We start from the raw sequence: 60,948 nt of genomic DNA on the forward strand, positions 1-60,948 counted from the left end.
TGCGTCTTTTCACCGTGCCTCGCACTTGTGCCGGAAATTTTAACTCGAATCCAATAAACTCATCTCCATCTTGAATCTGTATTTAAGACGTGCCCTATGATCCTCACGTTATTCGAGGAGACTTCAGAGCAAAGGGTTAGGTATTATCTTCTTAGTGTAAACCAAATCAGCAAAGCCGTGGAGAGTAACGTCTACGTCTTGCTCGTAAGGACTGGGGAAAGGATTTAGGTATTAATTGGAACCAAATTGCTACAACAGCCTGTTTATAGTCCAATTGTTGTGTTTCCGTTTTCAGGAAGCCCCCCCCCCCCCCCCACACACACACATCGTCTGGGGCGGAGCACTTGGGGCTGGTTCGTACGCATACCTACAGACTGCATTACTTGGAGCAGAATCTGTGAACTGTTCCTAGCAAGAGAAGTAAGACAAATGGGAATTCGAGACAAAGGGACTCCACTGAAAAGCAGAGCTGCCCTGGCAGTTCTCTTCCTGGTGTCAGAACTCTAAGGGTTCATTCACACGTGCAACCTGTTGTTTGATTGCTCGGTGCGGGGACCTTTTCGCAATCTATTATATTCGTGGCGTCTCACCTAATTTTCTGTAGCCACTATAGCCCAACAGCCAAACTAGGTGGAAAAATGGAGGACACGCCCTTTTCCCAGGTATAAATGTCGCTTCTTTCACACATACTATTCCAGAGAGTCCCGGGGCAGTTAATATCAGGGCCACTTAAGGAAATCCGCCTTTTGATCGGAGGGCTGCGAAATCTCTTCATACTCCTGCTGTACTGGAGCCAGGGCTGACTGGGACAAACTGTAGGCACTCCGAGTTTAGCAGGGAGGATCACATCATCTGCTTTCCCTGATCCTTCTGAACAGAGCTGCTGTCCTCACAGTGTTAGCCCAGGAAGGGATGGGAGGGATTCCAGAGGGTATACCGGATTTTCTTCGTAGAGGGACAAAGATGCATAGTATCCTGCTGCCTAAGCCCCGCACCATAGCCCTTGTCACTACAACACAGTGCATCAGTGTGGTGTAGGTGAAGTTTAGGGCGGGGAGGCAGGTCCCTAGTCAAGCACACCCATGGGGAAAAACGGATTTTATCGGAAAACATGCTGCTGTTTTTGTAATGCAAAGTGTTTGCGGGTGGCTTGGTTTTCCGTGAGAGCTTAGGATCCATGAACTTTGCAAAAGACCTGTTCCTGTTGAAGGTGAAAACTGCAAGAAATGGACTGTTGGGTTTGAGATAAAGTGTATCTCTGATGTTATGAAATAAAATTTCAAGGAAGTTGTGACGGGGTTGGCCTTGGGGGGCATGTTGTGTCCTTCTCTTTCTGCTTTGTCAGGCAGTCTCAGGTCTCTTCAGCCAAGTCCGACACTCATCATCACTACGCTGCTGCCCGCTGCCACCTTGGTAGCGTATTATGAACATCAGCCGATCTTCATGTTCTGTGGACTGTTGTTTATGTGCACAGGAAGACACACAGATGTAGATCAGTCGAAGAGGCCACATTTTTATATTCAGCTCTGAGGACGATCATTGTCAGGCTCCATCCCAGATTTTCTGCTGCCTGAAGATACGCTTTCACACACGTCAAGGTGAACGGTACCCAAAGCCAGCCAAGATGGGTTTTTGGCGGCGGCTGCAAAGCAGAAAATCCCACATGCTTCTCTCCCCATCTCTGGCAGTGAAAATACAACAGTAAGGTGTTAAATCTTTAACAATTTTTGGCCTTTTATGACACTTAAAATTTGCTGCCCGAGAGAGCCCTTTCACTCTGCCGGCTGTGGCCGCGCCTGACCCTCAAAACGTATCATTATGACACTGCAAGGAGCCACTCCGTGGAGAAGTCAATGAGCAGGGGTGGGGAGGTAGACCCATTACTCTGTTACTGCAGCGAAGACATCGCAGGAACTCAAAGGCGAAAAAGTCTCCTTTTGACAGAGACTACGGGCAGGCTGCCCCCCCCTCCCTCGGATGCGGAGGAAAGAAGCGGGCTGCAATCTGCTAAAGCTCCTGCCCAGTAAAACAGAGTTCCCCCTTTCAGGGGCCGGAGGTGCTTTCTTCCGCTTGGATAGCAAACCAGCGGCCCGGTTACTCCTTGAGCCTATTCACACGCCGTTTTTGTCCAGGGACTGTCCTGCAAGTATTCAAGGGCGGAGGGAAGGGGGATGCTCTCAACAGGTTGGAAGGCCTCCTTTCCCGGATCAAATGGTCAAACGCTGCCTTTGTCGTAGCATTTTTGCCTAATTGGATGTCCACTAAGTATACTTCCACAGCACAAATCAGTCCCTTCTTCCCCGAAAGTGAGACATAACTTTGCCGTGCCCGGCCCCCCCTCCCGCTTTCTTTTTAAGCTGCCAGAGGATGCGATGGCCCCAGAGGTTCGCCGGAGGCCCACGTGGGCTGCGGCGTGGAGGGCTGCCCTCCTGGAGCGGAGCCCCTGCCTGGCTCGCGCGCCCCGGGGAGGGGGAACCCCCTCCGTCAACACCGGCCGAGCTGAGCCGTCGGGGCTGGGAAGGAGGGCGAGTTTGGAGCACCCTTGCCCTCTCTCTCCCGCCCCCCCCGCCTGCCCGTCCTTCCTTTACTGCTGGATCAGGGAGCCCTGACGTGGCCAGGCGCTGATTGGCCCACGGCCGATAGGATCTAGGCGGCCTGCAAATTAAGGCGGAGGCGAGGAGGGCGACGATCGCAGTGCGCGCCCCTCTTGGCCCCCTCGAATTGGCGCTCAGCCTCCGCGCAGGGAGGACGAGCCCGCTCTCTTGCTGCCTGGCGCGCCCCGATCGCGTTGGAAAGGAAGGCAAGAGATGATCGCTGCCTGACCTGCCGCCCGCCCGTCCTTTCGCCGCCTCCCCCCCCCAAGTGCTTCTCCACCCCCTGCCTCCGGCTTGCCTGCCCGGCCTTTTCCCTTCCCGACCTGTCTCTCCGAAGCGTCCGCAGTTCCGCTTTCCCGGCCAAATCTCGGCTCAGGCTGCCTTCTCCAACTTTGTGCCGGTTGGAGAGGGAAAGCGTCGCGGGCTCGTCTGGCTGCGAGAGAGACACACACAGAGGGAGAGAGAGAGGGAGGGAGGGAGGGAAAGGGGGAACATCAGGGGAGCAAGGAAGCGACCGGTCGATCGTCGGCGCTTGCTGTGGCTTCGCGACCATGGAGTACACCGCGTCCCCCAAACCTCAGCTCTCCTCGCGGGCCAACGCCTTCTCCATCGCGGCGCTCATGTCCAGCGGGAGTTCCAAGGAGAAAGAAAGCCCCGAGAACACCATCAAGCCTCTGGGTAAGTCCACCCTCCAGATCGCGGCCCACCCGAGCTGGGGAGGGAGCGAACCGAGGGCCTCCTCTGTGGCCCAGGTCACTTCGGAGACGGGCGGGCGTGGGAATGCAAAGGGCCCGATCCGCTCTTGACCGGGTTGACGGTCGGTGTTTCTGGAGAAGATGGAGCTGCTGCGGCTCCACGGTGTCCCGGTTACCCAGTCCACTCGGAGCTTACTCTCCAGCAGATCTGGGGCTTTAAATCAGAATAATCCGCAAGGAACAAATACCGACCCAAATGGTCGGTCCATAAGCCCTTTGAAAAAACTGAGCGGGAAGTTTAAAATATGAAGCGAACCCAAGTAATCCCGGAAAAGGGTTAAAAAGCTAGCTATTCTGCCGACTTTGCTAAAGTTTATGATCCGACATATTATTGGTGGGGATGGAGATGGGAAAGGTGGGCCGGTTTTAGGCACCCAGGAGCCGATGTTTGAGTGATGATGGCTCCGCTCCGATTGTGGCGTCACCGATCCAACAGCCAGGTCGAGATGTCGAAGTTGCAGTCTGGGAACATTAAGCTCAATTGTTTTTGTTTTGCCCTCTCCCCTAGTAAAGAAAGAGGCAGGAATCGTTTCGGGGCCCTCCGACCGGAAAAGATATTTCTGAGCCCGAAAAACCCACAACAACCATATTTTTGATTGCTGTAGAAAAGAGGCAGATCGTAGAATAAGCTTAGCCCAAGGACAAAGCCTGTGAGGGCTACTGACTTTTTCTTCCATTTGTAGAACCGTTGTTTATAGTCTTTTTTTAAGGCGGGGGAAGGAAGGAAGGAGATCTAATGGAAATGTGAAGGGTTGCAATTCTGGAGGCATTGACTTCACAACAGGGCGAAACTAGCATCAAAAACGAGGCATCTTTGCTTAGAACTGAGCCTCCACCTCCTTCTAATGCAGTGTGGTTTATTATTACCACCACCACACCCAGAAAACCTGCATAGGATCCCGCTTTAAAAAGAAAAACCATTTACTTTGATGGGTCTTCCTTTTTAGTACAGGAATGAGCTGTTCTGTTTGGGGTGGGAGAAATTTGGCATTCAGAGTCCCTGAAATCGGTGGGATTCTTGCCCAGGCAACAGTCCTGTCGCCGAAGGCGCTCAGAGTCTGGGATCCGGTGGAATTAGGTCTCATTAAAACTACAGCAACAACAAACCCCGAAACGAAACAACACAAGGAAACATCTAATTGGAGCTGTTGTCAGAGAGAGAGAGTGTCTTGAGTGCAAAAAGCAGAGATGGAGTCCTCTGAAGTGAAAGGTCTCATGTCCGGTTGCAGGCCGGGACAAAACTCGGATGGGCTCAGATTTTTTATCCAAGAGTAGGCGGAGGATGCCTTTTGACAGCGACCCTAAAGCCTGTTCTGTAATCTGCCCCTGTGTGCTGTACGTGGATGGCACTCGGGTCCTAAAAGTGCTTCCTTCCACGCCGCCTTCCCTGAGCTCACAGGGATCTGGTTCCTTTCAGACGTGTTGAGATCAAAATCTTAGATTCGCCCGGGGGTTTGCTTGAAACTCCAGAAAGAATGAGCTTCCTCTTCCAGAGGTAACGCCATATTATTCAGGATTTCGCTTTAAATACTGTATCTGATGAGGCTGACAGTCGCACCGTGTGTGCGTGCCGGTGTGTAAATTTTCTTCTTTACTAAAAAGTGTCAGAAGTTGACAGAATTTAACATGGAAATATACCCCTCTTTTAAGAAAGCTACAATTATCTTTTGAAAAGTTTCCTCTGTGTCCCTCCTTAGCCCATTTATTTTAAAGTGCTGTTTTCTAGGCACAGAACTTGAGAATATCTGGATGACGACCTTCCTTCGAATATTTTTTCTTCGGGCGGAAAGGTTAACAAAAGACTTACCCGTTTATATTTGGAAAAACTTCCTTCGGTTTTCTTTAGGACTGTTAAAAAAAACAACAGCAGCCGTTTATTAGATATTCTCGACACTTCTGATTTTGTTAGTCGCCTATAGAAGCAGTACTAAATACAATGCATTTGAAACCGCGTTTATCTTGCCTGACGAGGAAAGAAGATCCAGAGCTTTCACGTGAAACAGAGTAGTAGAAAGGCGCTTTCTACTACTAAATAGTGCGTTGATCAAAACTGACCATTGCAACGAAAAATATAACCAATCCCTGGATAGGGGCAATACTATTTCTTCTGGGTTATTGAGGCGTGTGTTTATGAAGCTTTAGACTAGTTCATGTGATCCTGGTACCAAGAGAAATTTCTGTGAGCATTCTTTTCGAAGTTCGGTTAAGCAGAATTGCCTTAAGGCTGCTCAGAAGCGCTTTTTGGAAACCGTGAAAGTTCGCGCATTTCTCTTAGGCGTCGCTTGTATTTTCAGGGCGGCGCTCTTAGGAAAACGTTCGGCCCCTGCCCTCGCATTAGGCCAGCGGTTCTGAACTTTTGCTCCACCTGGTGTTTTGGAGTTCAGGACCCGGATGCCCTAGCCAGCATGGCCAGTGGTCAGAGGTTTGGGGAGCTGGCAGATCAGAAGACGTTCAGAACCACTGGGTCTAGGGTTTCTTAACTGAAAGGGCAATCACGTTCCGCTTTGAGGTAAGTAAAGAACAAATAAAGGACCATATATTTTGTACCTGGTTAACCCACCAAGAGGATCACCAGGAGACTGATCCTCTTAGTAATCTCGATTTTTGTCCGAGTAACGATTTTCAAACTGAGTCTGAACTCTGGCTGAGAAGAAACCTCAGGCCAGTCTCTTCAAATCCTCCTCCTGCGGAAGTCGGCGGCAGGTAGGTTCCTCGGGATCGCGCTCCTGCCCCGGGCTACCTCTGGCCTTGGGTCGCCGTTTGATCCCTTTGGCGCCCTCGGGCTCCCTGTGCTGAACCTTGCATGTCCGCCTAGTGACGAGACAAGGGTGCGCTTCGACCCCGAGATCGGTTCCGCTGACCTCTATGGTCCGTCGCCCCACTGAAGTCCAATGGACGGAAGTGTGAGATCCGACTCCGCTGGGTGTTTTGGAAGGCGCAAACGACAGGGGAGGATCGAGGGGTCAGCGCGGCTGACAGCGATCTCCCCGCGTCCCTGTCGCTGCCCTCTGAGTTCCAAAACATCTCCTGCCCACTCAAGGGCTACTAGATGTTCTGTGCCAACCTCTTTCTCCATTCATACTTAGGGAGAAAAAGTTTCTGGATTTTGCAACTGTATTCCTGTTTGCATTTCCGTCTGGGGTGCTCCCATCCCACATGGAAGTGGGATGTTCTGTGGAAACGATTCCGTTTGAGATTAGGAGTGCAAGGAAACAAATTAGGACGCCCACTGGACAAGGACAGGCGCTCAGAATTGCAGCAAAAGACGCGCCCGACGGAGAGCAGTGTGCTTAATTCCCTGGAGGGAATTTGGCCCTGGCGTTGGTGTTCTTGGTTTCAGACATGCAGTGTTTAGAGTGCAAGACACTGCGCGGTGCGTGGGGGTGCAGATTTGTCGCTAAAAGTGGCAAGACCATCATCAGTTGAACGTCTTCAACGGGGCTGCGCAAGATGTGCGCGCAGTCATTTCAGGGGGGCTCGCGCAGGAAAGCTTACTGGTGGATTGGGCCCTAAGGAAGGATTTTTCGGTAATAACGGTGTGTTGTACAAATTACACATCTTTCCCTTTCAAAACCAACCCTGTCTGTAAGAGGACCCTGAAATCTGGCCTTTGCACGGGCTTTACTTCGGATGACTGTGCAGAGAGAGAAGGAAGCCAGTCGCAATGTTTTTGGGATTTTAATACTCCGGCTCCTAAAAGAGTCAAGTTTATTCAATCCTATCGAAATAGCTACTTCGGTGGAAAAGCGGCGGAACGGATTTTTGGCCCGTCCAAAAGGCACCAGAGAATCGGAACGAAGCCGCCTTCTTTTACCGAGCCGGGCCGTGTTTGAAGGGGGCTCTCGCCCTGAAGCCCTCCCCACAGTGGTGCGTACATCTGCTGTGGCTTTTGACGCGGGCACCGCCATCCGACGGCCCGCAGCCCGCAGCCCGAGACACGTCCACCGCCTGGGAGCCGGACTGCCGGAATCGCTGCCAGTGACATCGCACAGGTGGCTGTAGGGACGGCGCGGACTCCGAGGGGACCGGCGCTTCCCTTAGGCCGGCGTCGCTTCCCGGCCTGACGCTGGGCCAGTCCCGCGAGGCGGGGGAGGGAGAGCGGGGCGGGCTCCCTGTTTCGGCTGTGCGGTCCCGACCTTTCTTTCGGGTAGGTCCGGTTAATTGTCCGGGGTGACGGCCCGCTCGGATTGCGGCCCCCGAGGGGGAGGGGTCGCCAATGCCTCCTTCTTGAGACAAGGTCTAATTCTGGGCTTCCCCGCCGAGGCTCGCTCCAGCTGCATCCCGTCTCCGGCCGCGATCATCGGGGCCACCCGACGGGCTCCCTGGTTTCCATCAAAGGGACGGAAAGCCGTCCCTTCCAGGCGGGCATCCCCAACAGCCTGGGCGGCCTTCCGGGAGACCTTCCTTCTCCTGCGCAACGATCGGCCCCGCAAGGAAAAGCCGCCCGCTGGTTCGGCCCCGCGCCTCGCCCTCTCGGGAAGGCGGCCTCAGCAGGAGCGCTTCCCGAGGGACTAGATCGGGGGCGCTTCTTCTCTCCAGGACATCCTCCCCTATTTTCCACCGAAGCCCAAATGCTTCGGATTAGGCCGGCCGGCACGAGGAGGCCTGCGTGCCTGCGGGATCCTTTTTCCTGGAATCTCCTTCTCGAGCTCTGCACGGGGATTTCCTTTCTGGGGCCCCAGTAATTATGAGCCCAGTACTATTGTCCTGCCTAGAAATATACAGAAATAGTGGCAAGGATCCATTTGTTGAAAGGGGCGAATGGCCCGCATATAGATCACAAGGCTCTCTCCAAATCTTCGGAAAACAATCCCGTCTGGAGGCACAGGCGGAGGAGTAAAAATTCAAAGCGGGACGAATCCAGATACCGCTGGGCTGAATTTTTGGCATCTCTCTCTCTCTCTCTCTCATTCTTTCTCTCTTTAAAACTTGCTTTGACTCCCCCCCCCTCCGCCCCGGGCAGCCTGTCAGTCTCGGGAAACTCTCCGGGAAGGTGCGACCCAAGGCTCTTCAATCGTTGACCCAGCCTTGAATTTAGCAGTTCCTTACATTTATATCGCGCTTCTCCTCCAGGGCGAGCCGCCCCCTTTCGTAGTTCGGAGAGTTCGGATAATAACTCCGGCATTAAGGCAGCGCCTGGCCCAGCGTCCCCCGGGAAGTCCTGAGGCCGAATCGTGATTTGACTCCGGGTCTCCTGGACCCGAGTTCGACGAAACTTGTCAAATGTGCCTAGGATTTAAAACGTGCCTAGGATTTAACGCGTCATTTTAAACGTAAGGATCTTCGGAGTGCAACGGGAAGAAGTTCCCAGAATGTTTAGCGGCGCAATTTAAAGTACTGTATCCCTGTTCGGAAATGAGTCCCATGGGACTCAGTCGAATTTATCTCCCGATAAGGGTGTCAAGGAGGGAAACCTAAACTTCCCTTTGAAATCCGAGGTGGGTAAAAAATGCTTTCATTTTCTGTCTTATTTAGTCCTGTAAACACTTTAGTAACTGCAAATACTTGAATACATACTTAAATACCCTCGCCTTGTTCCCCTCTGTAATTCGCCCTGTGTTTTATGCACTGCTGATGGACCACATTTGATGCTTCTCTGGAAAACTTCTTGACAAACACATACCTGCTGTTGCATCTTGAATGCCTTTACCCGGAAGAGAATCCCGATCAGTTCAACAGGACTGTATTTGAACGGCGTATGGTTCGCATTCCAGCCTCTAACAACCGGTGTGATTTTTTTAATTTATTAAAATAACTTATTTCCTTAACTCTGAATTCAAATTGACGTTTTTTAAATTTTCGGCACCATACCTACCGCTGCCCTCAAGAGGTGCAGCTTGGAACAATTTTCCTGATAATTAAATCCTCCTTCTGGTTATTTGAAAAGCGCAAGATCTGTTTTTGCAGCACATAACTTTTGTGTGAGAGCCCCCGTTGCATGCCAAGTGTCTTCCCTTGCAGTTACTCTGGACCTGATAATCCTAGGCTTCACTGAGTGTGAACCTGGTGCTTTGACTCTATCACCCCAGCCTTCATAACTTTCCCCCATTAATTAAAAAAAATAAAATAAAATAAACCCTGCATGTAGAAAATTGGTATCAAGGCTCTTCTAGAAACTCACCAAACTTAACTAAGAAAGACCATCCATTTCTTCTGAACTGACTCACCCCAGGATTGAGGGGTTTACCACCCCAGTAGGACTGGGGCAACTTTTGTTATAGACAGTGCAAGCCCTGTCCTGTTTGGCCTTGTGGACCAGTTCACTCTCCCCATCCCGTCCCTTTCTTTATATGGCATCAGCCCCTTTCTCTGGTGGTAAAAGAAATTGTTCCATGCAAATGCTTCAAGGTCCTAAAACTAAGGGCTCAGAAAAGATGAAAGAAGTGCCTACACTAGTTCTTTTCTGTATGAAAATAAAATTCAGGGAAGAGAATAGCATTTTAAAAAACAGATGCAAACAAAAAGAAAGGCACTGGATGCTGAGTTGATGAATTAGGGGAAGAGTCTTCACACACATTTTCATGATATTTAATTGGGAAGCCTCAGAGCAGCTACTTCTTTACTGTGTAAAACAGTGTAAATTAATCTCCTTGTTTTCTGCAGTTTCCAGGGGGGGAAACTTGACATTAAAGTTCATTTATCCTAGTAAGTGATGGTAAAAAAAAGGGACAGTAATTTTTGAGGCTCTGCTTTCCCAAAGTGTGCATACTCACTCATATAAGGCAGGAAATAGAAGGGGAAAAGACTCACTAAACTAGCGTTCATTGCCAATTTTGTAAATACCAATTCTATTTCTGGGAACCTTGGGATCTTCTTCCAAGATATCCATTTCACTTCTGGCCATCAATGGCTTTGTACTGAAATCTTCCTGGTGATTTTCAAAGAGATAGCTGTGCTACCTCTTATTTCAGTACCTATGATCAAAACAAAATAAAAGAAGAACTATAAACCTGATGTTTAAGTACTATATTCTGCATGTGTCTGAAATGCACTGTCACATTGAAATAAATTTGTTCATCTTATAGGTACCACAATACTTTGTTTTGTTTTATTCTGCTCTCTTCTTACTGCATGTAAGTCTCAGTTTCACTTCCAGATTATTTGTTTGTTTGTTTGTTTGTTTATCTATTTATTTATTTAAAAAGGAGAAGGCAGTTTACATCATTAAAGACAGTATTTAATGCTAGCAACAGTGAGTATACAAATACAAAAAAGGATCAAATACCACACAAAAAATAGAAGCAACACTAAAACACCTTTAAAGCCTTCAAAGCAGCAAGGTACAACAATTCATTTAAAAAACTCCAGTCAGGCAGCCAGTCACTAAGGGAAAGCTTGCCTGAAGAGAAGGATCTTTGTCTGCTTGCAGAAGGACAGCCAGTTTCTTCCTTCCTTTATTCCTTCCCTCCCTCCCTCCATCTGGTGTGGTGATTTGTTATTTCATTAGGATCAGTCCTCTCATCGGGATGTTGCCTTTTCTCTGTGTCTTCCTTTCAGAGCAATTTGTGGAGAAGTCTTCTTGCTCTCAGCCTCTGAATGACTTACCCAGTTTGGACGCCCATGGAGACTACAGCAGCAGTGGGAGCCCCTCCACTCTGTGCACCGAACCCCTCATTCCCACCACCCCGGTCATCCCCAGTGAGGAGATGGCCAAGATCTCTTGCAGTTTGGAGACCAAGGAGCTTTGGGACAAATTCCATGAACTGGGCACTGAAATGATCATCACAAAATCAGGAAGGTAAGATAACTGGGATACCACCAGTGGACTGGGGGGGGGGAGGCAGAGCTTCTCTATGCCTTGGATCAGAGATGGGAAGCACTCCTTGTTTGGATTACAGCTGCCCAAATACCCCAGCCATCATGGTCCATGCCCAGGTTGGCTGAAGTGTTCTGGCAGATGTAATTAAAAGCAAAAGTTCCTTCATCTGTGTCTTTTGCGTATTGGAAAGCCCCATCAAAGAGACTTACTTCTGCATAGAGGTCTGTGAGATTGTAGCTTCAAAGTGGCTTCTGCAGGAAACTTGGTGTGTGTGCAAATATACTTCAATAAGAGAAAGAGGAAATCTAAATGTAAAAGCCTGAAAAATGAGGACTTTGCTACAAAGACCTAAACCTAAGCTGTAGGTTTATCACATTTGAAGCAGCCAAATTGTGCTAGAACAGCTGTCTCAACATAGTATCCCATCACCCCATTATACCAGGGCCCATGTAGCTGAATGTGTTGTGAAGTTGTATCACTGGAAACGGTGTCTGAGCTGTTATCACATGATGATATGAACATTTTGTCTCTTCTGATCTATGGACGTGGTTTCACACATCTATGTCATCACTTGAAGCTGAAGTCTCTGGGCAGCAGACATGTGTTGTGTATCTGCCCCTGCTGAGAGCTTAGATCTATAAAGCAGTAACACAGCCTCTTTTATATTGCATTTGTCCTCACAACCTCTAGTGGACTTTCAGTATCTGCTGATAGGTATTATTCTGTTATCCTATAATGTGAATCAATGAGAAAAGTTCTATGTTTCCTTTTATTTCAGTTTTGGGTGGTGGTGGGAATGTATAGAGGATCAAACAAAAATAACGGGGACCTTGTTTTTGTACTTTATATTTGTCCTTGTTTTTATGCTGGGGAAGTTGTCTGCAACATTCTTACAAAATATCCTGGCAAATCCATCCCACCCCACCCCAATCCTGAGTTGCTTATGTCAAAAGCACAACTTCTAAGATTCTAATTATGGAAGCTATTCACAAAGTTCTCTGGCAGATATTCTTGGGATCTTACCAGAGTCACAAGGCGTGTATGACAGGGAATTCCTGTCATTGGGAATCCATATCTCATTGCAAGTAAAAGATGAAATGAAAATGACATTATTGGATTAAATGTTGCTGTCCTGTAGATGGTTGAGATCCACACAATTCTTCCAAAAATTAGTCTGTTGCATGGAAAACAATAAAAGGATGCACTTTAATGGACTGTAGCCATTTCATTAGAGGCATGGAGTGTTATCTAGCATATCACATGTGTGTAAGGTAGGTAGGGGTGGCTGAGATGGTAGACACTGAGGTTAAAGGGAAACTAATTGCAGACAGTATTGACAGTGAACATCTAATCTCTAATGTTTGCCACCAAGAAGACTTTACTGATAACACAAACATCAGATGTTAGGTAAGCCAATTAATGCATGCAGGGTGATGTGAAACCATTATGCAAGTGCAGGAATAGAACACCAAGCTATTTGGCAAATGGTCCAAGCTGGAGAGAGAGGAACAGCCAGATATGTACCCTGGATCTGTTTCCACCTCCCTCTTTCTTTTTCTAGGAAACAAAATAATCAGTATGCTTCCTTTCTCCTTCTCACTTGCTGCTGCTGCTGCTTATTTTTTCCAGCTAGATAGGTGAAGACTTCCATGGTGTCTGTGTATTGGCTAAGCAGACCTACATACACACAAGTCAACTTTCTGGGATTCTCTAATTAAGTCTGTGGCTCATTCTTCTGCACTATTGCTTGAATGGTTTTTCAAAAGCGATTGGCCCAAGTATTCTGTTTTAATGGAATTATGAGTCTCCAGAACAGTAACTCTTGTTCTGCAACCATAAGCTCAGTATTAGCCCACTAGACTCTGCTAGCATAAATATCACATGCTTTTATACTCAGTTTAGCTCTCTGGTGATAGACTAGAGCTTCCTAATCAATTCTAACTTGACAGTCTCTTCATGCATCTGATGAAATGGCCTGTAGCCCACAAAAAACTACACTCTAATAAACGGGGCAATTCTTTAGTGTGTCAGAGGGTTTTTCATAGTTCCTGCTTATCTTGAGTTAGGCTGGGTAGCTGTTTGTAGGTCCTACCATATGCCCCCCCCTCTCTCTCTTTTCCCTCCTATACAGACTCTGTTTAGCTCATTGCATCTCTGTCTCGTTTCTCAGTATGGCTTCCTAGAGGGAGTCCCTCATCCCCTTGTGTTATTTATTTATTTTATTTATTTGTTTATTCAATTTTTACCCCACCACTCTAGACAATGTCTACTTGGGGCGGCTTACATGGATAAAAAACACAAACAGTATATCATATATAAAATCATCAAATATACAATTATAACAATTAGTTACATACAACATAATACCAAGATGGCATGACTAAGAAAAAAAAAACATATTAGGTTGCCGCTTCAGCCTCCCTCTCCTTAACTCCTCCTTTTAGAGCTTGTTTGGGCTGGCCATATGCCTGGAAGAGGATATGAGGAGAGTGTCCCCACTGGAGGTTCCCAGCTAGTGTCTCCTGAGATGTTGGCAACCATATGTGGCAACTGAGCTTTACTTTCAACCCCCTCCCTTACAAATATATGAATTTATAATGTTTAAAGTATGGAATTGTTTCAGTCAGTGTAAGCTCTGGGGAGATATGGCTTGTTTTAAACATCCCCAAACAGAGAAATACAGGCATGTTTGGAATTTCCCTTGCCCCTCTGTCTGGTGGCCACACGATGTGTCTGTTTCTGATCAGGTTCAAAAGGGTTCTTTTCTCTGGTCTCTTATTTATATGCTCCTCATCTTATTTGCTTCTGTCTCCTCCAGAAGAATGTTTCCAACCATCAGGGTTTCCTTTTCTGGTGTGGATCCGGAAGCCAAATTCATTGTACTCATGGATATTGTTCCAGTAGACAATAAGCGATACAGATATGCCTACCACAGGTCTTCGTGGCTGGTTGCTGGCAAAGCTGACCCACCTCTGCCTGCAAGGTTAGTCCATTGGCAAACAATATCCACTCACTCCCGCCCTAACCCCACCCCTTGGTTTCATGTTACTTTGCCAACACTGAAAATAACCTGGAATCTGCTCAAATCAAGCTAAAGGGGGGAAAGTCTCATGTCACTCCTTAGTGATAGTTATATGACAATCAGTATACATGAATTATTCTGTATCTGGTCCATCCAAGTTTCAAATGTATTTAGTTCAAACTCTGTTCTGTCCCATTTCTGGGATTTTTTCAAAATGGGAACATCACATAAATTTTTAACTTTTCCTAACATATGCATTCTGCATGCAACTTTCCTATGATTATACGTATTCTTAATATGTCTTTCCCTAATGAATACATATACAATTTTTAAAGTTAAAAACTCAATTGCAAAATCCAGAGAAATCTGAAATCTGATAAATATCTCTACACCAATCTGAATATTAGTTCATGAAATGTAAATTAGGCCAGATTCCTTTAAAGTTAGGATCAAACAAAAATTTCCAAAGTTCCTAATCCATGATTCAATCTGATATGAACAGATTTTTCTCTCGTGTGAACTCCTTCATATTTTTCAGCATGATCAAGCAGTTCTTTAGCTACATCTCACAAAACTAAACTAAGGACATGCTTCCCCTTCCTTTACAAGTGTGCACAGAGAAACATATGCAAATTTGCATCAGCTTAAACAATGGGCTGGAAAACATGTAATACCACAGATGTTTTTTGAATTGCAGTTCCCATATTCCTTCCTAATTAGCCAATCTGGTTAGGGCTGATGAGGACTGCATCCCACTGGCATCTGGAGGACTGCCATGTATTTCCTATCCCTAGTTTACACAAGAGTCTTTAAGAATCTATACACTATATACATAGATATATATTCTCGATACAATTCTTCCCACTCTTGTATTGCAATGAAATCCAGGCATACTAAGCAAAAATATTATATTACATTTTGATGCTGTTCATGAAACATTTATTTTTTCAGCTGACAACTAACTCATGGGACATATTTATATGCTGTAGTCAATTAATGGTTGATTTGCTGTGCCAAGACTAAGATGTGTGATTTTTTTTTTCAACTGGAGGTCCATGTCTTTCACCTTCTATGTTAACACAACTCCTAAATAATAGGTGGAGAAACATGGAATTTAGTCTGGAAGAGAAATCTGCAAACCAATCTATTGTTTTCCCCCTCCCTGCCCAAGTTAAAGTGTTTACTGTTCCTAATTTCAGTTCTGTTTTTGGATACCTTCCTGTTCCTATTGATGATGGCAGGATTATAATGCAGTTCAAATGTCTCTTCCCTGACTTCCACACCAAGGCCTAAATGTTGAACCTCCATAATCCAAATCTGATGATTCCAACCCTTCCTTGTGTACAATGGTTGTAAATCTAAAGTGCCCCCCCCACTGAACTTCATCCAGACAACAATGTCATTTGGTTGTAGGAAACTCTACTCTTTCTGTTGCAAAAGGAGATGAATAAGCTGGGTGCCCAGTAGCACTTACTATGGATCATCCCCATTCCTTCCCTCCTCACTTCCTAATGAAGATTATCTTTCAATACAATGGGCTGAGTAATGGATCCTGCAAGGAAGACAGCTTGAGCTGATCTTTCATAAGAAGTAGCCATCACATGGTATAGGGTAGAGTGGTGCTTCAGAGGAAGCATGAGATCTTCATGTCATCAGTGCAGCCCTCTTCTGAGAGAAAAGCTTGGGATCCCCCTCCCCTGAAAACCACCATGTTATACCAACAAAATCTTTCTATAATAATTAAGTCACATTTCCATAGTCACAGGTCTCAGTCCAGTTGCTAGTCCCAATGAAAAGAGACCCATTGAATCAATGGCTAAATGGTGACTCAACACTTGTGTAATTCCCCTTCTTTCAGTGGAGCTGTTCTAGCTAGGATCAAGTGGATTCAGGACATGGCTCCACCCCCATATTTCTTATAAATATTTTAATATCACTTTTTAAAAATAATCACCCAAAGCAAATCACAGAAGAGAGAAAGGGAGAGATAACAACAGAAACAATAAAAATTATAATTTAAAATTACGTACAGTCTCAAGCAGTTTAAATGCCCAACAACATGAACATCTAAGAGCCAATAAAAAATTAAACTAAACATTAAACCCCAAAGAAATAACAAGATTTTCAACACATGCTTATATAAAGAGAAAAGAGGAGAGAAAGGAGGGGAAAGGAGTAAAAAAAAGTCCACATGTGCTACTGCAAGAAGGCCAGTGTGAACTTAATGGGCAAGGGACTGAGTTTTTGATGCCACTCTTCAAGCCTAAGTACGAGGGGGTGCTGATAAGTATTGAGCCTTTCCCAGAAAAAAAATTGAGCTAGGAAGCTGTAACTGCCACACTATTCTACATATTCCCCCAGGAAGTAAATGCACTTGCGACATATGTCCTGCAACTTCTTAAGTCCCTGCAAATAAAACTCTTCCGAGTGCTGGTGTAACCACTCATTTGCAGCATTAGTTGCCTCCAGAACACTCCCAAATCAATGTCCCTTTAGGTGTTTTTTGAGTTTGGGGAACAGATACTAGTCAGAAGGAGACAGGTTGGGAGAATAGGGTGGATGGGGCATCACTTGAAAGCCTAAGGACGTCAGTTTTGCCATTGTTTCACCTGCGGTGTGTGACGAGACATTGTCATGCAACAGGATGACACCCCTGGAGAGCTTTCCTCAACGTTTTTCCTTGATATTTTGCCTCAACTTCATCAATAAAGCACAGTAATATTTTGCATTGACGGTTGAACCTTGTTGGAGGTAGTCCACCAGCAGAACTCCCTTCTTATTAAAAACAAAACAAAAAAACAAAACAAAAAATGGTTGCCATTTGCTTCTGCACTGACCTTTGCACTTGGTACTTCTTTGGCCTGAGGGAACCATTGTGCCTCCATTCCTTAGACTGTTTCTTTGTCTCAGGATCATAGCAGTAGATCTATGTCTCATTACCAGTTACCAGTTTGCCCAGGAAATCTGACTCATTTCTTGCAAAATGTTCCAAAACAGCCACTGATGACTCCACACATTTTCTCTTTTGTTCAGTTGTCAAAAGTTTGGGGATCCACTTTGCTGCCAGCTTTCTCATTTCCAAGTCATTGTGGATAACGGCACCAACTCTCTCACGTGATATTCTCAGATATATACAGTAGCAATACTTTTGGCTGATATTCAGCAGTCCTTCATGATCATGTCATGGATGGCTCTCACATTTGCAGGCACAGAGACAGAAACAGGCCTTCCACTGGGTTTCTCACTTTTATCACCGAAATGGCAAGTTTAAAAATTGACAACCCAGTGTTGCATATGCAGGGCCAGTGTCACCCATAGTTTGTGATATTTCATCATGGATCTGCTTTGCACCTTTCCCTTGTAGAAACAGGAACCTGATTATGGTCCTATGCTGTTCCACATACGAAGAGCATAGGACTTTTCTGGAGATGCCACCATGTTCACTTTGGAGCTGAAAATGGAAGTTAAAATCATAGGTAGTTGATTTTTGCATTGTTGAATATAGACAAATTGGCCAATATACCCTGCAATTTATAGCTTCCTAGCTTAATTTTTTCTGGGTAAGGCTCAATCCTTATCAACACCCCCTCGTAACTTCATATGAATACAAGGGGTCCTTTGGCTCAGCCATTCTCAATATTTTCTTTGGGACAACGGCCATAAACACAATATGAAAGAAATACAGGCCAAATCAGGATTGTATAAGTCACAAAATAAGGTGATGCACGAGGAACTGTTTCCAATCTATGACCCCCTTCAAGTGTGCAGGGCCCCCCAGGAAGACATAGGGCCCTTGTTGAAAATGGCTGCTTTAGACCATTGATTTCCAATCTTAGAATTCATGAACATTCTGCTGATTGAGAGGGAGGTGGAGAGTTGAAGTTCAACAATGTCTCTGGACTCAAGGGTGGGATCAAACGCTTTAGATAACCTGCTTGTTGGCTATTCAGAACCTTAAAACTCAACATTAGCACTTCAATTTCAATCCGCCCTCACAATCCCCACATAACTAGTTCTATACAGTTAGCAGAATTTTGACTTATGCTGAAAATAAGCGAATTAAAAATTAAACCCGCCCTATTCCACACAAAGCCCATTTATAAATATTGGGGATTATTTGAAAAGTAGTTTGCAATATTGCCCCATGGATGACAGTGCTTGGAATTTTTATTTTTATTTATTTGAGTCCAAGACAGCTTAATGGTACAGATTGAGACAAACCATAATATATTACGAGTACTGTTAAAAAATAGAATGATAACACTTCAAGCAGCATTCTTGCACCTGATACGACCAAAACATGTCTCTCTAAAAAGAAATCTAGTGTGCGCGGTCACTTCCTGTGTAAGGAAATGATCATTTTCAGCATGCAGATCTATTTGCAGTGCATTTGCAGTGACTATTTTCCTACTCATCTCATTGTGCTTTAGAATTGTACAGTACCTGATGATGCAACTGAGGCCTTGAATTCTGGGTTTGTGTTTGGAATAGCCTAATCTCAGGATCAGTCTGGAATTCTGTAAAATGCTTCTGTTAACTAAAGACCTGGGTCCAGCTAGTTCCTTGTATCCAATCTGCGGCGTGGTTTTTTTAAAAAAAAATTAGTTCTTTTTTTAAAAAAACAAAAGTTAGGTGTGTAGTTTTATGGGTTTTAAAAATAAATTTAAAACTGAATTTATGTATGGCAAGAGGAATATTAATATAACTAAAGTATTCACTAGCATTAAGAATGGGGGGAAGAAGTTTGGTACAGGATCATGTATTACAATCACCTTTATGTTATTTCTGTGTCAAATATTTTTCATACATAGAAGAGATTCACTGAAGCCTATGAAGCTTACATTGTTCATGACTTTCAGTGTACTCAAAGTGTGATTAAATTCAGATTCACAGTGTACTGATAAAACATTCTGATGCATGAAAAATGCTGCAACCACAATAGAGGAAGTTGGGTGCATTAAAAAAAATGTCAAGGTTTCTCAAAGTAGTTCTTCCAGTATGGTATCATCCTATAGTATCTATCTTTGTCTGCCTATTTTGTGTAGTGCATTTTGTATACTCCATGTTATTATTAAATCAGTAACAATAGTAACTAAAGTTAGTAATACTAATATAAGTTAGTATATAAAAAAGTTGTGTGTGGGTGCACATAGACAATCCATGCTGCATCCTTATGGGTCTAAAATATAAATGCACTCTTGTGTATAGTATACAAGTACACCTTAGAATATAGTATACAAGATGCAGCACAGAGACAAATTAGTTTGTTTAAAGACATGGCATGCAGAGGTTTGTAGCATTTTGCTGCTGTTTGGGAAAATAGTTTTATTTCCGTTTTTTAACCTGTTGCGTCAATTTAGCTTTCATTTTTAAACTTTGTTTTCAATTCTACTTTATTATCTTGGTTTTAATCATTTGTTCCTATGTACTACCTTGTTGATAAGGTGGGAAATCAACCAATTCATCAAGCAATTGCTAGAATCAATTACAAATTATGTAATGCAATTTGAAAATATTTATTCATTAGATTTTAGAAATCACTTCTTTGTTGCAATGCTCAATACAGTTTATATCTTCTAATAACGATTTACAATAAAATGGGCTCTACTAGACAGGAAAAATAAGGCAGTGAAGGAAAATAAGTTTATACAAGAATCAAATAGTTTCTTCTATTTTTTACATCCAGCATGGTTGGGAATGTGGCCATCACCTCTAGAAGGCATCATGTTTGAGAAGACAGGCTTATAAAATAATTTATGTAAGAATCAGACAGAATTGTCCCTGAAGGATATGTTCCACTATTGCTCCTCTCTCAATCAGAGCAAAGTGGGATGGCTAATACTGTAGTGGGATAGTTAATGGGTTTTTAATTCTGTATCTATTTACAGCACATTCTTGTATATCAAAGATCATCCAGCCAATAGTCAAATGCAGCCAACAGATTATCCTCAATTACTTATCCACAGATTACTTATTCTCCTTTCCTTGCAAAGCAATTGAAGTTGACAAAAATGTCCTCTAGCACCCATGGGAAGTTTTTTCATATGAACTGTTGTCGTGTGGGGAGAATTTTTTTGGGGAGGGGTTCAGAGCTAAAGAAGGGGGGAATAACTCTCCAATCCCTATGGTTTTTCCAGTCACACACAAACACACATACATCTTCCCATAGAATTCAATGGGGTTCATTCCCAAGAAAATAATCTACAATCTAAGAAGAGATCAGAGAAGTATAGAACAGCACTGCTGAACAGATGAGTGGTAGTCTTTTTAAAAATGTACAGATCAATTAAGCAATTTTTGTTAAAGGCAAGAGATCTCTTTCTGAAACAATTCTGCTGTTTCTTGTTGTTGCTGTTACATGCCGTCAGGTGACCTCCAATTTATGTCAATCTTGGTAGGGTTTTGGAAAGATATAAGATGTTGAAAAAGTGGTTTGTCAGTTCTACCTCCTATTGAATTTCCATGGGCAAGTGGGGACTTGAACACCCTTTCCAGTATATCACACCAGCTATATCTGTACTTCCACTTCCCCAGAAGCAATAGATTTTTCTAAAAGCCTTTAAATTAAAGAACAGTGCTTCTGTCCCTGTTATATTTCCAACACTCAAGGGCTGCAGTCTTCTGCTCATTTCAAATCAGCGAGACTGACCTCTGAACAGACATGCATGGATTGCTTCTGAATACACACATATATACCTGTGTCCACCTCCTCAGGAGTCCATTTTAATTAAAAAAGCAGGCCTTACATGTGAGGGGAATTGTCTAGGAAGAGGCTGCATATCATGTATGCCCAAAAGGAAACCAAATATTTTTCTTCTTCCAACCATTGGAGATGCTTCTCTATATATGTGAAAAATCAGATATGACATATCCCAGAGTCATCTTCTTCTAATACTGATTTTGGAATGATTTATTTTCAGAGCTTCAAAATGTAATGCAACTTTTAGTGTGTATGTGTTTTGTTTTGTTTTCAATTACACCTTCCTGAGCACCCAGCATGGTCAGTATTTCAGCTACTAGAAGCTGTAGTCCATACAGCATCTTTTCTAAGTGTGGCGTATATGAGGGAATGTGCTTAGAAATTAGGCTTCCTAATGGTCTCCTGACCAAAGTAGTATGGAGTGAGTTTTAATCTAAAACGTTTGTTCTCCTCTGCTAAGAGTGTCTCTTCCAAATTCAGCGGAAGCGCTTTCAATGGCTGGAACAGTAAACATGGAGTTGTGATATCATGCTTCAGTTATTTCAATAAACCCTTTTTATTATCACCTTCTGGTTTCTGAGACCCCTGACACGAAAGCCACATTTCTATCTGTATGTTTTAAAGTAGGCATTAAAATAGTGACATACATGCATTATGTCTTTTGCAAGATTAGGCCAAACAACATTAACTTGTTGAGCTCGGAAAAAGACACGCACATTCTATCTTACAGAAGTGATTTTTTTCAGAAGGAAAGTAAGAAAGAAAGGGGTGGCAATCACCGATGTAGGTAAGGACTGGTGACATTTTCCCCCTGGGGCACTCCCCACCTCATTTCTATATAGAAACAACTTTCAGCACTACAACTACAGAAGCTGAAATTAGCAAGATTTAGTGAGTATCATTTGAAAGCAGTTCTATTCATAACCCTTCACCATGGATAACCACGAAATCCTTCCTTTCCTGCTGTCAACAGGCAAAGCAACTTTTTCTTTATGCTTTGAATGCAGAAGGCAAAATTCTTTTAGGAAGAAGTTCTATTGTAAAACTTTTCAGTGATTCCATGAATAGAAGACTGTCACTATTTAGCTTAGATTGCTTTAGGAACCAGACCAGAAGTTTGAAAGACGTATCAGCTTTATGAGTCCTAGCTTGCTGATAAATATTCTGCTTCCTTTTTAATTCCTTATGTGTGTGTATGGAGGGAGGGGCTGTTTCTCTCTCCCTAACTTTGTTAACAGAGTATTGATTAGTACCCTTGATAATACAAGCCACCCTTTTATTTGCTCTTTACAAAGTATAATGTTTCCGTAGTCCATGTACATTTTGATCCTGTACAATGCAAACTATTTGGTCAACAGCAGATAAGAAGAGAATCCCTCTACCTTCCTTGTTCCTGCTTAAGCACTGGCTATTTATTATATTTTATTTGTTTCACTTCTCAGACATATCTCTTATATTAGGATACCCACTGTGGTGTAGTGGATAGACTGACAAACTGGGACTCAGGAGACCTGGGTTTGAATCTGCACTCATACCTTAAAAGTCCTGTTAGGGTTACTATAAATTGATTCTAGCTTGATGGCATAACATTTTACTAATAACATAATGTTTTAATAATGATTATTATTTTATTTATTTATTTATTTAAAATATTTTTATCCCACCTTTCTTCTTAAAAAGAACCCAAGGTGCCTTCAAGTCAATTATGCTGGCCCTTTCCAGGGTTTTCAAGGTAGAAAATACTCAGAAGTAGTTTACCGTTCCCTTCTTCTGGGGGTGTCCTGGGACTGTGCAGCTTGTCCAAGGCCACAAAGGTTGGGTGCACTCCCGGGGGTCATAGTGGGAAATCATGCCCCCAACCTCTACAAAATGCACTGAGCTATCCACCTAGCAACATAACCTTTTAGTTATTCTTTTTATTCTTATCCATTTGTTTACATCCCCTTGTCTCCAATGATATAGCCTTTCCTCAAGACAGTAGACCTCGTTGCCCACACTTTCTGCCCCCCTGGCAACTCTGTGAGTCAGGCTAAAGTGTGACAGCATGCCTGGCCCAGGGTTATTGGTCATACTTCATGGTTTCCCGGGGATTTGAATCTGGATCTCCCACATCCTGTGTCAACATTCTAACTCAGCCTTTGCCAACTCAGTGGCATCTAGTTCTCTGACTTCTATGCTACCCTGGATCTCACTGAGTTTTTATATCAGCCAGTTGTTATTTTAAGCTCAAAATAGCTGCAGGGTAAAGCTATCACTGTCCTTTACTGTCTACAATGATATAGCAATGAACATGCTTAACAATGATCTAGAATGGAAGCATTAAACATTAGCTAATGATGTAAAAATATCCTTTAGGTTATAGAGGAAAAAGCCCAGGAAGTATTACAGCTTTTGAAAATAAACATTTGATTATGATCCAAGCCAGCAAATGAAGACATTAATGAGTGTGTTTTAGACATCTCTGATGAGAATTGTATTTACTTGAAATGTTTTCACTGATTTCAGTGCCATCTCTATGTCAGGAACTTAAATTGGTTCGGAGCTCTTTTAATGTGGCTTCCCCTGAAGTGTGCAGTGTTGGGAATGAATCGTGCCGTGTTTGGTGGAGTTTCCTCCAAATAAGGATGCATAGTTTTGCCACCTTTTGGAACCTACTCCTCAAAATTTCCTTTCACTAAACATGTCTTGTTCTGATTCAGTCTCCTATGTTCCGCAGGTGTCTTTATACCTACCTCTTGTTCATGGGTGGCAGTGTTTCGGCTGCCTAGGAAGCACACTTGAACACCTGAATACATTTCACAGAATTACAGTTCAGATAAGATGGGTCAAATGCTGCTTCCCATCCCTAAGCTCACCCTTTTCCTGTTCTCTCCTGTCACGTTTCTTCCACCAACAGCAGAAAATGGGTGCATGGCTCCTGTCGAGAACATCTGCCCATGATTGCTATGAACTCTCATTGGAATCATCTGTATACTTGGAAATAATTGTGTTTTTAAAAAAAAAACTTTTGCACATTTTTATATTTGCCTCCCAGGAGAGGAGCCACTCTATGAAGCCTTGAGCAATCTGCACAGCCTTGGAGCAACACTTCTTGGAAACCCTAGAAAGGGTGACCAAGGAGTCAGAATGGAAAATCGTTGAGGTGCAGTCTTAGCATGCTGAAATGACCCATCAAAATGTTGGGAGTGATGCGATTTATTCACATCTCTTGTTTCAGATTAGTTATGAGGACACTTGATTTCTTCTTCATTGTTAGGGCTTCAGATTGGATGAGTGCCTGAACTTAGGCAGGCAAACAGCATTGCTGGCTGGGCTGGTCCTGGCAGTTGCAGCTGTTGATGCTGTATGATGACTTGGTTACAAAAGAACAACATCCTGGCTTCAGATGGGCTTGACTGACATTGAAGGGCCTTGTTATCTGTTGGTTTTCTAGGCTGTACGTGCATCCGGATTCTCCCTTTACAGGGGAACAATTGCTGAAGCAGATGGTATCCTTTGAAAAAGTGAAGCTCACAAACAACGAGCTGGATCAGCATGGTCACGTGAGTAGCTGGCTCCATGGGAAGGGAAAACAATGTCAATGCTCTGAGGTAATCGCATCTGCTGGCACACCTGCTGGAAAGGGGCAAAACACATGGAAAGGTGCCATGACTCCAGGGAGGCTGGCATGATAATCAGAGAGCAGTCAAAGAGCTCTGAAATTTCATGGGATTATTCCTTGGAGTTGAGAGAAGATTCTAGCATGGGTCCTTTGAAGGAGAACGGTGGAGGTTAAAATATTTTAAATAAATAAATAAATAAAATATACCTCAATTATCCTTCCCTTGCTTCTTGAATGTTAGGAACTGGGTGTCATAAACAGCCTCCATTAGCTGAGCCAATCTGTCAGGGTTAATATGATAACAACATGGCAGAGAGATATTGCTTTTCTCACCATTACACTCTGAAGGTGTCTTGAATCTTTCTCAAATCTTGGGAGACAATGTATCTATGGTGAAGACATTTCATGGATTATTTTATATTAATTACCAACAGAAGTACCCAACTTAAAAATCCTTGAGACCCCTCCCTCAGTGCAATTTGTCTCCCACCTCCTAGGTAATTCTTCTCTCCTCTTACCTACTAACAATCCATTTTTGTAGATGGTCTTCCTCTCCACTCACCCACATCTACTCCAGTGCTTTCCTCTCTCTCACTGAGTTAAGAATTCTTCCTCTTTCCTTTTCTACCCATTTCCCCCTCTTTTCTTACTCTTTCCTTCCTCCTTGTACTCTTTCCCCTGTTCTTTAGCTTCTCTTCCTCCTCTGTGCTATTGCTCGCTCACTGGATTTTCTCTTCTTCCATCAGGAGGGCTGCTCAATCTTGCCATCTGCTTGCCTTCCACTTTACCTTGCCAGGCAGCAGGACATCCCTAGCCCTACAGAAGCACTGCCAAGGGAAGCCGTAGCCATGGTCAGCATATTGTTTTCTTTCTCCTGTCTAGAGGCTCTCTGGAGAAATGAAGCTTCCAGGCCTGACTCCAATTTCCCCTTAAATGATTAGGGAACTTTGCCATGGAGTGACTGAAGAGGACACTTCAGGCTACCGAGAGATTAAAGTTAATTAATTTTATTTAGTTAGTTATAAATAATTGGGTATAAATCCAATAAATAATATTGAGTATAAACCCAATACATAATAATAATAATTTAATGTCTTTTACCCCACTTTTCTCCTAAGAAAGGACCCAAGGTGGTTTACAACACTGAAACACAATATTAAAGCTAATAATAATGAATTATTCAAATATTAAACAAATTAATAATATTATATTAAGAATGCAAGTATTACTAAAATAGATTTAGAAGCAACAAAATCCAAACCATCTCTTTTTAAAACTTCTCCTAGACAGTTTGTCATTAACGAAAAGCATGCCTGAAGAGAAAAGTCTTCACCTGCTTGCAGAAGAACATTTTTAAAAATCAAGTAATCCTGAAGAGTGCCCAGGGCCCCCACTTCACATGTTGAATTTCAGGTGTTAAGGTTTTGCAGTCTTGGAGTTGTGGAGGAGACACAAACACTTCTTAATTAATGTAGCTGAGACCAGGGGGGATGAACTGTGGAAGAAGATACATGCTTAATGCACAAAGCTCATTGAGAATATATCTGGCAGATGTCAAGAATGCTGGAAAGTAGATAGGAATGTTGCTGGCCCAAAGTGAGAACTGACAGCCCTTCCCTTCCCCATTTCCCCCCTCCTCTAGATAATCTTGAATTCAATGCACAAATATCAGCCAAGGGTGCATATCATCAAGAAGAAAGACCATACAGCTTCCCTGCTTAACCTGAAATCTGAAGAATTCCGAACATTTATTTTTCCAGAGACTGTGTTTACTGCTGTCACTGCCTACCAGAACCAATTGGTGAGTGTTTCCAGACAGTCTGATAACTCTTGTCCATTCGTTATTTGATAAATATGACATGGCCAAAACTAGAATAGAAGATATGAGTGATGGGGACTGGAATTTGAATTACTGTTGGTGTGGCCCAGAGGTCTGGCTTTCTTAGCCACTGGATGAAATCCTGTTCCACAGCTCCATGTATGCACAGTTGATGATGTCACCAGCAGTAGCAAATCACCACTAATTAACAGCTTCCTTTGGAGATCCTGTAGTGCATGCAGATTTGTTGCATTGTACAGAAGTTGTGTGCACCCCTAAAATCAACTTTAATCATTGGGTAATCAAGAGGATTTTTTTTTACTGATAATATCATCCCTGGTGCACACATGGGAATGTGCAACAGGATTTCAGCCACTTTTAAGAAACTATGTATGTAGGGAGCAATCTGAGGAAAGGTACAGAAAGCCACAGTGTGAGTTGTGGATTTTTAAAGGGTCCTTCTTACCTTTATCCTTGGTTCTCAGCACTGCATGCTACATTATCAGTACACAACTATTGCTTGAAAACACGTGGTGTTTCAGCTGCCTTAGGCCACCTTAGCCGAACAATCTGAGCATAGAAAAGTAATTCTCTGAACCACAAAAAACATAATAGGATGTTTTTACTCTAAAGAAAAACGTAACCTGGGAAACTCTGTCAGTTTGGATTAGAACTCCTGAACCAAAATTTTCTGTCCCAAGTCACTATTCTGTTGCTTTCAAAGTGAAATGGGAACTGAGGGAGATGATTCTCGGTGAGAACCTGATGTGGGGGTCCCATCCAGAGGATTCTGCGGTTGCTCCTGAATGGTCTTTAAGGTGCTCTACCCAAATACCATTTGAGGGCCAAGCAACCTGTTGAATATTCAAACTTTGTAAGAAATAGTCAAGGAAAGCTGTAGCCCAAGAACATCTGGGTTATCCAAGGTTAGGAACCACTGGCTTATTGGGTATCACTAACAATCTAACCCAGCCACGTCATGGTTTTGTTGTTTTAAACATGGCCCACATATACCATGTTGAATGCTTTGGCAGACAAGGAGAATAAAAATATTTTACTTATTTAAATAAATAAACAATTCCATACTGGAGTCTGCATGTTATTATTACTGTATTACATGCTGGTGAATGCTAGTTGTCAAACAGGATTTGGAAGTAGTTTATTTCTCAGCCTTTTGAATAGTTTTCTAAATTATGCCTGGAAACAGTTTTTAAATAGAACAAGCAGGGCAAATGTCTTTTCTTGGGCCAGTTATACAACAGGAGCCCGCTAGAACGCTCCACAGACAAGGTTAGAATGAAGACCCTTCCTTTGCGAGCAGATATGCTCCAACCCTCTTTGTTTTGTAAAACCTCAAAATAGCTTTCTGACATACTTCTCAAACCACGTCAGAAAAACCTGTCTGTGATCCTGGATGAAGTGCTCCCATCCAAGCCATTTGAGGAGGTGTTACTAGAGAATCACAAGACCAGGACTTACATCTGAAAGAGGCTCCCTTTCCCAACACCTTGCTGATACAGACAAGCCTGAGTTTTCTGATGAAGCATGGAGGCAGTACAGATGATCCACCCCAAACTGGATGTGGGGGACATCAGCCACCTCCTGTGTAGATAAATTACACCAGAATGTGGGTAAATTATGCTACTATGGCCAGATTTTTTGGGGAGTGGAATGGGGAATTATAGAACTATAGAATTATAGAATTATTTCTAGAGTCTTGAGGAAACAACCAGGAGGGTCAGGAAGAACAATTGGGAGACCACTGCTGTAGATCTACATCATTGGCTGCCTGAGGCAGCTGCCTATTCTTCCTAAAAGCTGAGGCCAATGGTTCCACAGACAGTGTCTTGTTGGGTTCACAGATCACTTCTGAGAGGCTGATACAGGAAGAGAACTTTGTTTCTGTATCTGGATTCTTTTATTGGTTTGAGAAAATTTTAAAAGTTTCTAAACTCAGAATGTTCCAGGTTTTTGAACCCTATTTTCTAAAGGAAGTTGCTACATAGTAATATATAAATTATTGCTAAATATCAGAGTACAGGATTTCATTAGTTCAAAACAAAAAAGATCTACCCAATGACTATGTATTTACTGGTCCTACAGACAAATTAATTTCTAAACTTGTAATTAAGTGCAAGGCCTATTAAAAAAAGTAGTGTTTTCATTGATAAAGCAGTTTTAGAAAGCTCTGGTCTAAATCTCCAGCACATACCATTAATCCTGCTGAATTTCCCAGTGGAACTTCTTTAGAAATCCCAGAGACGGATACTGTCGTATTACGTATGACTAATGAAAATGGAACCTCTTTTATTTTTACCATTCCTTTCAGTGCAGGTTTTAAGGGAGATGATTACATTTCTGCAGGTTATTAGATAAGGGCTAAATACATTACACTTTCAACAAACTATCTCACATTTAAGATTTAAAGGTCATGCATTTGTTTAAACAGTCAAGCCACTGAGAGAGAGTTGAATTGTAGGTCACGTTTCATTTTGACAAGGTTTCTCGGAGATGTTCTCATGATTCATTTGAAAACTGGTAAAAGATAATACTTATTGTTGTTGTTAATTTTTAAAACGTGGCATAAAAAATGCTGCAGCCTGTTTCCCATTATGATCAAACTGCATGCTTCAAACGGAGCATTGCTGAAAAATAAAAACAGCTCTAATTTTTCCCAGTGAATAAATAGATATTATTATTCCACAAAAACACATCCCATTTCTCAGGGCTAATCTAATAATTAGTTGGGAGCTCCAAATGTTCACACCTAACAAACAGTGCTGTAAACCATTTTCTGTACTGCCTTTACTCCAGAAGTGTATTAAATGTCATATCATGAAAGTGCATGATATACTTTTGTGCTTATGGTAAGCATGTTTAGCAATGTCTGTCAAAGCACCTCCATGAACTGAGAGAAGCTTTCCATTTATAGTCACCTTAAAATAGAATAGACTGATTTTATTCCATTCCTACTTAAGAAGATGCCTCAACTCATTGCTCTGTTAACATGTGCCACAGAATGAAGTATGAGCATTTTGGATCAGTTAATGTAATTTGGTCTGTTTTGGGGGTTAAGAGGCTGATGATATATCTAGTATTGGATGGTGTTGGGGGACATTCTGGTTTCACTACTGAGTTCTAATGAAGTTACACTCCCAATTTACAGAGGGACAAGGAAGGAAATTTGGATCCCCAAATTTTGGGAGATTTGTAAGACATACAGTACTTGGTGGATATTGTTGTATGGCTAATTATGACCTAGTTATGCCTGCAGAAGAGTGACTGTATTCCGAGCAAGGGAAATTTCCCACAGTGAAAAACTACCCTCTTCCCCTAAGGATTTTCTGACTTGCAAATAATTCCTTCTATCAAGTGCAAGCTCTGGAAACCATAGGATGGGAGGAGGAAGTTTTTCATTACTGAAAACTGCTGCTGGCTTATATTACTAACAGGGGGAGATTTTCAGTAATGAAAGACTTCCTCCCTTTATCCTGAAGTTCCTATGGCTACCATTCAATGGAAGGGATTATTCAGAAGAGCTGCAAGAGAAAAGAATGAAGTCTTTAGTTATGGAAAATCTCCCCCTCCTGGGGATGCCATTACCTTTCTGCAGGCATAGCTAGAACAATAGGATTTCAACCAAAGTGAAGGGGGCTTCTTTTTGGTAAGCAAAGGTGTCTAAAATCATAATCATCTTGTTATGCACATTTTTAAGCATTCAGTTTTCTTTGAAATTCCTTGAAAGCTTTGCTTGTGCAACCACTAGTACTTCTTACTTTCTATTTAATTTTCCAGAGTCCTCCCCTTTTTAAAAATGTTTGCAGAAATTCTTCCTTTCCATAATCCTCCCCTTTTAAAAAAAATTTGCAGAAATTCTTCCCTTCCCTCAAACTTCCTCTTATGTCATCCTGAGGAGAAATGCCAACATTGCATCCAATGCTGCTTTAAGATAAATTATATATTGATTAGTCAGCAGGGTTGTTCACCAGCAGTAGCCCATTCTCCAAGATTTCAAGGCAAATACCTGAGATCCTGGGGGCATACCCTTTTGATGACAGAAGACTTTGTCATAAAGCCATAGGGGAAATGATCCTTCAGCAGCAAGTACAGAATTGAGTATGAACATGACGGGTAGGCAACATGGAAACACAATGATGCATTAAATTTAAGGCTCAATGAAGCCGTTTTACCAAGTTTCTACTTTTCAAGGTTGTTGGGAGTAGTGATAGGTATGATTCAGCAGTTCGTGCTGGTTCATTTATCAGCTGAATAGATGCTTGGTGCTTTGAAGCCCCGCCTCCTCTAGCAGGTACCCACTCAGAGGCATTGCTCTGGCTTCCCTGCTCCGCCTCCTCCAGGCACAACCTCTGAGTGGGTGCCTACCAGAGGAAGTGGGACTGCAAGGTGCCAAACACCTGTTTGGCTGCTAAACAAGCCTGCAGAAACCACCGAATTGGCAGTTTGTGCCCATCTCTAGTTGGGAGCAATTTGCAGGCTGAAGGTTATAACAGAGTGGGTGACATCCTGTTGCTTAGCATAGTAAGTTGCACTAGAGCAGGTCCGTTGATCAATGGGGATTTGGTGAGTCAACTCCTCCATAGGTTCCATTGATTAATGGGTTCACTCTTGTTGCAACGTACTTTAGCATAGTAAATCACAGCTAGAGTTAGCCCATTTGAATCTATAGAACTTATGGAGGAGCTGACTCTTGCTATGTAAGCTAAGATGCTGCCATGCAGTCCCAACCATCCCCCAGTTCCTGCAGACCCCCATGCTTCAAGTATGATTAAATCTGAATCCAGCAGTAAATGTAAGAAGCTCTAACTTCTGGGCCACAAGGCACCCTGAGTCTTGATTTGGTGGTGGTAGAACGTAATCATAATCTTAAGAAAGAAAAGTTAGAAATTCCCAACCTGAGATGAAATTAATTTTCTTGAAACATGAGGGTGGATGGGCTTGGTATGGACGGGTATGTCTGAATCACTTTTCTATGAAACTTTTCTCATATTCTATCTTCTCTTATCCTCTCTTTCCAGATAACCAAGCTGAAAATTGACAGTAACCCTTTTGCTAAAGGATTCAGGGACTCTTCTAGACTCACTGATATTGAGAGGTAATAGGGACCTTTTGTTTACCTTTTGTTCAGATAGGATAATGAGGAGTTGGCATGAAAAGTATCCGTCTACCTCTCTTGAAGCTGTAAATTTAATAAGTTTTTCCCATCCCTTAACAAGGTCTTAAATGCTTTATGAACACCTTGGATGGAGCTACTTAGAATCTTACCTACTGCTTCAGGTGACGTTTCCCCTAGGCTGTTTCCACATCTTCAGATATATCTAACTTTATGGATATTTGGTGACAGCATTTCAGTTTTTGCCTTTTATTTGCTGTAATAATTATAATAATATAATAATTGTATTTATTTATATTCTGCTCTACACCAGAGTACATTCCAATAAAATCAATATCATGTATATATACAGTTTATTAACCTGTACATCAACACAACACCCGTCAAAATAAGCAATAATAATAATAATAATAATAATAATAATAATAATAATAATAATAATAATAATAATAATAATAATAATAATAATAATAATAATAATAATAATAATAATAATAATAATAATAATAATAAAAAGAATCGACCAACTGCTTTTTAAAAAGCTAAAAAGTTTAAACAAAATACAGTGGTCACTGACCTCTCCCTACACCCAAAACCTATGGCTCCAAGTTGAACAGGCAGGTTTTCAAACCTTGTCTTCATTCGTCCAATTCTGGTTCCACGCAAAGATGCTGGAAGAGAGAATTCCACAGCTTTGGAGCCAATTGGGGAAATGCCCAAAGCCTGGAATCTGCCACCTTAGTCCAAGGTACGTTGAAGACTAGATCATGTCTGTTCTCATGAGCTGTAACATCTCTTTGTTCCATGACAAGTTTGGGCACTGCTTCAAATATTCATGAAGGTCATGCAGAAGAGATATTGTTGTACTCTATAGTCCTAGAATGTGCACATTTGTGTTGTTTGTATAAAAGAAGCTCATGCTGTACTCCAGGCAATTTTTTGGCCCCAACTGTGTTGCTTTCCTACCACCATAATCAATCTTCTGCCTGTTGCCACTGTTGCTGCACTGAGGTGGCAATGACAGTTATGGCATATGATGGCTGTCACCAAACTGCAGTATTAACTGTAGCAATGGTGGCAATTAGGCATGCATTAAGTACATTTAAAATGGATTTGCTGGTATGTTACACAATTTTTGAGGCCATGTTGTATGCCAGTTGCAATTTCCTCTCCTACTTTTGCCGTCAGATTGCCAAGTGATTACTACTCAACATACAACTATTTTCACTCTTTACTCATCTGTAGTTTTAGAGTGTGCATAGTTGTTGCATGGCTCCATCACAAGGATTCCTGAGCTGCTTTGGTAAAGTATCTTGAATTTTCTGCTTGAGAGCTTCAGTGCACTCCCCAGAACTACAACAGGACATTCCAAGGGCTTCATGAAACTTCAGATCCCAGAATTCCATGCATTAAAGCAATAGCAGTTACAGCAGTATCAAACTGATATAGCAAGATAATGTAGACAAGATCAGACCGGTATATATTTTGCTATGAAAATGCAATTCACCCTTCACTTCCCAATGTTGTGCTGTGGGTTCTGGCCTTTTATAGGCAAATACAATACATTCTAAATATCTTAGTGTGCACCACTGAGGTGGAGTGGGTAGAGTGACAGACTAGAACTGAGGACACCTGGGTTTAAATCCCTGCTTGACCATGGGGACTCGTAGAATCATCAAGTTGGAAGGGGCCTATAAGGCCATCAAGTGCAACCCCCTTTTTGTGTAACCACACTGGCCTTTTTTGCTGTCTCCCACTTTTTTTCTTGTTGGAGATGTTTATAGTTGTGCCTTTAGTATTTCCTTTTTTAGAAACTCCCACCCTTCTTGGACTCCCTTTCTTGTTAGGATCTTCTGCCCTGGGACTTTATTTATCTTTGTTCTGAGTTCATAAAAATTGGCTTTTTAAAAACTCCAGCATATATGTGTGGCTACCCTCTGCTTTGGTTTCCTTTGAAATCAAGATTCTAGTAGAACATGGTCACTCTTGCCCAGAGTTCCCCTCACTGCCACTGCCTCCACCAAGTTGTCCCTATTGGTTAGAATCAAGTCAAGGACAGCTAGTCCTCTAGTTTCTTTCTTCACTTTTTTCTAGGAAAAATTATTAGCCACACAAGCCAGGAATTTCTTGGAAGGGTTAATTTGCCTCCCAACTGATATCAGGATAATTGAAATCTCCCATCACTACTACATTGTGTCTCTTTGACATCCTTGCAATTTTTAAAAAAAATTTCATCTGCATCCTCTCTTTGATTGTGTGGTCAGTAGTAGACTCCAGTTACCAGTTTCCTTTTATTTATCACCCCAACTACATTGATCCAGATGCTCTCAATGGGACAGCCAATCTCATCCTCCTGTATTTCTGCACAGGAATGAGTATTTTTGACATATACTGCAACTCCACCTCCCCTTCTATCCTTTCTGTTCTTTTTGAACAATTTATATGCTTCAATTGGTATATGCTAGTCATGGGAATCATACCACCAAGTTTCAGTTATTCCTATCAAGTCATATTTCCCCTCCAGGACTAAGATTTCCAGTTCTTCTTGTTTGTTTCCCACACTCCTGTTATTGTTGTTTAGTTAAGTTGTGTCCGACTCTTTGTCACCCCATGGACTGGAGCACACCAGGCCCTCCTGTTTCCCACTACCTCCCGGAGGTGGGTCAAATTCATGTTGGCAGCTTCGATGACACTCTCCAAACATCCCGTCCTCTGTCGTCCCCTTCTCCTCTTGCCTTCACACTTTCTCAAGATCAGGGTCTTTTCCAGGGAGATTTCTAGTCTCATGAGATGACCAAAGTATTGAAGCGTCAGCTTCAGGATCTGTCCTTGCAGTGAGCACTCAAGGTTGATTTCCTTCAGAATGGATAGGTTTGATTTCCTTACAGTCCAGGGGACTCTCAAGAGTCTCCTACAGCACCACAATTCAAAAGCATCAGTTCTTTGGCAGTCAGCCTTCTTTATGGTCCAGCTCTCACTTCCATACATTGCTACTGGAAAAACCATAGCTTTGAATATACGGACCTTTGTCAGCAAGGTGATGTCTCTGCTTTTAAAGATGCTGTCTAGGTTTGTCATCGCTTTCCTCCCAAGAAGCAGGCGTCTTTTAATTTCGTGCCTGCTGTCACCATCTGCAGTGATCGTGGAGCCCAGGAAAGTAAAATCTGTCCCTGTCTCCATACCTTCCCCTTCTGTTTCCCAGGAGGTGATGGGACCAGTGGTCATGATCTTAGTTTTTTTGATGTTCAGCTTCAGATCATTTTTTGTGTTCTCTTCTTTCACCCTCATTAAGAGGTTATTTAATTCTTTCTCACTTTCTGCCATGAGAGTGGTATCATCTGCATATCTGAGGTTGTTGATATTTCTTCAGGCAATCTTAATTCCGGTTTGGGATTCCTCCAGTCCAGCCTTTCGCATGATGTATTCTGTTTATAAGTTAAATAAGCAGGAAGACAATATACAATCTTGTTGTACTCCTTTCCCAATTTTGAACCAATCATTTGTTCCATATCCAGTTCTAACTGTTGCTTCCTGTCCCACATATAGGTTTCTAAGTAGAGAGATAAGGTGGTCAATCACTCCCATTTCTTTAAGAACTTGCCATAGTTTGTTGTGGTCCACACAGTCAAAGGCTTTTGCGTAGTCAATGAAGCAGAAGTAGATGTTTTTCTGGAACTCTCTGGCTTTCTCCATAATCCAGTATATGTTAGCAATTTGGTCTCTAGTTCCTCTGCCCCTTCAAAATCCAGCTTGTACTTCTGGGCATTCTCAGTCCACATACTGCTGAAGCCTACCTTGTAGGATTTTGAGCATAACCTTGCTAGTGTGTGAAATGAGTGCATTTCTCCTAGCATTCGTATATAGACACCAGAGATTGTGTGATTTGTGACCTGCTTTTCTTTGTACATTTTTATCAAAATGATTATTAATGTTAATGTTATTATTGATCCCCATTAGAACTTATTGATCCCCATCAGTCCATTCCTCTTATTGTGCATAAAGCTTCATCTCTCTTTACCTCTGTGATTGTGTCTCCCTCCCCCTTCCAGTTCAGTTTAACGCCCTCCTGATGAAGTTCTTCATGGCCAGCACATTCTTCCCAGTCCTTGTTGAGGTTCAAGCCATGTCTTGCTAGCAGTCCATCTTCCAGGAAGCTTAGCCTGTGGTCCCAGACACCAAATCCCTCATGCTGACACCACCTTCATAACCAGTCATTCACCTGGAGTATTTCCCTTTCCTTTTCTTTTCATCTTCTGAGTATCAGTAGGATGGATGAGAAAACTATTTGGGCCCAAAAGTCATTAAGTTTTCCTCCCAAACTTTCAAAGTCTGATGTGATATCTTCTAAGTTGCTCTTGGCAGTGTCGTTTGTTCCCACATGGATGAGAAGAAAGGGATACATATCTGTGGGTTTAATGAGTGATGGCAATCCTTCTATTATATCCCTAATCTGTGCTCTTGGGAGACACTGTACCTGGTGGGTCCATCAATCCTCCCTGCATCATGGGGTGATGCCCATGCTAAAACAGCTCCTTAAATATCTCACATACCTTGAGAACCCTGTTAGGGTAACTGTACACTGGATGCTATTTGGCAGCACATAACAACAAGACATCCCAGAGATTAGGAAATCCAGTAGTGATAAAAATAAATCTAATGCAAAGATAAATGTGTCAGCCTGGGAGATGAGAATGAGTAGAAAAGGTCTTCCAATTTCAGTAATTGAATGGTGGACCTTGAGGGCAGCTCGCAGAGTTAATAGAGTCTCCAATGCCACTTCTGGAAACAAACAATATTATCAGTTCTATTTACATGCCTCAGTGCAGATCGTTTGCAAGTGCACGTTCACACCTTCGTGAGAGGCAGATATTTGATTAGTTCTTGTAATCAGATAATCCATTTTCTGAATGGGCTTCCTAAAGCAGGCATAGTTCCATGTATGTATGATTTGGGACATTAGTTGCGTTTCCTATGTTCCAAATATGCTCCTATTCATCATGTACTCCAAGTCTTTGAGTTGACGTAAATAGTGTAAACGTGGGACAAAGCTTTGGATTTAATTTCCAGATATTTAAGTCTGCCTTTCCCTTCTTAACGAGCCTTTAGGGAGGGAAGCAAATCAGATCAATTGATCTTTAGAAACCTAAAGAAATCAAATTAGGCTGGAGTCAGTTACTGCACTAAACCACCTAGTAATTGGATTGCTCCTTGTAACTGATTGAAAACAGCTTCTATCTGCAACAATATATGCTGGGCTTCCTTACAGTAGTTCTGAAAGAAACACACATCTTTTTATGACATGATGACAGACATTGCACTTTTCTAGCCTGATTAGATATAGTTTTATAAAAACATGACTCTTCACATTTTTAAACTTCCCATTTAAGATTTACTATTAGGATTTAATTTGAACTGGAATTTAACCTTGGAATTTGTGAGCTCAGCCTGCTTTCTATGCCAGAATTGAATCTTGGAGCACACTGAATAAGGGCAAAAAATAAAAGTGCTCTACAGCATACAGAGTCTTCTTTCTTCGTGGCAGAATACCTTGTAACAAGTAGATGAACATCTGAATTCAAAACCTAGCTCAAACCACTTGGCCTCCATGCAGGATCAGTGCCAATTGTTTTGGTCATCATGCTTTTAAAAGCTTTATTTGCTGTATTTGGCAGCCTTGCCTAATCTAGTGACCTCTAATGTGCCATTGGCCATGGGGGTTGGAGGTGACAGGAGTTGTACAGTACGTCATGTGCATGGGAGGCTGATATACCAGATTATCATATGTCTTGGAAAACCATGAATTTCCAATCTGTTATTCATTGTTAAGCAATGCTCCACTTCCTCCGGTATCTATTCATTATTCTGTCTTGTCCCATTTTTCAGCAGTAATGATTTATGGCAGTATGTGTCCTATTAGCACTGCTAAGGCCCCTTTGTTACACAAAGTACTTGAACGCTTCTTAAACTACACATCTGAGAGTCTTAATTTCTTTTCCTGCTTTTTTCTGCATTGAAAAGATGGTGAATTTAGTTTTGTGCCTTCCTCCCTACACTCTTCTTGCCTGACTTCCATGTAACGGAAGAAAAATAGTACAATTCTATACATCACTGCTTAATAATAAGTTTGACTAACTTCAGTGGACTTACTCTAGGTAAAACTGCACAGGATTGGAGCTTTGGTGGTTATAGTGGATTTGAGCCAGATTTATTTGTACTTAGAATACTAAAATCCATAGAATTCAAATTAGCAGTGATTGATTTTTTTCTAGCAATTTCCGTGGACCTTTCGTAATTATGATTAAGATGGAGCTAGTCCATTATAATCATATGTTTTCTGAAACTGATCCTTCCTTGCTACTTTTTCATAATGAAGTTGCTCAGCACAAAAACAGTATTGAATCAGAACTTGGAAAATGTACTTTTTTAAAAATACTACTATTGACATAATTCCCCATCTTGGCTATGGGATTCTGGGATTTGTATTCAAAAAGTAATTCTTTCAAGCTTGCTTTGAAAGAATTACTTTTTGAACTACAAATCCCAGAATCCTACATATACAGTATATTCTTGTGGCATGATAACAGATCCTTTGATTTCTTTCTTTCTTTTTTTAATTGTAAAGATACACCCTTAAATTTCCAATTCTGAAAAGTGGAGCTCTTTGGTTCAATTCATGACCCATCCGCCCCGGCTTCCTCCCCATTAATCCTATGATCAAAAATAAATCGGGAGAGGTTTAAAGGATAGGCCTTGATCCTACAGCTACCCTGTCCCAAACACAGTGGAGCAGAAAGTGAGTTCCAAATATATGTAACTGTCTTTGACTTATAGTCCTTTTCTCTCTTCCCAATGGTTATTTCTGTACAGGAGGGAAAAGCTTTTGAGGAAGTTTAAAATGGAATAACTTCACAATGTCTTTTGAATGACAGTGTTAGGGTGCCAGTGTCTAGAAGCTTCTTGCCAGATGCGTATGACTAAGGCCACTTGAATGGATCTTTCCCAATCATTTCTGCTGTCTTATCTAGACAGCTCATGTATTTCTGATATTAGTGACACACATATTGTGTGGGATTGCACAATGTGGCACTCACACTTTCATTTAACTACATCTTTTTTTTGGTCCCCTTTTAGCAACATTCCTCCCTCCCCTTTTTTGCATTGAGGTGGGTGAATTTACTTTTGTGTATTTGTCTGAGCCCATTTAGGTGAATAATCTCCAATCCTTTTTGTAATCTGGGCAGTCTTCCAAATTTGCTGAAAGGCAACTATATCAAAAGGAAAGGCTTGATATACCTTCAGGCTGATAGCTGCCAGACCCTGTATTCCATATCCAGCGGAGTGTAGTGTGTGTGTATGTGTGAAAGAGAGAGAGAGAGAGATGCCATCAAGTTGCTTCTGATTTATGGCAACCTTAATAGGGGTTTCAAGGTTGTGAGATATTCATGGGGTGGTTTACCAGTGCTACCCCCTCAGGGCATTTCCATTACAAAATGGGGATTTGAACACAGATCTCTGGAGGTAGAGTGGCATACTATCCACTGTGCCATGCTGGATTTCCTATACATTTCCTATAAATTAGATTTCTGAGATTTCTTTTTTTGTTATTAACATTCTTTCCATGAAAGCCTTTAAGTAAGGAGGAAAGGCAAGGAGAGCAAGTGAGCAACTGAAGAGTGGCTTTGTTGTTTTTTTTTTAAAATGACATATGTATCCAATATGTGACCCAAACAGACATTCATGGTATTCCTGGACTACAGTAAGGTGCCTATTGGTCTGGCTGTGACCAGAGCTTGCAAACATTGCTAAATCTCTAAACCAGGCTCCTGGCTATTTTAACTGGGGGATTTCAGCAGTTGTATCCAAAACTGTATGTACGCACGCACGCACGCACGCACGCACGCACGCATTTGCTTGCTTTGCTCTGGCAATAGCAGCAGGCTACAAGACACTCCTGCCACACCTTTACAGCACAACACTCTTGCCTGCTTCCTGACTCTGCAGACCTGGGATGAAACCATACCAGCACACTGGTTAAATATGAATTATTGCTTAAATCGATGTGGGACTACCTTGGGATGCTTCCAAGACAGTTGGAACCTAGGCAGCACTTAGGAGAAGTTATGTATGTATTTTTGGACTACAGCTTCTGTGTGAGCTGAGGGATTTGGGGAGTTGTATTTCTAAAAGTGATTTGTTCGAAATCTTCTCCAAGTGCTACCAGTCAAAAGATGTTTCTCCTTCATGGCCTCTGTGAATACACACTAATGGGTTAATCTGCATTCGAGCAGAGGAACTTTGGAAACTTTCACAGCTTTAAGCAGTGCTGGGACACCCCCCCTACACCAGCTATATAACTCCGCCCCTGGCACTACTGCCTCAGTTCTTCTTTTGACCACTGCTGTAGCAGCAGCTTCCTTTGGAACTTCATAAGAAAAACAGTTCTTTTCCTTTCCTTTCCATTCTTTGACCTTCCCTTTTTCTTTCTTCTGTAACAAGTTTTTTCTTCTGCCTGGGGGAAAAAGTACTAGCTGGCATTAGCCTTTACAAAGCCAGCTTTAGAGCCCCAGGGTTTTTTCTCTTAAAGACATAAGGTCTCTCTTACCTTCTTAGCCAGGTTACCCCAAGGCTCAAGAGCAACAGCTTTCCACCTGTTTGCAATCTTCCTCTTTCTATCAAAAGAAGAGGACAGCTTCTGAGCGTTGCCCTTGGGAGAATAAGGGGCCACCTACAGCTCCGGCCGCCAACCCCGCTTGTCAGCAATTCTCCTGACATGGGGTAAAAACCTCTGTGTGAGGTTGGCGTGGAACAGCCGTCTTGCATCAAGGGGCTCGTTCATACAGCTGTCAAGTCTGCAGTAAGTTGGGTGTCTGCAGACCTGCCCTTGGAGAAGAAAGGGCCTCCTGCAGCGCCTGCTGCTGTCCCTGCCTGTCAGTGATTCTCCTGACATGGGGTAAAAGCCCCTGTGATAGGTTGGCGGGAACAACCCTCCTTTGTGGACTCGTTCATATAGCTATTAATTCTGGAGAAAGCTGCGCGCTGAGGCTGTAGATGTCCCAGCAGCATATGGTAAGCCTTGGTTTTGCCTTTGTGGATAGAATGGGCCCCCTTCAGCTCCCGCTGCCAGCACTACCTGTCAGTGGTATGCCTCACTGGGGTGACACCTTTGGGTGGTTTGGCATAAAACAGCCCTCATTTATCAATGGGCTTGTTCACACAGCTGCTATTTCCAAAATCAGCTAGGTGCCAAAGCAAGAGCTTTCGGGCAACATTTGGCAGCCCTAGCTTTGCCTTTAAAAAACAGGGGGGCTGCAGCTCCCACTGCTAGCCCTGCTAGTCAGGGATATTCCTGTTTGGGGTAGCACTTGTTTGGTGCCTCATAATTTGGCATAAAACAGCCTTCTTTATCAATGGTCTTGTTCACACAGTAGCCTGTGTTCTCACCTCAGCCGCCGGCACCTGCATAGGCTCATAAGGAAAAGATTCACAGGAGTCAACCCTAAAACCCTGCTACTGTTAGGTAGACCCGAGTAATTTTCCTCAGGAAGGTCCTATCACGCCAACAAGTTTGTTCAGGACCAGTCCCTTTTATCTGGTACAGGAGCTATGAGCTTTTTCCACCACCTTTTCCTGCCACCACCCCCACCCCACTCCACCTGGCACTGTTCTGAGCCATGGGCTAAGGAGTGCTTTGCGCCTCCACCTATGCCTCAAAGGTATAGTGCTCCCTCAAACTCAGCTCCGGCAGCAAAGTGTTCACAGGTTCAACCCAACCTACTGTTAACCCTTTCAGCCTTCTCTGTCCCAGCAACTATATTGAGACAGAGCTTGGTTAGGCTCATGCTAATCGTCAGAAGGACTTACCTTATTCAGCTGGGACTCACAAGAGTCAGAGGGGGAGGAAGACTTCCAACCAATCTTCCTACTCCCATATCAGTTGCCACACTTAGTCATCCTCCTTTACTGTTAACAGATAAGGAGTTTTTTGGTCGGCGTTTTTATTTTCTGGCCACCATGTAGCCAACTACTCCTCTGCCATGAGTGCTTATCATCACTTATTGAATTTGGCATTGCCAATTCTGTGGGTAACTCTTGTGCAATTTTACAGTTAAGGCCTCCCATATCACTAGGAGTGCATTGCTGCTTGACATGCCTTAAACCAGCATCCAAACAACTGACAGGTTGAGGATCTGCCATTTGTTGGTGCACGGCTTTTAGTCAGAAAACTGATGTTATTCTTGATAACCTACCCAAGCTCCGGAAGGTGGCACGGTCATTTGTGGTGTAACAGCCGCAAGTACCTGGTGATGCTCCTACCAGCCTAGGGCATACCAGGAACGTCAAAGGCCTCAACCCCAAACTAACCAGCCACCACCCCTTAGACATGTGGACAGGCAGTGCCTTGACCAACAGATCTGCATGCAGGACTGCAAAACCAAGCTGTCTCTTTACTGCACTTGACTTCTCTGTCGTTGCCCAGTCAGGCCATCTGGCCCCTCGTTGTTCCGTTTCGTGCTCCTTCATGTTTAATACTTGGGTACTCTCTATTGAATTCAATACACCCCACTGTCATAGGCCACGTTATGGCCACCTGTCATCGTTGTTTAGTCGTGTCCGACTCTTCGTGACCCCATGGACCAGAGCACACCAGGCCCTCCTGTCTTCCACTGCCTTACGGAGTTGTGTCAAATTCATGTTGGTCGCTTCGATGACAATGTCCAACCATCTCGTCCTCTGTTGTCCCCTTCTCCTCTTGCCTTCACACTTTCCCAACATCAAGGTCTTTTCCAAGGAGTCTTCTCTTTTCATGAAATGACCAAAGTACTGAAGCCTCAGGTTCAGGATCTGTACTTCCAGTGAGCACTCAGGGTTGATTTCCTTTAGAATTGATAGGTTTCTTCTCCTTGCAGTCCAGGGGACTCTCAAGAGTCTCCTCCAGCACCACAATTCAAAGGCATCAATTCTTCGGCGGTCAGCTTTCTTTATGGTCCAGCCCTCACTTCCATACATCACTACAGGAAAAACCATAGCTTTGACTATTCAGACTTTTGTTGGCAAGGTGAAGTCTCTGCTTTTTATGGCCACCCATCCCCCTTAAAAAAGGATGGAGGCCTCTAGCCCGTCCTTGATTTTAAAGGCCTGAATTCTTTTATTACTCTACGTAGATTCTGTATGGCTTTCCTGGACTCTGTTATTCACATGTTACGTCTAGAGAGTTGGTCGGATGCTTGTTTTCATGATGGCATTCGGTCAGGCCATCAATGTTTTCTCAGGCTTTCAGCAGGGGGAAATCACTGTTTACCCATAGCTGGATATCTGGCTTTCTCAGGACAAGGATCAGATATTTCATTTGGACCTTGAGTCCCCCTACCTGTCATCATGGAGTCTTCCCCGACTGTAACAGACATGCTCAATCATGCTTGCAAACCTTCTACCATATACTCTTATATTGGTAGGCGTTCTGTCACTTTGCATCAAGATGACATTTGCCTACTAGGCCAATGTCTCTGGATGCATTCCTTCAGTTTCTCCTTCACCTGTTTTGCCTGGGACTGGCCCGTTCTACCTGCAAGCTGTTTCTCCGAGGCCTGGAGAATATGCACCCCGTCTATAGACCACTAACACCTCAGTGGTCTCTCCAATCAATTCTTTGGCTGCTTATGAGGCCTCCCTTCAAGCCCTTGGTGTCAGCATCGCTCCACTTGCTGCCTTTCTCCTGGCAATAACCTTGGCTTGCAGGACTGGAGGACTGGCTACACTAAGAGCGGGTCCTCCTTTCTGTAAAGTAACTTTACAGCCAAGCTTTACCTTCTTGCCTAAAGGTATTTTCTGCCTTCCATCTGAACCAGCCAGCTGTCCTTCCTGTCTTCTTTCCCACGTCATCTTCACTGCTTGAGACAGCTCCACACGCTCTAGACATGAAGCGTGCTCTGTTGCATTATGTGCATAGCACGACCACTTTTCATGCCTCACAGCGTCTCTTTATCACTTTTGCTGGCTCCTCCTTTGGAGCACCAGCTTCCTCTCAGACCATCTCTAGATAATTAGTCAAGACCATCCATCTTCCCTATGATTTGGCAGAGACTCCTCTTCTAAAGTCAGTGAGAGCTCACCCTACTACAGCTGTGGCATCCTCCACAGCCTTTCTCCGTGAAGTGGACATCATGGATGTCTGCTGCCCTGCCACATGCGCCACTCTGCCTATCCTCATCTCACTCTACCGCGTGGATCTCCGGCCAAAGGCTAAGGCTGAGGTAGGTCGAGCTGTCCTGGCTTCTGCACTTTTGTGATGTCCCTCCTCCTGGTTAGTCAGCTTGCCAGTCACCCTTTAGTGTGTATTCACAGGGGCCATGAAGGAGAAAAAGAAGTTGCTTACCTTTAACTCTGGTTCTTCGAGTGGTCCTCTGTGAATTCACACATCCCACCCCCCTCCCCGCTGTCCGTCATGTGTGCCATGGCATGCTGGGCAGAGGCAGTCAGTTCCTTAGAACTGAGGCACTAGTGAGTTATATAGCTGGTGTAGAGGAGGCCCCAGCACTAAGTGCTTAAAGTTGTGAAAGTTTCCGAGAGTGCTCTGCTCGGGCGCAGATTAACCATTAGTGTGAATTCACAGAGGACCACTCGAAGAACCAGAGTTACAGGTAAGTAACTTCTTTTTTTCAGTTTTTCCATCTTGCCCTCCAAAGTGGACTTAAGAAAAAAGATGGAAAAAAGAGTCGGAAGAAACGAGGGGAAATGTAAGGTCCTAGTGCCTGCTCCACATTAAGGCAGAGTGACTGCCCTGAGTGTGGCTCAGACCACAGAGCATCACTGTAATCAACAAGAAATCACTTGTGGTGATCTATCTGGCCTGATGTACACTTCCATGTCTGGTGTCTCTTTCTATGTCTTTCGCTCCATATGTATATCGCTTAGGAAGCCACAACCCACTGGAGTTCCCTCACCCACATTCCCCCACCCACATTCTGTGTATATATGATGGGATGGTTGCCCAAGTCAGATGTGATTCTTTAGATGCAAAAACACTCTTGATCTATGAACACAGTGATCGATAACTTTCATGGCAATCAGCTTCTCTGGAATGTCTTGTAAATATACAGTTCAGAGAATTATCATTTAAAGATTTGCCCAGTAATTGAGTTGAAACAAAATGGGAAATATTTGAAGACTAGCCACAGGGCAAACAATGGTTTCTTCTCACTTTGGTTTACAAACCTTTCTTTCTTTTCATGCATTGCCCTATTCCATCCAGTCTTGCCATTTTGTATTGTTTTAAAGCAGATTTTTAAAATTTATTCCACTTCAGAAATGTATAAATAGTTCATACTTTGCATCCGTCTTCTCTAATTGTATGCTCTTCCGATGTATTGAACTACAGCTTCCATTACTTCCACTCTGCAATGGCTATGCTGTCTAAGGATTTATTTCATATTTATTTAAAATATTTATATTCCACCTTTCTCCTAAAAAAGACCCAAGGTGGTTTACAAAATCAAAAAAGAAACAATGGATGGTCAGGCTCACAGCAGAGCCCTAGTTGGAAATGCTGTTGTGATTGTACAAGGGCTCTAGTCACCATCTGTTTATGGTTGATGACTGGTTTTCATGCTTTCTCCTCTGCAGAAACAAATAGTAGTAGAGACTGTGATTTTTTTTAAATAACCCTTTTCTTACAGGCATTATTCACTGATGCTATGGTTCTACCTCTCATTCTGCCACCCTCTGAAAGTCTGAAGTCTGTACTTGTGTTTTTTCACCCAATGAGAAAATTATACATTGAAAATTGTGGATTTCTAACTAAGTTCTCATTGGACTAGCGTTTGATGGAACATATTTGATCCTGCGTTGTGTCTCCCAGGGGGAAACTTTGAGCAGCACACTTATATGCTCTTAAGGTAAAGGTTCCCCTTGACATTTAGTCCAGTCGTGTCCGACTCTAGAGCATGATGCTCATCCCCGTCTAAAAGTGGTCACTTTCTGCAATTTCCCCCAAAAGGAAAACAAATAAAACAGAAAATGCTCTCTACCATTTTTAAAATAGTAAAACATTGCCATTTTCAAGTCCAATATGGTGCCTCCTCCAAGCTCCCTGAGATGACTTACCTGTGCTATATATAAAGTGGAGTATCAAGTGTGATCATGCTGTAGTATTTAGCTGGGGTAGAAGTTAAGGTCCAAAAAAGATGCATCAACACACCCATGTTTTGAGTGAAGGGTCTGCAATTCTCTGCTTGAGGTTCATAGCTACAACCATAACTTTTTGCTTTGAATCAAGTTATAATATGGCATTCTGGCAATATTAATTGTTAGAGATGACATGGTGAGATTATTACTCTCAGTGAGTCCTGGCAGGTGCAGAAGCTGCAGTGTGTATGTATCTTTCACTTCCAAGGGCTTCACAACTGATTTCAGAGGGGCAACTCCGTATATGTATAGGAATCCCTGCTTGTAAAAGTAACTTTTGGAGAATATCTGAGGGCTTTTGGGAGTTGTAGTCCCCCAAATATTTGCACGCTCTGGTAGGAATACATGGATTGAACTCTCAATTGAAGTAAATGGAAATATCTGCTTGCTCAGGAGTTCTATGTGTATATCAGGCTATATCCAGAGGCTAGATCAGAAGCAATGACTTTGACCAATTATTGCATGAAAAGTTTTCTACTTTTGACTCTTCTTTAAAATTCTTTTTGATGACCAATACCACCAAAGCCTTTTTTTTTTAAAAAAAAAGGAAAACAGGATTAAGCATTAAAGGAAATGAATACCTGTCTATAAATAGGCTCAAAGCGTTTTAAAGATTAAAGAAGAACTGCATAATTATTAACCAGATGATTGGCTCAATATGCATTATCTTAGAAAAATGTGAATTTGTGCTGTATGTAAAAACACTCCAAATTGTATTTCTGTCTCAAATTGCCATTGACATATTTTTATGGGGTAGAATCCTAATAGAAAATGCATTGATCTGTCTGCTGGTAATTTACTGAATTATCTCCATCTGTTTATGAAAAATGCCATGGCAGGGGCTGCCAGCTTATAACTGCAACTTGTAATTTACATTCCTGCCCAGATACATCCAAGAAGAGTATGTACTTCCTAAGACAACACATAAAGCTTCTGTTTGCAAGTATGTTTACAAATAGGCCAAGCAGATGTATGCAGATCAGGTCACAGTAAGACAAAGGGGAAAAGTTGGAGGGCACTTGTCAAGTTATTTCTGCTGCTCCTTTTCTTTGCCCCAGGACACAAAAGTATCCCTTGGGCCAGGGCAGGTAAACACTACAGGACAGAAGGGTTCCCAAGCCTCAGTGGAGAATCTTTTCCTGCTAGGGTGTGAGACTGTTAGTACCAGAATCCCTAGCAGGAAGCTGATGTTCCCTGTATTATTTCCGCTGGAGATAGCTTCCCTGCAACTATCTGCACTCTTCCTCTTCTTGTGCCCCAAGATATGTTTGGGGGCTTTGGGGAAGGTGGAGACATCCGTACCTTACAGAACTGAGATGTGCCCGGCTTACAGCAACTTACAATCAGGGCTATACTCATGCAAGTCCTCATGCATATTGACAAATAGGGCTATAGGTGCTGAATTACAACTCCCATGAGCTCTAACCTTGAAGTTCAGTTGTGAGGAATCATGGGATCTCTAGTCCAACAAAATTTAGAAGGTCTCTTGACATTAGCAGAGGCATTTTATATTTGTTGCTTGAGTTCTATGCATACTAAGATATTGGATTATGTTTTCTTCAGGATGTATTCTCTGCATTAGATCCCTTCTCCCTTCCAGGATTCGGCTGGTTACAGTTAGGCTTGCTAAGTCAGCAATACCACTTTCCCTAATATTTTAGGGCTGTTGTCTGAGACCTGGGTGGGGGAGGGCTTGTGATGTCACAGAGGTGGGTCAGGCAAGGTTTGAGACAAGATGGAACTGTTTCATGGCTTGCAAGAATGGACACAAGGGCAACCCAGAAGCCAGGGTGGGGATAGGAACTATTTTCGCAGTTGGGCAGGTGGCATAAGGCTTTCAGCAGCTGCAGCAGTTCTCAGAAGCATATACTACCTTTCTGTATGGTCTTACTTACAGGAGACATGAAGAATGGGAAGTTGTGTAAGGCTCATTGCTAGCCCACAGGGATGCCCCCCCCTTTCTGTCCCACTCCTACCAGGGCTGGCACAGCAAGAAGGCTCACAAGTTGCAACCCCAGCGCTCCACTCTCTGCTTTGCTCTGCCTGGCACAACAATCCATGCCTGTATTCTCATTTCTCTCTCCAGTATTTTCTCCGTGACTCTGGCTTTTTGATACTCCTGCTTTCTATAAGTGCAACACCTATACAATACACAGGGCCCATGCTGAGCCTGTGACTCTTGGCCCCAGGTGGGAATGGGCAGAGATGTCTGTCTGGGGCACGCCTGGCCCTGAGATTTGTCCCCTTGCCTACAGAAGCATAACAATTTCCTGAGAATTGAGTTGGTAGCCTGGAAATTAGCATCGTCATTCATGGCACATCATCTCTTAGTGGTACAAATTGCTATGGCTGCTGAACTCTGAAGTTCTTGCTAATATCAGTTGTATTTATTAGTTTGTGCTGTTCCAGCTCTTGTTGATCTCTACACATTTTTCTTTTGTTCCTTCTTGCTTTTCTCTTTCAAATCCATAATGTAGGCAATGCATTTCCTCTCTTCTCTCTCTCTCTCCTTCCCTTGTAAGATCTTCTGCGAGATAACTCTGCTATGGCCACTGTCTTCAATCACTTAAAAGGCAATAATTCAATTATATCCTCTTCTCAGTAGCAACTGCCATTGCTTTCTGTCCACTTCCAGTCCCTGCAAGTAAATTACTTTGATAAAGAACCCCCTCCCTGACACTCCTAACTCTCTTTTTCTCTTTCCAAGAGAGACACATGTGTTATGATACCAGTGATATTCCAAGGACAAAACAACTCTCAGTTCTTTACTAACAAAATGGGGAAAATGTGATGATTCCTATGTGCTAACTGGCCACCCCTTGCACCCCAGGTTTTTTGTTTGTTTTGTTTTATGAATGTCCTATGTGTTGCTGAAATGTAATACATTTTAAGCTAACCTGTGTTGCTCCAAAGCATATCCAGAAGGGGTCTCTGCCAAATGCAAGATTTAAATGGCTTCAATTAACTGGATTGTCTATGGGAGCAGGGAACAGGCAGCAGATTTGGAAGTGCATCAGGTCAGATAGGTCTCTGGGGGACCCTGTGAGTGAAAATGGCTTTGTTCCTAAATAGGTTAAATTGCTAAATAGCTGTAGCTCATTTTTGCTCCTTAAAAGCTGTGTCTGTGAATGCTGTTGGGTGCCCACTTGTCAGATAGTACTGCACACACACAAGCCTCTCCAAGGCCGATTTCCTTGACCAGAAGGTCAGCCATTGATGTCTGACCTGCATGCATTAGAGCAGTGGTCCCCAACCTTTGGCCTCCAGATGTTATTGGACTACAACTCCTAGAAGCCTTCACCACAACCTCTGCTGGCCAGGATTTCTGGGAGTTGAAGTCCAGGAACATCTGGAGGCCAAAGTTTGGGGACCACTGCATTAGAGAATACTTCTCTCTGTAAGGGCTTGCCTGGTAAGAAAAGCCATTTAGAGGAGTGGAGCTGTTTTTCGGGTATAGGCTTGCCAGCTCTCAGGGCACTGGCTGTGCTACCCAGAGCCTTCAGCTGGGTAATAACCCTAGGAGTGAGCAACACTGAGGGAGCGGAAAGTTAGATTCTTGTATAGTGAAGTGTCTTTAAAGCTTCAATGTCCTTCTCTATCCAATCCCACTTGGCACCTGGGCTCACAGGCTCAACCTCAAAGTCTTTGCCTGTTGTTCTTGTTCAGTGTAGTTGTACCCAAAACCTTTGAGTGTGTATGCATTTGGCTCTATCATCCTGTCTGGAGCAGGGGACAGGCTCAAATGCAGTAGAGTGTCTGTTTTATGACTTAAGAGACATTTGTCACATGAGCCGTGGCAGCAGTGGCCCAGTCCTGGGGAAGAAGCTCCTCTCATATGTTGTATGACAAGAAGATCATTGTTGACTTATTTGTTTTCAACTTGTAAATAGATTTGTTGAAATTATGTTTTTAAGGTTTTGTCTCATAGGTATCAATGGAATACAGCTGACATATACAGTGGTGCCTCACTTGACAACGTTAATTCGTTCTAGCGAAATCACTGTAGAGCGAAAACGTCATCAAGCGAAATAAAAAAAGGCCATTGAAATGCATTGAAAACCATTCAATGCGTTCCAATGGGCTGAATACTTGCTCGTCCAGCAAAGATCCTCCATACAGCAGCCATTTTCGGGTGCCTGTTAAGCGAAAAATGCCTCCTAAAAACAGCGGGGAGCCATTTTGAGCAGCCGGCGGCCATTTTGAAAACCCAACGATCAGCTGTTTTGATCATCATAGTGGGAAGAATCGGTTCCCGAAGCAGGGAACCGATCGTCGCAAAGTGAAAAAAACCCAATTAAAACATCGTTTTGTGATCACAATTGCGATCGCAAAAAAACATCGTCGTGAGCGGATTCGTCGTTATCCGGGGTAATCATTAAGCGGGGCATGACTGTATAGTCTTTTTTTGTTAAAACAAAACCGCACAAACCTGAAGTCCCATTAGTTCAAAAGATGCTGAGCACATGCTACCATTGTCTTCCAATTGTATCAGGGTGAAAACGGGTAATTAAATAAGCATTTAGGTGGTTGTTCAGCAATGCTGATGTTGGATGTTGTCTTTCTACAGAGAAAGTGTTGAGAGTCTTATTCAGAAGCATTCCTATGCCCGATCTCCGATCAGAACCTACGGAGGTGAGGATGAAGCTCTGGGAGATGAGAGCCAAGCAACACAAAGCCGAGGTAAGGGGATGTCTGATCTGGGAAGAGTGGGCGTTCAGAGGCGCAGTGGTTTCGACATTGGCAGGCAACAGCCACTCACTGTGTCATGCAAAGAAGCCCAAGAAGTCAGTAGTTGGGGGGGGGGGGTCCCAGAGGATAGAAGAGGAACATAGTTATTTCTAGAGCAGTTCATTTAGTTTCTGTGCTGGATGCTGGGGAGGGGAACTTCCCTTTCCTGGCAGCCCACCTGGTTTCCAGCAGGAGTGCAGCATCTGCTCAGTTTCACTTCCTCTCTTAAAGGAACCAAAAACACACACACACACACACACACACACACACACACACACACACACACACACACACACACACACACACACACACACACACACACACACACACACACACACACACACACACACACACACACACACACACACACACACACACACACACTTTTTTTTTACAGTTCATGGTTTTGTTCTTTGCAATGTGGAGCAACGTCTCCACATGTCTATCTTCAGAGAGCAGAAAATGGAGAAAGTAGGGAAGACAGATAGCAAAAGAAACAAAAGGCAGGAAGGGGCATTCTCAAGAACACTGAGCCTTTGGAGAAAAACTCTCTAGTTAAATTAATTACAGGTACAGGGGCATCCTCCCCATTGGCAATACCTGGGAGGAGACAGGTATTTCTTGATTCTTCTGTCAGACTCTCCCTGTCAAACTGTGAATGGCTTCACACATTGGCTATGTTGGAAAATTACAACCTTGCTGCCTTCGTCTTTTAACCTGTCTCCTCTCAGTTCATATGTAAGCTACGTATGTGCCAAGATTTGAATTTTGTTGATGGCACTTTGTTTTTGTCGTCGTTGTCGTCCTCCTCACTGGTTCAAATGGAAATGACTTGTTATGCTTTAGTGCTGCAGTCCAGCAACTAGACTGCAACTTCTACCAGCTCTAATCAGCATAGCCAGTGCTGAGGAATGATGGGAGGTATAGTCCAAGAACATTTAAAAGACCACAAATTGCCCAGCTTGTTTGCTTTGTTTCCAGGGTCTGCTTTTACCACATCCGATAACTTGTCCCTGAGTTCCTGGGTCTCTTCGACTTCCAGCTTTCCAGGATTCCAGCATCCACAACCCTTGACTGCTCTTGGCTCTGGCACTGCCTCCATAGCCACTCCCATTCCACATCCCATCCAAGGATCCCTCCCTCCCTACAGCCGCCTGGGAATGCCTCTCACCCCTTCAGCCATTGCCAGCTCCATGCAGGGAAGTGGTCCCACATTCCCTTCTTTTCACATGCCTCGGTACCACCATTACTTTCAACAAGGGCCTTACGCTGCCATCCAGGGACTGCGCCACTCCTCAGCTGTCATGACCCCCTTTGTATGACTGACCCTGAGAGAAATGAGAGCCAGGACATGGCACGAAAATCCTGGTGGATGTGTCAGAAAGGCCTGCAGAGGAAGAATAGAGCAACTCCTGAGAAAACCAGTTGGCATAAAACATTCTGGAGTTTGACGTCTCTCCCGAGAGTGTGATGGACGCAGCTTGGAGGGTGTGAGGAGCTCAAAGGGGACTCCAAATGGCACCAGGTCTGTAATTAAACAATGAATGAGTGGAAGGCGCATTGTAACCACTGGATAAGAGACTATGTTCTGACAATAGTGTATAGTTCAGAGCCTGGGAGATGTTTTTTGTTTGGCCAACAACTCCGAGAATACAACAGCCAGTTTGGCTCTGGCCAAGCTGTGGCACAGGGTGGTGGTGGTATTTTGAGATTTGTAGTCCAAAGAAGGAAGTTTCCAAGCTCTAGTATATTGTGTATGTTTCCCCCTCCCAACAGAGACAAAAGAGGCAATACTATGTTATTAATTTCACTGCTTCACATCCACATATGAAGGGGCCAGGGGGACTGTTTGGTTTTTAGCATGGTTAGGTGATTTCATCTTTAGGTCCACTACCAAGGAAAGCAGAGGAGAAATGCTGTTCATCTTTCCCTCCATTGCTATTAATTGCTTTATATTAAAATACCAGTCTCAGCCCATTATAACTATTGGACAGATTCCACTGGGATTCCTCCTGCATGAGTCCTGTGGGAATGAAAGTGGTTGTGCAAATGCAGCAGTGCTCTTGTGAAATTGAAAAGCATGCACCCTTGTCCAACTCATTCCCCCCCCCTTCCCAGAAGCTGAGTTTGGGGAGAGTATGACCTGTTCAATGTTCCTGCACCCCAAACCACAAAGCAATGTTTTCCCTATATATTTCTTTCTCCATTTGCAAGGCTATGCTACTTCAGGTTTGTCATACAGAAATGTGCCTCAGAAATTTGTTTGTGTTTCTTGGATTGACAAAATGTAAGTATCAATTAGCTAGAACTGCATTCGTTTTTGAAGATCTCAGAGTCTGACATCTGAATAAGAAACATCTTCACACTTCAGCCTAAAGCAGTGGTTCTTAACCTTTGTTACTCGGATGCTTTTGAACTGCAACGCCCAGAAACCCCAGTCAGGACAGCTGGTGGTGAAGGCTTCTGGGAGTTGCAGTCCAAAACTCCTGAGTAACCCAAGGTTAAGAACCAGTGGCCTAAAGCACGGGTTGGACAAAATGCATTCCCCTCCCCCAATGCTTTTTGTGCCATCTTCTTTTTCTGGGTAAAAAACTGTGAATTACAGGTTCTAGCAGCCCCCAGAAGTGGTGACTCACTTTTTAAACAGGCCATAATTTCCCCTGCATCATTTAGCAGTTTTCTAAAACTGGAATATGACTTCTACTCAATAGAGGGTGTTTTGTGCCGTGTGTGCGCGTGTGCGTGCGTGCATGAGCGTGCGTGTGTATGTGCATGTTTGGGGTGTGTGTGTTTGCATCTTGGGGCAATCTAACCTTGTTAAAGATGCCCAGCCATGTCCTAATACCTTGCATTTTTATTGAGCATATTAGGGTAAAGTAACAATTATTCACCATGCTTTAATGACAGCAGTGGAGGTGACTGGCAGAGAGAAAGGGGAGGGGAAAGAAACTTCTTATTTAAAATACAGATTATTTTGTGTTCTATTATTTTCTTCATAACTTTTCATGAAGGTTAAAAGGATTTTTCCATCTTCTCAGTGCCCACATCTATCACAGCCAATAATGAGAGTAAATGACAGCTTGAATCTGGACAGCCATGAAGTTGCCCACCCCAACCAAGAAAGATGGAAGAAACCAAGCCCCTTTGTGTGGTTACCAATTAAGCCCATTTAATTAGGATATGAAATACATTTTTATCATGGATAGACATAACGGAGCAGAAAGGCACATCTGGAAATGAATCAAGAAGCCCTTCCTAATGTTATATTTAAATCATACAATGGGGTGAACACCTTGTGGTCCTCCAGATGTTGCTGGTCTGCAATGCCTATCACCCCTAGCCTGCATAGGCAAGAGTGAGGGATGATGGGACCACCTTACAGGCCACAAATTGCCCATCCTTCTCCTGAAAGGTGAGGTGGCTTTCCCTGATCCTGTGAGATCAACAGCAGGCTTGGCCGGAACACGTTGGGACATTGCTGCCAAGAATATCAGTGCCAAAAAAATTAAACCATCTTTTAGTTCATAAATCTGCAGTGCTATTTATCTTTACCAGAAGGCTCCGCAGAAGCACTCTGTGGAGTTGGGGTCTTACCCACTTTGACAAAACAGACTCTTTTGTATTTTTGCCAAGAGATGTTGAAGCAAACAGATTTTGCTAGCTTTACAGAATTTCATCCGCATGTCAGTGACATAAAAAGAATGCCTCCCTTCCTTTCCTCTTAACCATTTACTTTTCCATAAAACTTGTAATGCTGGCAGAAATCCAGTGGCATCAAATACAGGTGGTCAGTGTTTACTCTTTGGGATTGTTTTGTGGTTTGTAGACACTTGTGGCATTCTGTGTCACAGTATATTGAACACCAGCTTCACTGTTAGAAGATGAAAAATACTATTCTTCCTAGAGACACATTTCTTCAAAGCTCCTAAGTCAATCTGCAAATGAAGTCTGTTGTTGACTTCTGAGGACCAACCATCAAATAAAAGCAAGACATTTTCCACCTTCTGGTAACATAAACATCCTTTACCTAAGTAAGCTCTTCTGTAACTATGAAGCTGGATTTTGGACAATTTGGACTTGGTCAGGAAAGCAGAAGATAGCTGCTAGAAGCACACAATGAAATTCATTTGAAAGGCTGTAAGTTCTCATGGTTTCTGAATACTCCATAGGAGGATTTATTCAGTACATGAATCATATCAACACATTTAAGAGTCAGAATCCCAGAATAAGAAAACTGAGAAACAGTCAATATATTCACCAAATTGCCGCAGTTCTCAGAATGCAGAGCAAAATTTTGATAATTATTCTAAGCATGCTAACTTATAAAGAAACCCAAAGAACTGGGGAGTTGACACCAAAGAAATGGATGTGGTCGTTCTCTGCTTAGTAAGAGCTGCCAGTTTGGCTAGCCAATCTTAAATTGCATTCCTGGTTATTTACATAAGACTAGATTGAGACTGCTGTCTAGAAATAAGCATTGGGTCAAAATGGTGCCTATAATGCATACACTGAACTTCAGGTAAATGGGGACTGACTCTTTTTCTTCAATGCTTCATTATCTGCACTGAGCATTACCTAACGCTGGAGCAGATGGGGCAGCCATTGCTTAGGCACTGCTTCACGTCCACATATGAGCACTGAAATTATTGCATTATGATAAACTCATTTAGGATTTAGGCACAGATAAATGCTTTCATTTCATTTATTGTAACTTGCTTTTCTTGTGCGTCAGATTTTTCTCTCTCCCTTCTTGTTTGTTGCAATAAGTATGGGCCTGGTTCTTCCCATTTCCTCATGTGAATAAAGGTTTATTTATATTTGTAAGAGGCAATCTCAGTTTTTGATTTAAAATATCAGGATTTTTAAAGAAGTTCTAGGCAATTATTTCAGTGAGTAAATTGTGACACTTTATAAATAACTATTAAAAATAATTTTGGACAAAAAATACAGATTGTTGTATTTTACCTCTGACATGTTCTAAATAAGTATTTAGTTCTTTAACACCCAAAATGCAAGGACCGTGTTACTTTAAAAGAATCTCTCTTAATAGAGTGTATTACCAGTCTATTGTTTGCTGTGTTGCATTGTTTTATTGTGTGAGCACATTCACCATGTAATGATGTGTGTGTATAGGGGAGATGAGGCCAATGTGTTTTATGGGGAGGGGGGAAGGAGTTGAGTACATAAACTAGGAAACAACATCTAACAAAAAAGTTTTTGTTTTAAGTGCAATATATTTATTTCTGCCAGAAATATAATATCAACATTATATTTGAAGCACTAAATGTGATTTGTAAACAACTTAAAATAATTATGTATCACAATGTTGTACATAGATGCCAACGTGTGGATATTAATTTTCTTTCATTAAAATATTGTCATTTTTAAATATGATATTTATTTATTGAATTAACTTTACTCAGTATAGTTTGGAAATGAAATCATCATACTAAGGATTGGATTGACATGGTATTTACAGAATTGCCTGAAACTGAGCAAGCAAGCAAGAAGCTGAAAACAATTTGCCATTGGAAATCTCCCCATTCCTAAGGTTGTGATGCAGTAATATTGTCACAAGGCAAGCCACAAACCTGCATGCATAGTTGGGGGAGTACGAAACATGCTATTTTGGGAAAAATGTGTAAAAACTGCACATTTTACAATCAGAGGGCCTGATCACATGAGGCAAATGCTCCCCATGTCTAATGATACTTCCCATACTTCTGTTGTACTGAATTGTGGTCACGTGGTATATATATCTGGACAAACATTCCCATTTGTTTTAATCTGACCAATTCATTTCTTCCTATTTGAAACGTTATGGCCACTGACACTGTGGAACTGATTTATTTTCTGTCTTGTCTCCAGGGGCAGTCCAGCCCCTTATTTTACATTTTTTTTTACAGTAAAATATAAAGCCCCTAACCCATGCCTCTCTCCCTCCCTCCCTCCTTCCCTCTGCCAGCAAAGACTGGATATCCCTGCTGCCGTCTCTGCACTGAGCCCCACAGGGTGGGCGCGCTTCTTTGAGCCGGCATCTTGGTCCTGACCACTCTCCTTTCTCCATATCCCTCACTCTGCCAGCAAAGGCTAGGTATACCTTCTCTGCCACTCCTGTGCTGAGCCCCTGTGGGGAGGGAGGGCATGCTTCCTCAAGGAAGCACCTTGGTCCTGGCTGCTCTCCCATCTCTGTTTTCCCCAGTGGGATTGACGTTCACACGTGCAACACTGGTAAGGAATGTTCCAATACATCCTCAGGATACAAGAACGGAATCCTCCTGGAGAAGGGGAAATAAACCGCAGCTACACCATTGCCTGAGAAAATGATGCGATAATGGCCATGCATCATGTGACTGGAAATTTATATAACATTCTAACTGGGGTATAACTAGGGAACATTTGCCTTGTGCAGTCAGGCCTTCTAAGACGTTAGACCACAAAACCTGCAGTATAGGCTAATGCCTGTGGATGATGAGATCATATAGTGCAATTTATCTCCAAACTGCCACTGATGGGGAATGCTTTCCTAAAACATGGGACCTAAGGATATATTCTCTCAAGTTTTTAATCACTGATTTCACCTCTTCTACCATCCATGTTTCAAACACCATGAATTGTTTGTATGGAATGGAAATAGAATGCAGCAAAATGTATTTGTTCCAGGATACTGATCCCCTACAAATGCAATAATGTTCAGAATCCTACTTGCTTATGTATGATTATATTTATTCCTAGTTGCGTAACAGTCATATAACTGGTGCATGAAAAGGACTACAAGTAGTGACTCTTTACCTGGGTGCAACTCACCATACTTCGGGAACTCTGAGGGAGCCCTCGTGTTGGGCCTGGCTCAGGGCCTGGGGCTGCTCTCCTCCCCTCCCTGGCTTGCAATACCAGGCTGGGGCCTTGCTCCCTCCTGGCACCTGTGGCACACCTTTGAAACACCTCATCTGGAGAGGGAGGAGGGAGGGAGGGCTCCATCTGAACCAGAACAAGGGGCAAATGAGGCAGTGCCTGGCAGCAGTTATGTGTATAATCCTGGTCCCTCTTCCCACACATTATATCAAATCCATAGTGTGCTGCTTAGTAATTTCTATCCCATTTTTAAAAAACTCTAAAGTAATTTACTTTGGTACCAGTGAATAAATGGAGACTTAGACTTTCTCGTCTCTGAAATTTTTTTTCTGTTTTAACATTTAACAGCCTCATTGTGCATGAGTTTATAAAGGATGGAAAAGACGATTGATAACTGTTCAGTTCTTTTCTTACCTTCTGTGCAAAACATGTATGTTGGGCAAGGTAAACTATCCCATGCCTGTACACTGGTCTATTACAGCCCTGCTATTTATCAGAAAAAGAGATAAATAGCAGGGCTGTAATTAGGATGAGCCTCTTCATGCCTTGTTGTGGTGAAGGGGCTTGAGTAACTCAGAGAAGCTATGGGCTATGCCGTGCAGGGACACCCAAGACAGACAGGTCATAGTGGAGAGTTCTGACTGGATGCAATCCACCTGGAGTAGGAATTGGCAAGCCACTCCAGTATCTTTGCCAAGAATACTCCATGAACAGAAACAAAAGGCTAAAAGATATGATGCTGGAAGATGGCCCCTCAGGTTGGAAGGCGTCCAACATGCTACTAAGGAAGAGGGGAGGACAAATAGCTCCAGAGCTAATGAAGTGGTTGGGCCAAAGCCAAAAGGACACTCAGGTGCGGAGGTGCCTGGAAGTGAAAGGAAAGTCCGATGCTGCAAAGAAAAATACTGCATAGGAACCTGGAATGTAAGATCTATGAACCTTGGTAAGCTGGAAGTGGTCAAACAGGAGATGGCAAGAATAAACATTGACATCCTGGGTGTCAGTGAACTAAAATGGATGGGAATGGTTGAATTCAGTTCAGACAATTATCGTATCGACTATTTTGGACAAGAATCCCGTAGAAGAAATGGAGTAGCCCTCACAGTTAACAAAAGACTGGGAAAAGCTGTACTGGGATAAATCTCAAAAATGATAGAATGATTTCAATACGAATCAAAGGCAGACCTTTCAACATCACAGTAATCCAAGTTTTTACAACAAACACCAATGCTGAAAAGGCTGAAATTGACCAATTCTGTGAAGACTTGCAACACGTTCTAGAACTGACACCAAAGAAATATGTTCTTCTCATTATAGAGGATTGGAATGCTAAAGTAGGGAGTCAAGAGATAAAAGGAACAACAGGAAAGTTTGGCATTAGTGTTCAAAATGAAGCAGGGCAAAGGCTAATAGAGGTTTATCAGGAGAACAAGCTGGTCGTCACAAACACTCTTTTCCAACAACACAAGAGGTGACTCTACACATGGACATCACCAGATGGGCAATACTGAAATCAGATTGATTATATTCTCTGCAGCCAAAGTTGGAGAAGCTCTACACAGTCAGCAAAAACAAGACCTGGAGCTGAATGTGGCTTTGATCATCAGCTTCTTATAGCAAAATTCAAGCTTAAACTGAAGAGAGTAGGAAAAAACACTGGGCTAGTCAGGTATCATTTAAACCAAATCCCTTATGCATAAACAGTGGAAGTGAAGAATAGATTTAAGGAACTCGACCTGGTGGACAGAGTGCCCAAAGAACTTTGGAAAGAGGCTTGTAACATTGTATAGGATGAAGCAACAAAAACGATCCCAAAGAAAAGGAAATGCAAGAAAGCAAAGTGGCTGTCCAACTAGGGCTTCCAAATAACAGAGAAGAGAAGGGAAACCAAATGCAAGGGAAATAGGGAAAGTTACAGAAAATGGAATGCAGACTTCCAAAGAATAGTAAGGGGAGACAAGAGGGCATTTGAAAAATGCAAAGAAATAGAGGCAAATAATAGAAAAGGAAAAACCAGAGATCTGTTCAGAAAATTGGAGATATTAAAGGAACATTTTGTGTAAAGATGGACATGATAAAGGACAAAAATGGGAGGGACCTAACAGAAACAGAAGACATCAAGAAGAGGTGACAAGAATACACAGAGGAATTATACCAGAAAGATCTGGATATCCCAGACAACCCAGATAATGTGGTTGCTGACCTTGAGCCAGACATCCTGGAGAGTGAAGTCAAATGGGCCTTAGAAAGCATGGCTAACAAAAAGGCCAGTGGAGGTGATGGCATTCTTAAAAGATGACGCTGTTAAGGTGCAACATTCAATATGCCAGCAAGTTTGGAAAACTCAACAGTGGCCTGAGGATTGGAAAAGATCAGTCTACATCCCAGTGTCACAGAAGGGCAGTGCCAAACAATGCTCCAACTACCGTACAATTGCACACATTTAACACTCTAGCAAGGTTATGCTCCAAATCCTGCAAGGTAGGCTTCAGCAGTATGTGGACCAAGAACTCCCAGAAGTACAATCTGGATTTCGAAGGGGCAGAGGAACTAGAGACCAAATTGGTAACATGCACTGGATTATGGAGAAAGCCAAAGAGTTCCAGAAAAACATCTACTTCTGCTTCATTGACTATGCAAAAGCCTTTGACTGTGTCAATCACAGCAAACTATGGCAAACCCTTAAAGAAATGGGAGTGGCTGACCACCTTATTTGTCTCTTCAGAAACCTGTACGTGGGACAGGAAGCAACAGTTAGAACTGGATATGGAACAACTGATTGGTTCAAAATTGGGAAAGGAGTACGACAAGGCTGTATATTGTCCCTCGGCTTATTTGACTGATATGCAGAATACATCATGCGAAAGGCAGGACTGGAGGAATCCCAAACTGGAATTAAGATTGCCAGAAGAAATATCAACAACCTCAGATATGCAGATGATACCACAGTGATGGCAGAAAGTGAGAAAGAATTAAAGAACCACTTAATGAGGGTGAAAGAAGAGAATGCAAATAATGGTCTGAAGATCAACATCAAAAAAACCTAAGATCATGACCACTGGTCCCATCACCTCCTGGCAAATAGAAGGGGAAGATATGGAGGCAGTGATAGATTTTCCTTTCTTGGGCTCCATGATCACTGCAGATTGTGACAACAGCCACGAAATTAAAATATGTCTCCTTCTTGGGAGGAAAGCGATGACAAACTTCAACAGCATCTTAAAAAGCAGAGACATCACCTTGCTGACAAAGGTCCGCATAGTCAAAGCTATGGTTTTTCCTGTAGTGATGTATGGAAGCGAGAGCTGGACCACAAAGTCAGGCTGACTGTCGAAGAATTGATGCTTTTGAGTTGTGGTGCTGGAAGAGGCTCTTGAGAGTCCCCTGGACTGCAAAGGAACGAACCTATCCATTCTAAAGGAAATCAACCCTGAGTGTTCACTGGAAGGAGAGATCCTGAAACTGAGGCTCCAATACTTTGGCCATCTCATGAGAAGAGACACTCCCTGGAAAAGACACTGATGTTAGGAAAGTGTGAAGGCAAGAGGGGAAGGGGATGACAGAGGATGATATGGTTGGACAGTGTCACCAAAGCTACCGTCATGAATTTGACCCAACTCTTTGATGCAGTGTAAGACAGGAGGGCCTGGTATGCTCTCGTCTATGGGGTCATGAAGAGTCGGACATGACTAAATGACTAAACAACAACAACAACAACAATTAGGATGAGACCACACAGGTTTTGTCCCTGGGCACCAAATTTAGAGGGCACAAATGAAAGTGCGGAAAGGGGCTCCAGGACC

At 42.9% G+C, this 60,948-nt stretch overlaps 1 protein-coding gene across 1 annotated transcript; it reads left to right on the plus strand.

Annotated features, from left to right (window-relative positions):
- The first annotated feature begins 2,678 nt into the window (after positions 1–2,678).
- Positions 2,679–55,679, plus strand: TBX20 (T-box transcription factor 20). The gene is made up of 8 exons (XM_020788187.3): positions 2,679–3,272; positions 10,847–11,087; positions 13,927–14,091; positions 24,264–24,372; positions 26,074–26,232; positions 31,287–31,363; positions 50,130–50,242; positions 51,272–55,679. Exons 1-8 carry the CDS (start codon positions 3,146–3,148, stop codon positions 51,610–51,612), a joined length of 1,332 nt encoding a protein of 443 aa, XP_020643846.3. The 5' UTR covers positions 2,679–3,145; the 3' UTR covers positions 51,613–55,679.
- The last annotated feature ends 5,269 nt before the right edge of the window (positions 55,680–60,948 follow it).

This window comes from Pogona vitticeps, chromosome 6, assembly GCF_051106095.1.
Source record: "Pogona vitticeps strain Pit_001003342236 chromosome 6, PviZW2.1, whole genome shotgun sequence".
Taxonomy (NCBI): Eukaryota; Metazoa; Chordata; class Lepidosauria; order Squamata; family Agamidae; genus Pogona; species Pogona vitticeps.

What these genes read in the sequence shown, in the direction of transcription:
- TBX20 (XM_020788187.3), top strand. Translation starts at nt 3,146, where the DNA reads ATGGAGTACACCGCGTCCCCCAAACCTCAGCTCTCCTCGCGGGCCAAC. An exon ending in AGACTCACTGATATTGAGAG is followed by an intron (nt 31,364 to 50,129) that starts GTAATAGGGACC and finishes GTCTTTCTACAG; the next exon opens with AGAAAGTGTTGAGAGTCTTA. An exon ending in CCAAGCAACACAAAGCCGAG is followed by an intron (nt 50,243 to 51,271) that starts GTAAGGGGATGT and finishes CTTTGTTTCCAG; the next exon opens with GGTCTGCTTTTACCACATCC.